Source organism: Carica papaya, chromosome 2 (assembly GCF_054855325.1).
Source record: "Carica papaya isolate Zhongbai chromosome 2, ASM5485532v1, whole genome shotgun sequence".
NCBI classification, from domain to species: Eukaryota; Viridiplantae; Streptophyta; class Magnoliopsida; order Brassicales; family Caricaceae; genus Carica; species Carica papaya.
Window position 1 is genome coordinate 26,760,158 of NC_142310.1, and position 72,089 is coordinate 26,832,246.

Genomic DNA, 72,089 nt, shown 5'->3' on the forward strand with positions numbered 1-72,089 from the left:
TTTTTGGCCCCCCGAGGTCCCTAGGGTTGTTTTCTCGCAGGGATCGATGCGAGTGTGGCCGAATTCGGCCGAAAACAGCCAACTCGAGGCGAATCGCCGCCGCCAGCGGCGGTGCCGTCGCCGGAGCATGGCGGAGCCGCCGTGCCAGAGTTGCGATTTGGGCCGAAAGGGGCCCTGGGCCTAATTTGGGATTTTTTGGAACACGTGCAGGTACCAGTAGTGCGTTTCAGTTCCCCGAGGAAAATTCAGGGAAAATTAGGGACAGTTTGCAAGCGCACTATGAAGCCGTGTTCGGACCCCGAAACGAGTAAGGACCCCTCACCCTATTTCCTATCACGGTATTAAAGTTCAATAAATGATAAAACGGTATTTCATGAATTAACGAATGTGTGAAATTACTTAAGGTCGCTAATGGAGCTCGAGTCTAGTGTGTTATCGGTTAACTGTTATTTGGCCTGTTTTACAGTTTTAAATGCAGTATGAGGTTTGATGTTTTCATTTTATAGTTTCGTGTGAATATTTTACTATTTTACTGATTATGGATTGAATGACTGGGATATTAATACTTTATGTTGTCTGTTTGGCATAAATTATCATTTTGCTTGTTTGTATGTGGATTGATGATGCTGACTGAGGGAAAAGAGAATGAAAGATTATGTAAATGGGTAATTGTATAATGTGGTCAGCCTGACTAGATATCCTGGGAGATGGTGGACGGACCGGGTCTGTAGGGAACCCTACCGGGATTGTGGTCTCCCATACCGGACGGGGTATGGAGATCTTATGTGTTTTGGTGCCCATACCGGACGGGTATGGGGACGGCCCGTTTCACCCTCATACCGGACGGGGTATTGAGGTTTATGGTTTTGGCGCCCATACCGGACGGGGTATGGGGACGGCCCGTTTCACCCTCATACCGGACGGGGTATTGAGGTTTATGGTTTTGGCGCCCATACCGGACGGGGTATGGGGACGGCCCGTTTCACCCTCATACCGGACGGGGTATTGAGGTTTATGGTTTTGGCGCCCATACCGGACGGGGTATGGGGACGGCCCTGGAATCCGATGACGAATGTTAAAGGTTAACGGGTAGCGGGACCCCTATGGACCCCCACGGATACTAGTAGGCTGGTAAATAAGGAAAAGATATGTTGTATAATGATTGAATTACAAAAGGGGTGATAAGTGTTATGTTTTACAGTTTATATGATTCCATGATTATGATAATGTTATTGCTTTCGTATATTATTTTATAAATTCCACCGAGGTAAGTGGATGGTAAAGGTTTTATTATTAATAAAAGAATTTGTCGTAAATCATACTCCATTGGTCTTTTGTGTTTTCTACCCACCTTTACCTCCGTGACGGTGAGATATCGTGATGTCCTTACTGGGCTAGTGTAGTTCATTCCTTATTTAATCATTTCAGATCAGGAAGACATAGTTCCCGAGTCCGTTCTGCAGGAGGACGACGAAGGGGATGCCTAGAGACCCCATAGTCATACTCATAGCTTTACTTTCGAGTTTCTTTTTTTTGTTAGTTTAATCTTTTATATTTTGAGCACGTTTTTAGTTTTCGTGTAAGGGATGTTAACTGAAATTTTGATCTTGCTTCCGCATTTGATATTTTTGAATAAAAATTTCATTTTAAATTTTCGGGGCTGCTACAAACATTGCATAGAAAACAATAAAATTTATATTTGATACACTAGCACTATTTCTTATTAAGAGCTCCTAAAATATTTCATATTTCATATTAAAAGGTTATAAAAGAACCAAGATTTTGCTACTTGAAAATTAATGATTGCTATCTTTTTTTAAGTCTTCATCATTGGAGTTGTTCCACCAGACTATTATTTCATTAACATTGTAAAAATGACCAAATTCGATTAGAAAAAGGAAGAATAATTTTGAAAAAACAAAACTGAAATTGGTTTTAAGAGTTTTGTTTCATGAACCCAAAAGAATTTCATTTTTAAAATTTGAGAAATAAATGGGTTTAGTTTTAAAGTTAGTTTGAGATGAGTCTTCAAAAAAGGCAAAAAAGAAGGGAGTTGTAATACCGTTAATTAATTTTAAAAAAATTTAAAATTAATGTGTGACAATTTATTTTTTAATTTATGAATTTTTATTTTATGCAAAAATTAGGAAAAAATAGGTGGAGGATGAAATTGAAAATAATTTTGGGAAAAAAAGATGAAAATTTAGATTTTGGGGGTGTTTTTGAAAGAAAAATAAAAAATTAAATGTCAAAATGTAATTTAGGAAAAATGTGCCACGTAGAACACCCAGTCAGCAGCCTCGACGAACCGAAGCGTGCCACGTGGCAAGACACGCTGGTGCGGTGCCACGCAGAAGGCCACGCTGGCAATCTGTGTGACTGCGATCGGATGGTCCGAATTTATTCCCACAGGTGTGGACGGTCCAGATTCACTTCTTATTTAAACGCAATTGGACGGCCTAGATCAAATCGCGATCAACGGTCCTGATTCACTTTCTATTTAAACGTGATCGGACGGTTCAGATCAAGCACGATAGACAATCCAGATTAAAAGGAGACATATATAAATAACTCACTTCACACCAAACCCTAACCCTAGCGGCTAGACCTCCCGCAGCAAAAAAGAACCAGTCGCTAGGAAGGGAGCCGATCGCCAGCCGCTGCCGTGCCGAAGCCACCTCCGACTGCCAAAAGAGGTAAACATTTTCTAATTCGCTCGAAATTCGATTTTGAACACCCCCATGGCCAAATTAGAGCAAAAGACCAGCGGATGAGCCAAAAACCGCGAATAAAGTCCGACAGCGCCACCGTGGAAAAGTAAAAAATCACCTCTGATGAGGCCCTTCCTGATTCCCATTTCATGTAATTTTTTACCATTATATTCACCATTTCATTTCTCATAAGTTGACCAAAAAAAAGCCCAACCGCAAAAGTGAGCCGGCGGAGCTGCCGCCTTGAAAAACTTCACTGCTGATAAGCTTCTGTTTTTCAATTTTTTTTGCCAACTGAGGCCCCCTTGACGTGTTTTCTCACAGGAATGAGTACAAAACTAGTTGAAAATGACTAACCCGAGGCAAACTACCGCTGCGGGCGGCGGCACCGTGCCGAAATTCTAAAATTGGCCGGAAAGGATTTCTAACACCGATTCTGAATTTTTTGGGATATTTCTAGATACTTGGAGTGTGTTTTAATCTCCAAAAAAAATTTCAGTGAACCCAAGGACCGCCAGTAAGCACAGTTACAAATTTAGCGTTTCAGACATTGATTCGGATAAGAATCCATCACTCTATTTCTTATTATGGAATTGAAGTTTAATTATAAATAATATGGTGCTTTGTACAATTTAAAAATTTTCGATAATTAATCACAGGTTACTAATAAAGCTGGAACTGATTATTGTTCATTGTTGATCCTATTTGATTGATTTTACTGTTTCAAATGCATAATATTATGTTGGAGTTAGTATGATGATGTAGTTGTGTTTTCTTAATGCATGTATTACTTGTTTTACGTGATTTACAGTTCAATTGTAAAACTGAAAATTAAATGTAAATAGAAAATAGTTTGATTAAGTGAATAAATGAATGGTAGCCTTACTGGATATCCTGTGAGATGGTGGACAGAACGAGTACATAGAAAACTCTACTGTAAACGTTACCTCATACCGGATAGGGTATGGAGGATTGGTACTTTGGCGCTCATACCGAACAGGATATGGGGACGACGCGTTTCACCCTCATACCAGACGGGAGTGTTGAGGGATGATATTTTTGGCGCTCATATCGGACAGGGTATAGAGACGGTCGGTTCATTGAAAAGGTTAAATAAGAGTTCACACGTAGGAGAGACATCCTTATAGACCCCCATTGATACCAGTAGGCGGATAAAAAAGAAAGGTTGTTTTTCTAGTTAATTGTACATGAGATTATGAGATTGTTTATGTCATTGCCTCTATAGGTCAGTTTTGAAATTTTCGCTACGATAAGTGTACAATAAATGATTTTACTTATAATAAATGAATTTACTTAAAATAAGAGTTCCATTAGTTATTTTTATTATTTTTACCAACCTTCATTTTTGCATCGGTGAGTAGTGTGACATTCTTGCTGAGCTAGTGTATCTCACTCTTTTATTAACCATTTCAGATCAAGAGAACTAAGATCCAGATATCGATCCACAAGAGGGTTGCGAGTAGGACATCAGTTTGTTTATTTTTTATTTATTTACTTGATTATATTAGTCGTTCCTTTAGAAAGGTCATTCCCGTTGCCCTATTGGGTATTCAAAATTATTGTGTAAGGAATGTAAACCCTAACACTATTAATTCGCTTCCGCACTTAATTTATAATTTATTTTTTTTCAAGTTCCAAATTATTACAGAAGTAAAGGGAGAGAGAGGGAGGGGAAAGGAGAGCCTTTGACAGAGGTGCAAGAAAGTTTTTAACAGTTTTTAATTTATTTAAATAATTAGAAGATTATTTATTGAAATTTAAATCTATATTGAGCATATAGAAATATAAAAAAGGAAGATATAATTATTAGATTAAACTCTCATGGTTACCACCATTAACAATTTCATCAAAGCAGAAATTATCATACAATTTTTTTAAAATTTAGTGTCTTATTATATGTAAAGCTTTTTAAAGTTTGATTTAATAATTAAAAAAATTCAATATAACCAATATGTTTTTACAAAAGATTTGCTTCTCCACAATAAGTCATCGTCTATTTTTATCGACTACAAAAAAAATTTGTTTATCAAGATATTCGATATTTTAAGTACAGTATAATATATAAAGAATTTACATAAAAAATAGTTAAAATTTACTATATATTATAAAAATAATGGAAAATAACTATTAGACTAAAGCATGCTAGTTACCAACATTAATAATTTTGACATGGCAAAAATTAAATTATACAATATTTTTTAAAAAAGAAAATTAGGGTCTAATTGCACATAAAATTTCTTAAATAATTGATTTAATAATTTTAAAAAATTCAACATGCTAAAAATTATTTTTACTAAATGATTTCCTTCTTAGCAAATCACTATCTTATTTTGTTGATCCAGAAAAAAATTATTTTTTAAACCACTCAATATTTTGAGTACATATATGGATCAAAATTAACTTTGTAACATAAAAAAATTAAAAATAACTCTTTAAGATAAAGTTTGTCGATGAGCACCATTAACAATTTCATTGTGCTAGAAACTATACAGTTTTTTTTTAAATTTAAGTTCTAATTATACATAAAGTTTTTTAAAGAATTAATTTCACAATTTTAAAAAGTTCAATAGGTAGAAAACGATCTTTATAACCCTCTGTTTGGATAGTAGTAAATAGTGGTCAATTAATGTATGGTATTTTATGAACGTGATAAAATTTTATTTGTTTCAATTTCCAACCTGATGAGATGGTAGCAAACAGTATCTGACCACATTTTAGATGAATTTTAATGTAATACCCAACTCCGAAATTTAGTCTGGAATTAATTTTTATATTAAAAAATGTATAAAAATCTATTTTTTGAAATTAATAAATTTTGATTTAATGTGAAATTATGAAAAAAAGAATAGGTTAGGGATGAAATTGAAAATAATTTTGAAAAAAATTGGTGAAAATTTGGATTCGAATAGTGTTTTTGAAAAAAAAAATTAGAAACTGGAGATCATAACATAATTTTAGAAAATTACACCATGTAGGACCAACCAGTCAGCAGCCTTGATAAAACGGAGCGCGCTACGTGACAAAGCACACTGACTTAGTGCCATACGAGAGGTCACGTTGGCAATCTGCGTGCCCCGCGATTAAAAGGCCTAGAAGATTTTCTGCGCGCGTGGACGGTCCAAATCCGTTCCATTCTCAGGCGCGATCGGATGGTCGTGATCAAACACAATGAATGATTTAGATTTATTTCCTCTTTAGGCGCGATCGGACGATCGAGATCAAACGCGATGAATGACCTAAATTCGTTTCCTCCTTAGGCGCGATCAAATTGTCGAGATTAAACGCGATGAACGGTCCACATTAATGTGAGATGAGTATAAATATTTTGCTTCACACAGAACTCGAATCCTATCCGCCAACCCCCTCGTCGGAGAAAAAAAAATAGCTGTTGGAAAAGGAGCCGACCGCCGACCGTCGTCCACCGCCGCACCAAAGCCACCTCCGATCGCCAAAAAAGGTAAAAACTCTCTCACCCACTCAGAATTTGATTCTAAACACCCCTATCGCCATATCAGAGTAAAATAAACGGTGAATGAGACAAAAACTGCGAACAAAGCCCGGCGGCGCCACTGTGGGCAAAACTCGCAAATACCTCCGATGAGCCCCTTCCCGATTCCCGTTTCGTGTAATTTTTTCACAGTTGTGTTCACTGTTATGTTCACCGTTCTGTTTTCTATAGGTTAATCGAAGAAAAACACCTAGTCGCGAGGGTGAGCCGGTGGAGCTGCCGCACCAAAAAATCCCACTGACGGTAGGTTTCCATTTGTTGATTTTTTTTGGGCCAACCGAGGCCCCCTAACATGTTTTCTCATAGGGATAAGTATAAAAGTGACCAAAACCGGCCAAAACTTGCCGAAAACTGCCAGGTCGAGGCAAACCGCTGATGCAGGCAGCAGTGCCATTGCCAAAGCACGGTGGTGCCACTGTGCCGAAACTCCGAAATTAGCCAGAAAAATATTTTTAACACCGATTTTGGATTTTTAAATATTTTTAGGTATATAAAGTGTGTTTTAATTTTCGCGAAAAAAATTCAGAAAACTTGGAGACCCAGTAGGCGCAGTAGAAAATCTGATATTTAAGACACCGATTCGAGTAAGAATCCATCACCTTATTCTCTGTTGTGAAATTAAAATTTAATTATCAATAATACGATATTTTGTGTATTTTAAAAAACTTTAAAAATTAATTACAGGTTACTAATGGAGGTAGAACTGGTTATTTATAATTGTTTGTCTTAATTAACCGATTGTTTGATTTTACAACTTTAAATATATAATAATATATTAGAATTGGTAAAATGATTCAATTGTATTTTTTTTATGCATGTATTGTTTGTTTTGCGTAATTTACGGTTAATTTATGAAATTAAAAATTAAAAATTAGACGAAAAATTGTTTGGTTAAGTGAATAAGTGAATTGTTGTCTTACTGGATATCTTGAGAGATGGTGGAAGGACTGGATACATAGAGAACCTTACCGTAAAAGTTGCATCATACCAGACGGGGTATGAAAATGACTAGTTAGTTGACAAGGTTTGATATTGGTTCACGTATAGTGGGACATCCCTATGCATCCCCAGGGATACCAGCAAACAAATAAAAAAGAAAAATTGTTGTTCTTACTCGTTTGAATATGAGATTATAATGTTGTTTGAGTTATTGTCTTTATAGGTCGGTTTTAGAAATCTCGCAACGGTAAGTATGCAATAAATAGTTTTATTTATGATAAATGAATTTACTTAAATTAAGAGTTCAATTAGTTGTTTTTATGATTTTTATCAACATTCAGTTTTTGTATCAATGAGTAGTGTGATATTCTTACTGAACTAGTGTAGCTCACTCTTTCATTAACTATTTCAGATCAAGATGACTAAAATTCAAATCTCGATCAATAAACGGGTTGTGAATAGTTCATCACCCAAACTCCCTTCAAAGACTAGTGAAGGTTGTCCTAGGATGCCCAGTTGTTTACTCTTCGTTTATTTCTTTAATTTTTCATTTGTTCTTTTAAAAGAAACATTCTTATAACCCTAATGAGTATTCTAAATTATTGTGTAAATAATGTAAATCCTAACTCTATTTTTTCGCTTCCGCATTTAATTTATGTTTTTATTCCCTTTTAAGTTCCAGGTCTTTACATTTAAAAACTATTGAATCAGTGGTATGTAATAAGCAAATAATTGTATTTCACGTTATATTTTCATAAAATATGTTTAATTCTCATTATATCCTCCTAAATAAATGATTCTTTCAAACATATTTTAATTTTTTATTTTTTAAAATAATTTTAGATTTAATATAATAATATATAATTACTTTAATATATAAATAATTTTATTTTTATTAAAATTAAATTAATATACTAATATAAATAATAATTATTTATTTTATTAAATATTAAAATTTAATTTAATTATATATAATAATTATTTATTTAAATACAAATTTAATTATATTCTTATATAATTTATTTTTTTATTATTTATTATTTATTATTTATTATTACATGTAATAAAATATAAATAAATTAATAATTTAATTAAAAATATAATCATATTATTTTATTATCTAAATAAAATAATTATTATTAACATTAATTAATATACAATTATTTAAATATAAAAAAAAATTATTATTCTTATCTTATATAATTATCATCTAATTATTATTATTATTATTATATATTAAGCCTAAATGTTTAGCAAGCCGCAGTCTGTTTTAGTTGGGCACAAAAAATGAAATTGCCCGTCAAGATGCTCAGCACTTAACCTTACTTTGATTTGTTTCCTTAATCTTTCTATTCGGCAACTCAATCCTTTTTGGTGGGATCCATCTTCTGGTTTTATATGATACACAAGCTGAAGTCCATTTACCATCGTCCTAGTTTCAACTTTTCAGCCGCTTCAAATCAAGATTTTTATCGCTACTTGCAAAGAAAGGTAATACTACCTCTGAATCAATTTGTATTCTCTTATAGTAATCATGAATCTCAAATGTTATTTGACACCTTGTTGTTTTACGTAATTTTATGAATTCACTGTCGCTCGACTGTTCCTTAATCGCGCACTGTCTTGATGTTTTTGTGAATTTGACGATCCACTGAACCATGTGGAAATCATCCATTTAGATGTCTTTATGACTCGCTAAAAATTTCGAAAGGAATAGCTGCCAATCATACCGTATAGATTTCTTGGATATTTGGGTAGTTTTGCCTGCCGCTTCTGAGTTCGTGATTATGGTTGAGTTGATGATCATGTAGTCTTCCTTGTAAGTAAAGTCAAACAAACGCGGGGAAATAGCTAAGTTAATAAGCCTAAGAATTAGTAGTCGACTCCCAAGGTTTTGTTCCTTTTTTTGGTTTTTTCTTGTGTATGCTAGTTTATTTTCATGCATTACAGAACGTTTTGTATTTTTAGAAGTTTTAATAATTTTTTGGGTCACTGTGAAGATTTTTTATCTATGAATTAGTTAAGTTTTTGTTCCTTTTTTTGTTTATTGAATTCTGGATTTCTCATAGTTATCTCAACAAGTGATTAATTTCTTCAGTGCCCTTTTCAGATGGCTCGTTCTGCATTAGATGAGACATCAGATTCGGGGGCATTCATTAGAACAGCTTCAACATTCCGGAATTTCATATCCCGCCATCCAGATTCCCAATTTCCTGCAGAATCCGGACGATATCATCTTTATGTGTCATATGCTTGTCCTTGGGCTTCCAGGTGCCTTGCCTACTTAAAGCTCAAAGGTCTTGATAAAAGCATCAGTTTCACGGTTGGTGAATCAAAGAACAAGCTTCCTGTTGAATCCTTCACATGGTTCTAACCATATAAATCTCACGGTTTGTCATTCTTCAGTCAGTTAAACCAGTATGGGAGAGAACAAATGAAAACGATGAGCATATGGGCTGGGTTTTTCCCTCTTCAGATTCAGAAGTACCAGGAGCTGAACCTGACCGTTTAAATGGTGCACAGAGTATAAGAGAACTTTACAATCTTGCTAGTGCAAATTACTCTGGGAAGTACACAGTTCCAGTACGTGTTACATATTTTACAGTTTTTTTTTCCAATGCATAAATCAGGTTAGAGGTATGATGGTTTCTGGTCTTTGATAGGTTCTATGGGATAAGAAGCTCAAGACGATTGTTAATAATGAAAGTTCAGAGATAATTCGGATGCTCAATTCTGAATTCAATAGCATTGCAGAGAATGCTGACTTGGATCTGTATCCTCCTCATTTGCAATCCCTGGTTGACGAGACTAACGAATGGGTTTACAATGGGATTAATAATGGCGTTTATAAATGTGGGTTTGCAAGAAAGCAGGAACCTTACGAAGAGGTAAGCATCCTTCATGTGATGTAGGAAACACTTGCATAATTTCATGATCACTATTAAATAAGCAGGGGGCAGCATTCTCGTCCCAAAATTTAAGGTAAAAATTAGAAGAGATTAAGAGGGCAGGAGAGAGAAGAGAAAGATGAGGGAAAAAGGTAGAGGAAAATGAGGAAGAAAGGAAAGAAACTGATTATAAGAGGGAGGGAAACCAGATTTTAGAGAAAGAATTGCTTCAATTCTACTCCACTAACCATTTTCATTCACATCATGTACAATTTTTTTACATAGTTAAAAAAGGGGTCAAAAGAGCCAATATCAATCTTTTGCGACTAGAGAAGTTGGGCATTTGAGATTATTATCATTTTTGTTCAATGAGAGATGGGATGAGTTGCCAACTTCACAAGTTTGCAACTTGTGGTTCTCACCTCCTTAGGCCACCATTTCTAGATCCATGAGAGGGCATAAGCAGGCAACTTTTTGTTGCCACCTCTTTAAGTCATTTGGAGCCTAGCACCCAAAGGACCAATACAGAAGAAGGGGTGTATCAGTTTACCAATAGTAAGATGCCACCGTATCCTTCCAAAAGCAAGAAAAGCAAAGCAAAATAAGAAGTTACAGTCAAAGTAAAAATGACATTTTTTTAACTTATGCCCCTATAAGTGAGTCCAGTCTTTTGGTGCTTGGGATGGTCCTCAGTTATCCTCTCCTAGTGAAACAGAACTCAACATCTAAGAGTGAAATGAAGATACCTCTTCCAAAATCCAGCATATATTGCTTTACTCCCATATTTAGAGATCCAAGTATTCTCTAATGGTAGAAGACCTTCCCATCTAACTAAAAGCTGATGACAACCACTGTGAGGAGAAGTGATAACCTCTGTGTCAAGTATACTATTGACAACTGAAAATTTGTAACTAAATTTTCTGTTCTCTTTGAATTTTATTCATGATACTTATCTACAACAACTAGATATAAATAGGAATAAATTAGAGAGAGATTGAGTAAAAAAACGAAATATAAATCAGTCCTGTAAAAGGAGGGATCTTTCAGTTATGGAAGCAACTATGATTTTACTGTATAAAGAGATTTTCCTAAAGATACTAATATGTTTTAGTATCAGATTTCTACAAGAGAAAAATCCCCCATAATCCGGCAAAATTAATTTATTTTCTTCCCTCTTTTCCCTCACAGGAAAAATTTCACTTGAGGGATTTTCTCTCAAAATGCCCTCAAGCTCGCTGTTGATTTCCTGCATGTTACAATTTTGTCGGATTTCTATACTCCCCCTCAAGCTAGTATAGAATTGTTGAGCAAAACAAGCTTGGAACTTAATTCTTCAAAAGTCTTCCTAGGTAACTCCTTGGTGAAAATATCCATGGTTTGATGGTAAGACCAAACGTGCAACAAGGATAATGCTTCTGACTCTTTCGTCTTTTAATAAAGTGTCTATTAACTTCTATATGTTTAGTTCAATCATAATGAAACGGGTTCTTTACAATGCTTATTATATATTGAATGTCACATAACACTTTCATAAGATCTAAAGAGGGAATTCTCAATTCATCCAGTGCTCTTTGTAGTAACATTCCTTTACAGATACCATGTGCTAATGAAACACTTATAGAATTTGAAGAGAGGATTCTCAATTCACCAAGTACCCTTTGTAAACACATTCCTTTGCAGATATCTTGTGTTTAGGCTCTAAATTCAGCTTCAACACTATTCCCTGATATCAGTGATTACTTCTTACTTCTTGAAACAACTAAGTTTTCTTAGACACATGTATAATATCTAGAAGTGAATTTTCTATCAGTTATAGAACCAACCAAATCTATATCAGTATATATTCAATTTCTTGACTTGTGTTTTTCTTGAAAATAGTCATTGTCTAGCTGTTATGTTTAGATACTTGAGAATCCAAAACACTATTCTCATAAGGTCTTCAATTGGGTTATTCATGAATTAACTTACCAAATTGACGACAAAATTGATATTTGGTCAGATATGTGAAAGATAAATTAATTCACCAATTAGATGTTGATACATTTATTTGTCAACTGGACCACTATCAATTTTATTTCCCAATTTAATATTGGGATCCACTTGTGTGTCTGCGGGCTTGCATCCAAACATTCCAGTTTCTTTTAGAATATTCAACTCATATTTACACTGAGAAACTGAGATTCATTTCTTTGACCTAATGATTTCTATTTCCAAGAGCTATTTGAGATTTACTAAATCTTTAATATAATTTTTTTAGTTAAGACTTTTTTTATTCTGAGTACATCCTTTGTGTCATTCTGTATAATTATTATATCATCTATATATATGATGAGGATTATCCTTTTTCCTTAAGAATCATACTTGATAAATATAGTATGATCTGTTTGGTATTGATAATCTTAGTGAATTTGTTTAACCATGCTTTTGAAAATTGTTTGAGGGCATATAGGGACTTTTTGAATCCGTGTACCTCTTTATTAATGACTTGACTTTCAAAATCAAGTGGTATAGACTTCTTTCTCTAGTTCTCCATTAAGAAAAATATTCTTCACACCTAATTAGAATAATGGCTAATTCAAATTGGTAATTAGGGACATTAGTAAGCTATGTTAAGGTTTATTATTAGTGCAAATGCATCATGATAATCATTTCCATGGGATTGTATAAGGTCTTTGGGTACTAATCAAGCTTTGAACCTTTTGATGTTACCATCAGAATGCTTGATTGTGAACATCTATTTAAACCCGACTGGGTGTTTTCCTAGTAGTAATTCTGCTATTCCTAAGTTTCATTCTTTTCTAAGGCTTGAATTTCCTCCATGATTGATATTTTTCATTCGGATACTTTTAGTACTTCATATGTTGTCCTTGATACCTAGTGAGTTGAAGATAAATCTTTATATGAATTGTGAATTGAATGATTAGTGCATGCGTTTTGTTTTTGTTTTTTAAAGCAATAGTCTATCATCATTATATAGATTATCAAAGGAAAGATTGGATTTTGTATTACTTGAACTATTCAATGATGCTGGGTTTGGATCTAGATTGGAAGTCATGACTCTTATTAGGTGGTTGTGGCTCTTTCTCTTCTTGTCTCTTGTTCCTTCTGATTTAGACGCAAAGTTAGGTTTTTCAATATGGTGAGTAGGTTCAGATCAGGAGTTTTATCTAGATCTTTGTGTTATGAGGATTGAATAAATTTAGTTGGAGGATGATAAAAATATTAAGAGATAGAGTTCCAAAATTGAGATTCTTGTGTATTCTTCTCCCATTGATTACCAATTTCGCAATATGGTTGATTTTTATGAAAGATGACGGTCATGGAATTATAGAACTTCTGAATGGCTGGTGAGGACCTAGCTAAGATATATCTTGTTGATTTATGGTTTTGTTTGCTTATGTGATGGTTGCATATATGAATAAGGGCTGAACAAGTAAAGACTTTGATAGATAGGATAGCTATCAGTCTAGTGGTAGGAAAGGTTTGAAGCATTACTTGGTAGGGTGCTTAAAACTCAAGGACTTTGGAAGACATTCTATATGAGAAGCTGATTGACATGGGATATTTTCTGTCAGAAATTTGTATGAGAAGCTGGTGAGTAAAACGAAGAACACTGATACTTCTGTCCCTGTTCAACAAATTTGGAAGACTTCTACTCATTCAAAAATTGCATTTTTTGCCTAGGAAGCTTACAAAGGGAGGATCCTAACCATTGATAAACTCATGAGGAGAGGGAAGATTATGGTGAATGGTTGCTACATGTGCTGGAAGGGGGCAGAGACTTGCAATCATTTGTTACTTTGGTGTCTTGCCACTTATGATTTATGTTTAATGGTGTATAAATTGTTAGGGGTTAGTTGGGTGATGTCGGGGATGGTGAGGGATGAAATGTGGGCTTGGAGTGGCCTTTGTAAAAAGAACAAATTGATGAAGTTAATTCCATTAACCATTTTTTTGGTTATTTGGAAGGAAAGAAATAGTAGGGCGTTTAATGGGATAGTTTGTGATTGGGTAAAGATTCATGATAGATGGTTTCATCTTTTTGGATCTATATATCTTACGTACAATATATATAGTCAGGAGGATTTTGGGTATATTATTGACTGCCTAACTGACATGTAAATAATTTTGTATATGGCTTGCACCCCATTTGGTACGGTTTTTATATACTTTTTTTGTCTTTGATATTTTGAAGAAAAAAAAATAGAATGACTTCCTCCTAGAAAAATTTTGGAACTTGAGTTGTAAACTTGAGAAACCAAACAACTTCCAAGAGATGTTTACTTTTCCTTTCGGTTATCCCATTTGTTGATATATTGATACATATGAGCTTTAATGAACAACTCCTTTTTCAAGATACATACGAAACTTTTTTTTCAAAATATTCTTTTGTATTGTCTGTTTCTAACATTTATATTTTTTTCTGGAATTGAGTTTGAACCATGTTAAATTTTTTGGATATATAGCCAACTTCTAATTTTTTCTTTCATAAAAAAGTCATGTAATTCTTATATGATTATCTATAGAGGATATAAGTCATCTAGTAATATTAGTATTGTTGATTTTAGATGATCTCCAGACATCAATATGTACCGTAGCAAATGTTTAGAGGCTTTGTATGACAACGTGAGGTATTTAGTACGAGTATATTTTAACAATTAATATATTTTTAAATGAAATTGTTTTGAGTTTTTATTTCTAAATAAAGAAGGGAACAAAGTTTGGGTGTCCCAATCGATAATACTATAATGTAATTGTGCTAAGATTGTCTAAATTGGATTGTTTTGAGGTTCAACACATACTGCATTATGGAATAGTCTCTTTAAAAGTCCATTATTCTTGAAGAGAAAGAGCCTTAGCATTGACAATCGTCCTTTTCGAATCCAAATCTTGAAATTCACATAACTTTGATGAAAATTTAGCAATACAATTATAATCTTGGATAAGTTTACTTACAGATAACAAGTTGCGATTGAGATTAGGTACATGAAGCACTTCCTTTAAGGTTAACTCCTTTGAGATGTGGATATTACCTATTCCGGCAACTGCTAAGTGAGATTTATCCACTGCTTTTACAATGAGATTCTCATTGCATGAATTATATTCTTGAAACAAAATTTTATTTCTTGTCATATGGTTGGAGACTCCTGAATCGATGTTTCAAGTATTTTGATTTCTAGAAATAATATTGAGAGTACTAAAGAAATTACCTTTTGGCTTTTGTCCCAACTCCTTTGTTACTACTAATGGAGTTTTGATGGAAAAATATTTTTTAGAGGGTTTCTATGTGCTCTTGACTGAATGTGCATGATTTCTTAGTGGAGATAACTTCAATGGAGAAATGATTTCCCTTCATTTTTCTGTGATTGACTTTGTGGCCTTCAAATTAGCTGGTTTTCCATGAATTTTTCAATAATTATCACCAGTATGATCTAGTTTCCTAAAGTGGTCACACCAAGACCGAGACCTTCCCTTTCTTTGCTAGTTGTGTAAGTTGGAATGAGGGTCCTAGGTAACGAAACTAAAGTTTTGCTCAGTGGTAGAGCTTGTGAATCCTTCTCCCAACACTAAACTTTTTCTGCTCTCTTCTCTCATTATTTCAGAAAATACTTTACGAATACAAAGTAGTGGTTTCATTCCCAGTATTTTTTCCTCAGATTTCATTTAGGTTTTTATTCAATCTCATGAAAAATTTGAAAATTCTTTTTCTTATCCCTAAAATTTCACTATATTGTTTTTCATCATTTGAACGGCTCCACGCAAGTTTCTCAAATACATCGAAGCTGTTGCCAATAACAAGTGAGCAAATCGTATACTAGGTTACATATAGATCTCCTTGTCGTAGGTCATGGAGGGTAGATTTAGTGGCAAATATTTCTAATGTGTCTTCTTTGTACAAATAGATCTCTTTAGCTGCTTTTCAAATTATGTGTTGTCTTATATACAATGTGAAATTTTCACCGTAATATCATTTGTCATGGAATTAATTAGCCACGGTATGACTAGATAATTTTCAGCCTTCTAAGTTTGAAATTTTGGATTTTTGGCATTTAGGTAGGTGTCTTGTCTAGTGAGGTATTTTACTTTCTCTCTTTTGTAGATAAACATCTTGATCAATTAAGACCGTTGGATGTAGTCGCTTCCGTTTAGCTAGTGGTTAATGATCAAAATTTGAGAGGCTTTCGATTTGAGTGGTTTGATGGAAATAATTCCGTCAGATGAAGGTGCGATTTCGGAGAGGTCTGTAGTTTTTATCATGATCATTCTATATGTAGTCATCGACAAGAGAGAAAGAAAAGGGTTTTAGGTAGAGAACCTAGCTCTTAAACGATTAAAGTTTGTAGTTAATTTTTTTTCTTTGAATTCTATTTACAATACTTAATTTACAACAGAGAGATATAAATAAGAGAATATTAGAGAGAGTTTGAGTAGAAAACCAAATATAAATTAGTTCTATAAAGAGAGAAAATCTTCTAGTTGTAGAAGTCGACTATAATTCTATTTTATAGGAGATTTCTTTAAAGATACAAATCTGTTAAATATCAAACTTCTACAAGAAGTCAGATTCCTACAATAACATCCGTGGACTGTGAAAGTAGAGGAGTCATGGGTATATGTTGATTTGTAGAGCTGCTAGGAGGCACAATAGGTGACCTCAAAAGTACCTCAATGAGGGGTTAAATCCTCCACATTAAGAATACGACCAATATTCATTTGAGCTGGCAAATTAAGCTTATGTTAGGTCCTATTTTATGAAGAACAGGAAAATGGCCCAAGGGCTTTCCTCGGGTGTTTTAGATTTCACATTGGGCATATGCAGACCATGACATAGTGACCTTTATTCAATTGCTTTGCCCTGTGATGAATGAATATCAGCAGCTAATTTATAATCTACATCACCTATGGCAGTTTTCCGCTTAATCTCAACATGTAATTCATGTGAATGCTAGTTAGAAGATTGTGTAGACTCAAAGGTTTAAACATCTCAAGGAAGTGGAATATGGTCACTAGTGCAAGGTTTGTAACCATGACAATCACCTAAACTACAACTGACTACCTTAGTCTGACAATCTGTTTGGAGATGAAATACAGAAGATAACTTTAAACTAGCGCCATCCAAGGCCTAAAGGGTCTTCCAAAAATATCTTACAAACTTTACATCCCTTTTAAGGCACTATTGAAATTGGTAATCTATGCAACTAACAACTTCCTGACAGAACAATCTAGTTAATATCATATTTGTACGCCGGTTCCAAAAAGGGCATCTGGGCCTATAGGTGATTCTGAAGTCTTTTGGTTCTTGGGATTCTTCTCATGATTAAGATAAAGCTGAAGATGCTTGATACTTAAATGCTTTGGTGGACTCTGCCACTTTTTGGATGTACTCTTATTTTTTATTTTTTTTTGCAGGCAATGAAGCAGTTGTATGAAACTCTGGATAAATGTGAGCAAATACTTAGCAAGCAGCAATATATTTGTGGAAATATGCTGACCGAGGCAGATATCCGATTGTTTGTCACCCTTATAAGATTTGATGAGGTATCAATTTTTGCCCCTCCTGTAAGATTTGATAAGGTATATGAATAGAATTGTTGTTGCTGGGTTATTATTTGTTACTGCCGTCCTTTGCTCCTCATTTCTAGGTGGTTTAAGAAGATTATTTTTTTGAACATATCCTTTTTGTATATTCTGGTCATATGCCCAAAATCATATGCTTTTTGATGTAGCAAATACAGAATATGGACCAGTTTAAATTATAGAAGATATTAAAGGAATTCTGGAGAAATCTACAATAATTTGAGTTTAGATCAACCACCATGAGTTGCACTGTTGTCACTGTTTCAATCAGCAGCTTAAGTCTAGAGTTCTTAGCAACTACCAAAACCTTTGGTTCTTATTGAGGACATTATAGGCCAGTCGAAGCAATTATAAACTGTAATCTCATCTCCTTTTGTTATTGATTGATACGTCTTAATAAGTTGATTTTGCTGTAATCATAGGTTTACGCGGTTCACTTCAAGTGCAACAAAAAGCTTCTTAGGGAATACCCAAATTTGTTTGACCATACTAAAGAGATATTCCAAATTCCTGGCATGAGTAGCACAGTCAACATGGAGCATATCAAGAAGCATTACTATGGAAGTCACCCTTCTATAAATCCATTTGGAGTTGTTCCACTTGGCCCAGATATCGATTATGCTGCCCCTCATGATAGAGACAGGTTTGCTAAGTAGGTACCAAAATCTACCAGTTTCTTTAAAGCAAATAAGACAAGGTGTATTTTGTCTTGTGTGTTCTTTTTTTCTGAAAGAATTATCTGGTGTGTTTTTGGACGAGGCATGTATCCTGTGCAGTTGCAAGTTGTAATTCCAGTAATTAGCAGTTGTTATGTCACTGCATGTTTTTACTTGTTCGTGGATGATAAATCCACCCCAGCCAAGAAACTTTTACCAATGGATTATCTATAATTACAAAAATGATTTTTTTTTATTATAAAAAACTCCGAATTGGTATAGTCAACCATATTTCTAGTATTTTTTATATTAATAAATTTGTTCTCTAGTAAAATGTAATAATAAAAAAAATATAAACTATAGTGACTTAAAATTTGTCAGTGTTTACTATCATTGCGCTCGTGAACAGTTATAATGGCTTATGTAGTTTATGAACAAATCTCCATGGAGGAGATCATGAAATTTTAAGAAATTTGCAGCAGATAAACAGTCAATGATCCATGCAATAGTATTAGCATCTGATTATCACAAAGTTAGATCTGCCTTTGCAGCAAACTCCAGAACTAAACAAACAATAAGTCAAAACCCATATCAATCAATAATCATGTTTCTGCGTGAATCCAATTGGCAATAACTAAACATAATGACCATTCTGTAATGTGTGTCTATATATACACACATACAGATTCAAGACAGAAAGTTAGTAGCATGCTTAAAGAAACAGCAATTCAATCAAGAATCCGGCGTCTGCTGTTCCAGTCCACCGCTGAACACCACAGGTCCTCATTGTAATGTACATGTATATATATGTACACATACAAGCTAGGTCCTGTATATCACCAGCAGGAAATCTGCCAAAACAAAGTAAACAACTATATAACATACTCCATCTAATTCTATTCCTTGATCATTCTATTAAAGAAAGAAAAGTGATAGACAAGGGGCATTGATCTAATTTATAAAAACTGAACTTACCGTAACGGATAACTGTATGACCCAACACAGAATCCTAAATCCTTTTTCAAAGTAGTAGTTTTAATGGTTATCTTCTTGATGATAAGAAAGGCATATTGAAAGAGATAGCTGGGCCTGTTGACACTGCGACCGTTTCAGATGGGTCCCGCCGCTGGCGCACAGCGATCGCACCGCCTCACATTCTTCCGGACACATCTCCGACACCAGACACTGCGCCAGCGCCCTGTTCAGGTGCCGGCAAGCCGAGTCCCTCGCCAGACCGGGTGGGAACCGCCGGTGACACTCGTACGACGCTCGCTGCAACTTCTCGCATGAATTCATGCTTCCACTGTCTATGAACCAATCAATGTCAAGTTGAGAAGGTGGACGAATAGGAAACAGAGGATCCGGTAAGGCGCCATTGGAGACCGACAGATATGACAACGTTGACTTCTGGGCCTCGGTTAAGGGCCCATATTGATGATGAGTCTTAATCAAAATGGGCCTTATTAGCGTCAGCTGAAAATAATATCTCTCACATATTTTTCAATTTAATTTTTTTTTAGATTCTAATAATCATGAACAATAATTTAAACCAAATGGCTTATTCTTAAAGACGTTATTGAAAAATAAAACGATAAAAAGTGCTCCTACAAAATCTCTCTCTCTTTTTATTTTTATTTATTTATTTTTTTCTTTGAACGTGGAATAAGAATAGTAGTGTACTATATATGTATGTGGGAAGAAGAGTGGCAGTTTGAGTTTTGGCTAATGGGCTATGCACTATCATCTATCTACACAGACCTTGTCCTAGTAGGGCATGAAAGTCTTCGTGGGGCTTTATTGTGAGTTCTCCATTACAGCTCCACCATTTCTAATCGGTGAGTTTCTGGTTGAATATGCTTTCAAATTTCTATTTCTATGACATTTTCTATGTGGGTTTGCTTAATTTGTGGATTTAGTGGGATATTATAGTCTGGGTGGTTTTTGCAATTTGGCAGTGTTCTGTTTCCCGGGTTTGGAATATTCTTTCCATATAGACGGTTTTTGGACTATTTGCTTTAATCTGCTTCCGATACCCTTTTGGTGTTTTGGTTTTGTTTCATCGAATTCAGCTTTCTTAGTTAAGTGGGTATCAGGGGTTTTCTTGTTTTCGCAAGTTCCTCTTCCTCAGCTTTCCATCAATCTCATTTTTCATTTCATTTGTCATTTGCTTTTGCTTCAGTTCAGATGCTTTTATTGCGGGTAAAAGGTGATATTGTTTTTGTAAGTCTGGATTTATTCTATGAAATTTCCATTTCTGGTGACTTGGTTTTACTTATGGCTACACTCTTTTATCTGGTGACTTTGAATAGGGTTCATATGATCTTCTTTAATGTCCACCTGTTTACTTACAGCACTTCATCACTTGTTAGATTAACTGCGTTGGATTTTAATTAGCAAATACTTCAATTTATGTTAGGCCTAGGGTTTCTACTTGGCAACCTGGTTCTGTTAATACTTCTGATGATCAAACATCTTAACATAGTATGCCTGCCTTTTATTTCCAGGTTCTTATGACCAAATATATTCATAGAATTGGTTCTAGTGTAAGTTCTGCTTTTAAAAGCATTAATTAAATATCTTGTAGGAGGATTGGAAGATGGACAGGACCAGATTGGATTTAAGATTTCATCATTCTGGATCAATACAATCCGAGGAATCTGCTTTGGATTTGGAAAGAAATTACTGCAATCCTCCTTATATGCCTTTCTCTAGTCCATCATCACTTCAACCATTTACCTCAGGTGCTCAGCATTCTGAGAGCAATGCTGCTTACTTCTCTTGGCCTACTTCAAGTAGATTAAATGATGCTGCAGAAGATAGGGCAAACTATTTTGGAAACCTTCAGAAGGGAGTCCTACCAGAAACTCTTGGGCAGTTGCCAACTGGGCAGCAAGCTACCACTTTGCTTGAGCTGATGACCATCAGGGCATTTCATAGTAAAATATTGCGACGCTTTAGTCTCGGTACAGCTATTGGTTTCCGGATTCGGCGTGGTGTTTTGACAGATATACCAGCTATTCTAGTTTTTGTTGCACGGAAAGTTCATAGGCAGTGGCTCAGCCACGTACAGTGTCTACCTGCTGCCCTTGAAGTAAGATACTTTGGTTCTTTTGGCTATAATTTGATTCTAGTCTTTTAACTAAAATGTCTATTGCCCTGCAACTTCTTTCCCCTCATTTTAAGTGTGTAAAATCATGCACAAACATAATTCTGGTCAAGGTCCCGTTTGGTTCAATTTCCTCTTCAATTTATATCTTATTCTCACTTAATTACTAGATAACTGTTGATTTGTAGAATTGCATGCTAACTTCATGACCAAACCACCTCCAATCTTATTTTAAATTTGTGGATCTTGAATCCTACTTCTTTGGTAGAAAATGGAAATTCACTGCTAAGAGATTCAAAGTGGGAGAGAAAATGTTCCAGATAAGATATAATCTAGTCCTATATTTGAAGACTCCTTTAGTAAGAAGTGAAGGACTAAGGTAGGAATGGAATTATAATTGATTCAAACATGCACTAAAGAAATTACTTCCTTAAGAACCGAACCTGTTGGAGTGGGTGGACATAGCTTCTTCAATATTATTTAATTCTGAAGGTTCCATTGTTCAGGAAGAAGAAACTAGATGACGAATTGTTTCTTCATGATTTCAAGTTTTTTTCTTTGTTCTCTATCTTTGTCTACCCATCTATCCATTTTTCTATCTATGAATCTTTATCATATAAATTGTTCTACTTGAATAGCGCTCTAAAATACTATGCAACGGGCAGGGTCCTGGAGGCGTATGGTGTGATGTAGATGTTGTAGAATTCTCATATTTTGGTGCTCCTGCACCAACTCCTAAAGAACAATTATATACTGAGCTTGTAGATGGCTTGAGAGGAAGTGATCCATGCATTGGTTCTGGTTCTCAGGTATTTTTTTCCTCTTCGAATATTCCACTGTTTTCTTTTAATGCTTGTGGAACAATGAGGAAGAACCAGTTTCCCTGTTGTGGATATATTGTTTTCATTTAAATATATTATTAGTTCTCTTTTTTAGGCATATGCCAGTAGTTGCTGTGTATATCAGAACGGTTAATGCGAATATATGGCATGGGATTGTATGACTTCTGCCATATGCCATTTGATTGAGATTTAAGTTAAAGCGCTAGCATTTGCATACATGAGAGTTGCTCTGTTGGCATTTCTTAAATATCTTATGTTAATGGAGATAAAACAGAGAAGGAACACATTTCATTGCTGTTTGGATTTTAAAAAAATAGATAATATAAATGGTAAGTGTGGCTTGAACCCTTGAGCTTCAAGTGAAGAAGGCGTGGCATAATCAAATGGACGAAACCGATTTAGTTGGACACAACAAGTTAGTATTACGTAACAATGCCACATCCTGTACCCAAAACTGTACATTGTTATTGTGACAGATTTGACCCAAGAATGAAATTCTAGGTTATTTTTTTCAATAAAAGAAGAAACTACATGAATTTTTGGCTTATGCACACACTTTATTCATAAATTCTATTCTGTCTAAACTTTAGCCAAGTAAATTTCAGGAGCCAAATATGTCATCAACCTAAAAAGAGGCAAATATTTGTTTATGCTGCTTGCCTATCCCAGCTGAGGAACTTAAATTGGGAAACAGAGTTTCAATTGAGATGTAGAGGAAAGAGAGGAGAGTGAAAAATATCACTTTGGGCTTCTTGGCGCTTGTTGTCATGATTAGGAATTTTTTGTTTCAAAAATTTTGATTGTTGTTGCCTTGCTAGGAAGATAAGTAATCTATGAAAGCTAATTATTTTCTTTAAGTTGAGGTTCTTGTGATTGAATATAATGATAAAGAGTTATATACTCCTGTATATAAAAGAATGCAAAAGTACTTGCATTTTTATGCATTCTATAAGCTTCAATCCAAGAGTCAAGGCAAGAATTTTCTTTTGCTAAAGCTCCGTAATGAAGGAAATCACCCAAAAGTGATAATGTAGTTTGGACCTTGCATCTTTTTATCCAACATGCTACTATATCGGCAACATGATGACCATGGGCGATTCTAGTATTGTTTTATGACACTATGGGCATCCCACCCAAAATACTAGAAAATGGTACTGTTTTTTAGAGTCATTGAACCACAAATGCATATCAAGACATTTTTCATTGTACTACACGTGTGATTTGGGATGTTGCATTGAACATGTAATAAATAGATTGTTCCATGTTTGAATTTGTAATGTTTTTGGTTAATTACCTTGTGTTCAATTCACCGTAAGGTTCTTGTTTACTTCCAATGCAGATATGACGTTGTTAAAAATTGTCGTCCTAACCCCCAAGCCCCCATCAAGCCTTAGTCCCATGCCCTTTCCATCTACTTTACTTCACAAGCCTATCAGAGACACAATCATTGCATTGCATGATGACTAGAAGCTCTCTCCAAGTTACAATTTATAGGAATTCAACTTCTTGTAGAAGTCTGATACCTAAACAGATTGATATTCTTAGTGAAATCTTCCTATAAAGCAAAATTATAGTCGACTTTCATAATTAAAAGATTTTTTCCTTTTACGGGACTGATTTTTATTTAGTTTTCTATTCAAACTCTGTCTAATGTTCTCTTATTTTTCTTAATTCTTATAAACTAAATCTTATGAATAAAATTCAGAGAAAACAAAAGATTTAATAACAACTTTTCATGGTATCAGAGTCAGGTTCTCTGAACTCTAAAACCCTTTCTTTCCCTCTTGTTGATTACCAGATACGAAATGGTTGTGACAAGAATCGACTCTTTAGAAGTCACATCTCGGTCTGATGAAATTATTTTCATTAAACCATATGAATCGGAAGCCTTTTAAATTTTCGTCACCAGCTACAAATTAAATGGAAGCAATTACATTCAAAATTTTCAATCGGTCAAGATGTTTATCCGTGAAAAAAGGGAGAGAAGATTACCCCACCGGAGAAGTCACCAAACCGAGTGTAAAGACGCAAAATTTCAAATTTAGAAGGTCGATAATAATCTAGTCATGTCATGGCTGATTAACTTCATAATAAATGATATAAGTGAGAATTTCTTGTTGTACAGGACAACACATGAAATGGGAAAGCAGTTAAGGAATTCTACTCGAGCAAGGAAAACATATTAGAAATCTTTTTTCATTGAATTTAGCCTCCACAACTTGTGGTAAGAAGATCTATCTGTAAACTAATACTACTGTATCCGTGACCGCTATAGGAAATCAGGTCATACTCGTGACAATCATTGAAAAATTCATAGAAAACTAGTTGGTTTGAAATCTACAAAATTGGCCATGAAGAAAGAAAGGAAAATCATGTCTCTATTGATGAAACTATCTCTACTAAGGAATCATGTTGATTTAGCAAAGAGCAGATAGAAGACCTCCAAAAAATGTTCTAACAAAATTCTGGCAATAATAACATAGGAGTTGGGACAACAACCATAAAAGGTAATTTTTTTCATACTTTCAAATGCTATTTCAGAAAATCAAGATACTTGAATCATTGAATCAGGGGCACTTGACCACATGAAAAGAAATAAATTTTGTTCTAAGAATATATAATTCATGAAGAAAGAAGGAAAATCAAGCTCTTATTGATGAAATTGTCTTCACTAAGAAATCATGTCGATTTAGTAAAGAAAATATAGAGGTCCTCAAAAAAATGGTCGTCTATCAAAATTTCGTCAATAACAACATAGGAGTTGAGACACAACTGAAAAAATGTAATTTTTTTATTGTTCCTAATGCTATTTCAAGAAGTCATTATACTTAGATTATTGACTCTAGAGCATCCAACCATGTGAAGGGAAATAAAATTTTGTTCTAAGGATAGAATTTGTGATATGAGAACCTCACCATAAAAATGACATACGAATCTCATTTAAGAGTGACCAGAATGGGTGGTACCTCCATTTCAAAGGAGCTAACCTTAAAGGGAGTGCTTCATTGTACCTAATTTTGATTAAAACTTGTGATCAGTAAACAAACTTACCCAAAATCATAACTATATTGTTAAATTTTTCTTAACTTAATGAATTTCAGAATTTGGATTCAAGGAGGACGATTAGAAATGCCGAGTAGTACTCTAAGCTCTTTTTCTTTAAGGATAGTAGACCTTTCAAGAAAACTATCCTGTAACGTGGTATGTGTTGAGTCTTAAGAGAGTTCAACTCACGTAGATAATCTTAGTACAATTATGTTATGATATTATCAATTGGGATACACAAACTTTGTATACCTTATTAAGTTGTTCCATTATTCATTCAAAAATAAACACTCAAAAAACTTCTATTTTGAAGTATGTCAATTGTCAAAATATACCTATAATATATATTTCATGTCCTACAAAGTCTTTAAACCATTTGCTATAGTACATAATGATGTTTGGGACCATCTAGAATTAACAATATCACTGGTGCTTGATGATTTTTATCATTTGTAGATGATCATACAAGAATTACATAACTATTCTTTGTGAAAGGAAAATTAGAAAGTTGGCCATATATTTCGAAAATTCAACATGGTTCGAATTCAATTCCAAATAAAAATGCAAGTATCGGAAACAAACAATGCAAAAGAATACTTTGAAAAAGAGTTGGGTATGTATCTTGAAAAAGAAGAGATTGTTCATTAAAGTTCATGTCTTGATACCCTTCAACAAAATGGATAGGAAAAATAGACATCTCTTGGACGTTGACTAGTCCCTTATGTTCACAGCTCAAGTTCCAAAATTTTTCAAGAGGAAGTCGTTTTAGCTGCAACCTATCTTATTAATAGAATACCTTTATGGGTACTTGAGTTTCAAACACTCTGCCAAGTCATGCTTTATAATTTCCTACCACTTTACTTCTATCTGCCATACCTATCAAAATCTTTGGTTGTTCAATTTTTGTTCATATACACAACTATTACACAAGCAAACTAGATCCTAAATTAATAAAAAAGTATCTTTATTGAGTACTCATCAAACCAAAAGAGACGTAAGTATTATTTACCAGTCACTTAGAAATTTTATAACTCCATGGATATCATCTTTCGTGAAACCAACTATGCTACAAAATTTGTATTAAGGGGAAGAAGAATACACAAGAATCCCAATTTTTGGACTTTATTAATGAATATCTTCATTCTCCCAGATTAAATCTATTCAGTCTCCATAAGACGCAGATCGAAATGAGACACTTATATTTAAATCTACTCACCCCATTGAAAATCTTGACCTTCGGGTCTATACCAGAAGGAACTAGAACCAAGAAGAAAAAGAGTCATAGCCATCTTATAAGAGTTATGAATCCAATGTGGATCCAGATCCAACATCATTGAATACTTCAAATGATACAAGTTTAGATCTCTCTCTTCGATAATCTGTATAATGATTATAGACCTATTAGTCTAAGAAAACAAAAGAGAACATATACTGATTATCCAATTTTTAATTTTCTTTTATACAAAAATCTGTCTTCAACTCACCAGACATTTATTGACAATATTAATAAAATATAGATATCAAGGACGATACATGAAGCATTAAGTGTAACCGAATAAAAAAATTACAATCATAGTGTAAATCCAAGCCTTAGAAAAGGATAAGTTCTATGAAATAACAGAATTATCACAATGAAAACACACAATCGGTTGTAAATAGGTGTTCACCGTCAAACTTAATGCTGATGGTAGCATCATTAGGTTCAAAATTCAATTAATAGTGAAAAAGCTCCACTCAATCTAATGAAATCGATTATTCGGAGACATTTGCATCATTAGTAAAGCTTAATAATGTCTGGATTCTAATATTCCTAATTGTTAATCTAGATCGGTTATTATTCCAACTAGATATGAAGAATGTTTTTCTTAATAGAGAACTAAAAGAACAAATTTATTTGGAGATACTACCTGGTTTTGAAAGTCAAGTCACTAACAAAAGATCCTTATATAACCTCAAACAATCTCTAAGAGTATGGTTCGACAAATTTACTAAGATAATCAAAAGATATGGATATAGTCAATGTTTATCAAGCATGATTCTTCAGGAAAAAAGGTAATTCTCATCGTATATGTAGATTATAAAATAGTTAAAGGGGATGTCACAGAGGAGATACTCAGACTAAAAAGTTTAACTAAAGAATTTGATATTAAAAACCTAAGAAATCTCAAAAAATACTTCTTGGGAGTGGATATTGCTAGGTCAAAGAGCTCCATCCTGTACTATTTTTTACATTACAACCCAACAAAAAGAGGGTTCTAGTAGAACAAAGAATGTCGAGCCAAGAGCACCTTTATTCCTATATAATATGAAGTGGTGGAGGTCAAAATCCAAAAGGAATTTCATTTTCTTAGCATCTGCAAGTTGGCTCTGTCATGTTTATATAGGTGATGTTGCTTCTAGATTGGGTGGGAAAGCACTGTTGAAGTTATTTGAATTATAGAATCGTTTGTGGGTTCGTCATAGAAAGTTTTTCTAGAAACAGAAAGGTTGATAGGTCCTTGTAAATATTTGTCTACGTATGAATTATTTTGTTTATTTAACTCTTGAATTTATTGTATGAAGTTGGCCATTTATCCCATTCATAATTAATTGGATGACTAATAAAGATGACCTTATATTTTTTTCTTTCTTAATTTTCTTTTTTAGTATATAAATTTTTTAGGGGAATACTTTCACACTCTTTTTAGTGTTCTTCATGCTCCTTGTAGAATCAATCTCTAGACGGCCATGTTGACTCCCTTTTTGCTCTTACTGTATGTAGGTTGCTAGCCAAGAAACATATGGAACCTTGGGTGCCATTGTAAAAAGCAGAACAGGAAACCGACAGGTTGGTTTCCTCACAAATCGTCATGTTGCAGTTGATTTGGATTACCCAAGCCAGAAGATGTTTCATCCCTTGCCCCCTAGCCTTGGACCTGGTGTCTATCTGGGCGCAGTGGAGAGGGCAACATCATTTATCACTGATGACCTGTGGTATGGCATCTTTGCCGGAACAAACCCAGGTAATCCAATTCCACATTATAGAAGATTATTGATTCCAGGATCTATTTTTGCAATCCACATGCACTTACCTTCCTTTGCTTTTTATTAAATTATATATCATGCACTGGTATGTAGTATCTTGCAGTTATAGTTTTATATAATAGAAAAGGGGGGGAACTCAGATCACGTGAGTAGCAATTTTTGCTTCTTTAGGGGCAATTTTTGCTTCTTTTTTACCACTATGAATTTTTCCAATTAAAGTTATGTTGGCTCATTGATTATTTCTCAACTGGGAAGTTTTGAAATGCTGTTAAGTCTTGGGATTAAATGATAAACCTCAGGAAGAAACCCCTTTGTGAACTGATGAAATGCTGTTAATATACATGGTGGAAAAGAATCTAGACCACATTTGGTTCAAATGCCAATCCTTAGAATGTGAATATGAATATAATTGAGATGAGGTGAAAATTTGAACGAAAATAATATTCTAATTCTATTATTTCAAAAAAGAAATTCTAATTCTATGTTGTATTTAAACTAGTAATCTTTTGATCACTACTTTTACAAGTGAAAATAGAAAGCAATCATTCTAAATTTAACATAAGAGTGGAAGTTATTAAGTATGAAGGAATGATGAACATTATGATTAGATTTCATATACAAGTAAATGGGATTTATGAATAGAGTAGGAATAAAATAAGTTTGAATTAAAAGTGACATTAATGAAGATTAGGATGTCATGCTCACAATGTAAAATTTTGTCCAGAGAACTGTACGAAAGTTAACCCTGTTGAGAACAATTAACCAATTATTAGTACCACCTGAAGGAGAAGTATTCTCTTTTTTCGATCTTGATTGGATAACTTCCGAAAATGATGCATTCTTCTTCCCTTATAGAAAAGGTCAAAAAGATATACTCTCATCTTTATGTTAGCCTCTGACATTTTCTTCTAAATTTTTTCCTTTTAAAGAACTAGTATATCATTTTTTTTTATGAATAGCTTTACGGTAAAAGATACTTAGCAGTTTTTAACTTGGAGCAACTATTTCAACTTAATTTCTACTATGTCAATTTAAGAAGAGTCGTGTGTTGCATAAGTAACCACTGAATTGGAGTAGGGAGCCTTGGTGCAGCGAACTTTGTTTGAGAGATTTAGTGTCTCAACATGGGCATAGATGTAAAGACACTTACCTAGATCATCTGCTCTCCCGTTTTTCTTTTAGTTGTCTAAAATGAATAATGAGAAAATATTCTTGTCTCAGTTTGAACTCTCTCTCAGTAGTTGTCTCTTGTATAATAAATAAAATATTGTCAGGACTTGCCGTGGACTCGTGAGTGATTCACCAAAACCAGAATTTGGAAAAATGTGGAGTTTAAATATTTGTGGCTATTTTTGAGAAATTTGAAAGGTTGAGGCAGATTCTGAAATTAAAGAAATAGAGAGGACAGAAAGGAAATTTCAGAAAAGAAAAAAGACGATTTTTGAAAGAGGGAAGAGAGGGAGTTGGGGAGAGAGAGATAGTGTCGGGGAAGAGAGAAAAGAGAGTTTGAGAGAGGGAGGAGAGTCTTTAGAGAGAGAAAAAGAATATAGATATGTGAAGGATTTAGAGAGAGACTGGTTTTAGAGAGAGAAAAAACTGTTAGAGAGAGAAAGAGACTGTTAGAGAGAGAAAATGCAGAAATGTGGTATTTTATTGCTTGAATTCCATGAATACATGGTTCGATCCACAATCACTTATTTATATACATGAATTGGTGTAAATTTCTTCATTTGGATTCACCAAACATCTCCGAAAGTCACCGTTCGGAGTTTGGGACGTGTTGATTAGAGGAAGAAGATGAACAGGCGTGAGCCGGTTCAAGACTGAAGCAGGTGCGGTTCAGCAGAGAGAGTTGGCTTGGTTCGTGCAGCAAAGACAATGGTTCAGAATGGTTCGACACTTCAGTTTTTCGGTTTGCTTCAGATGCTGCCACATAGCTTTCAGATGGGGATTCTGTGAAGTCAGATTCATTTTTCTCTTCCTGCTCCTTATTTTTTTAATTCTCCGTAGCTTGGCTCATTCTGTGGTGTTTGCACCTGGTTCTCAACAAATATTGTGCGCACTGGATTTCCTTTGGATCCTGAGTTCTGATCCTCACACAAACCCACTATCTTTTGTTTTCCCTGCAGAAACATTTGTCCGGGCAGATGGAGCCTTCATTCCATTTGCAGAAGACTTCAACATGAACAATGTAACTACATCTGTGAAAGGCATTGGTGAAATTGGTGATGTCCATATTACAGACTTGCAGTCTCCAATTTACAGTCTCATTGGAAGGCAAGTGGTCAAAGTTGGAAGAAGTTCTGGCCTGACTACTGGGACCATAATGGCGTATGCTTTGGAGTATAATGATGAGAAAGGCATTTGCTTCTTTACAGATTTTCTTGTCGTTGGTGAAAACCAGCAGACTTTTGACCTTGAGGGTGATAGTGGAAGTCTTATTCTCTTGACAAACCAGAACGGGGAGAAGCCGCAGCCAGTTGGGATCATTTGGGGAGGAACAGCCAACCGGGGACGATTGAAGTTAAAAGTTGGTGAAGCACCAGAGAACTGGACCAGTGGAGTTGATCTTGGCCGCCTTCTTGACCTCCTTGAGCTTGATCTTGTTACCACCAGTGAAGGACTTCAAGGTTTATATTTCTGAACCACTATCCCTCAGTGTCACGCTGTGGTAAATTATTATCTGTCAGCACATTTTTGTCTTTTTCATTGTTTGTAGAGGGTTGTAGGACCGAAAGGAAGGTTACCTAGTAATTTGAGTGGATGAATGTTCAGTGAAACATTTACAGTGGTGCTAAGCCAAATAGTGTTAAAATGCTTTTGCCATCGACAGATTGGTGTAGGTGTGGGTTAGATGAGCTGGTTATGTCAAAGTAAAATAGCTTTCTCTTTTTATTATGGCTATTATATAGAGAAGCCAGAAGGCAATATTAGAAAACATGAGCTCAGGAGGAAGGTGTAAGACTTACAAGAACGTAAAAGGAACCGAACTGTGAAATGCTGAGTATTTAATAATCTTTAAGTCATATTTCACATCTTATTTCTTTTCTCTTCTTAGAATTGGCTAAAGTTGTTAACATCATGCAACTGGGTTGGAATTAGAAAACTAACATTTACCTTTGTAGTTCAACTTATTGCAGGCTTTTGAACCATGGGCATTAGCCCTACGGTTAGCTCTTTCCCTCTTTCTGTTACTGTCTAATGCAAGAAAGAGTTCAGAAAAAAGAAAGATTTTGCAACAAGGTCTTCGTGTAACTTGTGTTTTTTTTTTCTCTCCACTGTAAAACAGCTGCTGTGCAAGATCAAAGAAATGCTTCAGCTGCAGGAATTGATTCTACGGTTGGGGAATCGTCTCCCCCTGAAAGGGTGCCATCAAAAGACAAAACTGAAGAGAACTTTGAGCCTCTTAACCTAAATGTCCAGCAAGTTGTTGTTGAAGATGATTCCAGGCAGGGAATAACGCCACCAGTTTTGCCCTTTGTAATTAAATTAGAAAATGGGGTTGAAACAACTACGAATGTGGAGCATCAGTTTATTCCTAGCTTCACTAATGGATCTCTGGTCCATCATCAAAACAAGGGTCAAGAGAACCAGGAACCAAAAAGCCTCTCGAACTTCAGGAATCGCTCTGATGAAGGAATCTACGTGTCTTTGCAGTTAGGCGAGCCTGAACCAAAGAAAAGAAAGCAGTTCTGAAGAACAAAAGTGAAAGGACTAACGGAATACATCTCAGATGACTCAGAAGAAGCTACATCATTTGAGTTTCAAATTTTACCCTGTAAGTATCACGTTATGAAAAGAAATAATCTTCATGCATTTGATTTTATGAATAATCATATTACTCATTTTTCTGTATTTTTGGCCTTTTATGTTTCAATTACCATTACAATGGGTAGATTAGGCATGTGAAGGGTACATTTGTGTAGTGGAAAGGGAGAACCTTTAGGCATTGGCTATCCCAAATATTTTACTTCTCTGAAATTTTATTCCCAATGTTCAAATTGTTGTATCATAAGATCAGGCGCCCCTTTGAAGGGTTGTAATAACAACTATTGAATAGAGTTTTGTGTTAATTGGAATAACTCAATGTTGTTCATGTTCGTAATTTAATTTATGTGCAAGCCAAGTTTAACTTGAACATAGTTTGGGCAAGTTATAGACCTATTGCAGGTTTCATTACATTATGTTTTACAAGACTGTATTGTGTCTATCTTTAAGATTGTGTTATTTTTATTGTATAGATATCATTTTATTAGTGAAATATATGAATTTTCATGTTAATAAAATTTCAATCATATTTGAATTCCATAATAATAAACTTTATCTTCTCACATGTGAATCTGAAAAATTATTAATTTAAATTGAATATAGAAATGATTTGAAATTATATTGGTATTTTTATTCAAATTTTTATTATATTTATATTTTATTGGTTGAAATCTGGACCAAATATATTGTAGAAAGGATTTCAAAACAAGTAAATTTCTGAATGTATTTGAAAAACTATCTCTGAGCAATGACTCATATTCTTTTCTATTCATTTTTTAATGATTGTTGTTATTTGATGTTTCATAGATTGATGATTGTGCAATTATTACATCCATGTTACCAGTCTAAATCTTGCCTTTCCTCAACAATTGAAACCTAAGAAACTATATTTTGTCCTGTTGTATAGAATAAATAGAATCACCACTTAAAATTAATAGATACCTAAAATCAGTTAAGTATTTCAATTGTAGATAAATTAAGATAAATACTTGGTACTTAGGGTGTAATCCATATGTTGAAACTAATGCATATTCTTGAATCTTCCTATATGTCTTCTGTCTCTGTGGAATCTAGCTCTCTGTCCTATGGCTTCTTCAATTGAACTGTAATCAATTTATTTCCCCAATCTTTTCCTTTTCTTGAATCATTCATATAACATTTGTATCAGTGCTTGATCTTTGCATACGCAAAAGTCAGTAAAGTTGATGATTTCGTTCGATAAATGAATGAACTTGAAAGTCAACTAGAAAATAAACTCAAATGTAAACTAGGTGAGATAGAAAAAATGATAATCAGTAAAATGAAATAACTGGTACTGCTAGTAACATGGAACCAATTACCTAACAATGCAATAGAGCAGATGAAGGTGGAATAGAGTGAAAAAATTTGGCCAAAAGTTTTCAGAGGAAGAAAGAATTAGAAGAAGATGGTCTTACGCATTGTACTAAATTGGAATTTCAATATCTCAACATAGAAAATGCAAAAGGTTGGAGCTACCAAGAAGAGAGATTCTTTACTTTGGATGGAACTCTAGAGTAACTGAAGATGTAGGTAGCTTCAGTGTATTTGGAGGGACAAGCATTGGAGTGCCATTTAATAATATTCATGAAACCAAGGAAAGACAACAATTGGCTGAGGTGGGACGAGTAGTTGGGGTACTTCCATACTTGATTTGGAAATCCTTCGTTTCTGGACTCGATGAACGATCATGCAAGATTGAGACAAGAAAATTCTTTATTTGAATATTTTCAAGCATTTGACGTTCTTGCAAGTCAGTGTCTAATTGGCGCTTGAACATCAACTTAGTCTATTCTTGGCAAGACTTAAATTAGAATTGGAAGCTTTCATGCAAATACATAGTAGACATCTATCATACATATAATTTACTAAAACTACATAAAAGAGTTAATAACATAGTATACTATTGTTATTCGTGGAACCATAAATTTTATACTCAGATTTTTTATAGAATACATAAATTCTAGCAAACCCTGGCACTAGAATGGATTAAAAACACCTTTAAACCTTCTCTTTTCACTAACAAACCTATCCTAAAAAGCCAACACAATACTACCCAACCATTAAACTATAACAGTGCTAAGAATATTGCTATTGACTATCGTACAAGAAGTAATAAAGAAAAAAGAAATGGAAGTACTGCAGGAGATTATAAAAAATACAAAAGTTGAAAAAGTGTTACAAGAAATCCCAAATATTACTAATTAAATAAGATTAGTGGGTAGTTACAGGAAACGACAAATTCACATATTGATTGATTCTGATAGTAGATAATTTTCTAGATTTTAGATTCACAAAAGAATTAGATTGTATATGACATTATATTAAACTGATGATGATGGAGGTAGCAAGTGGTTATACATTGAGAGGAAACAAATGTAGCAAGAATTTTCAATGTTTCATCCAAGCGCATTGAAATAAAACATATTTTTTAAGTAATTCTTTTCAGTGACAAAGTAGTCTTATGAGTAAAGTGGTTATCATAACTAAATGATATTGTTCAAAATTTTAAATAACTCAAAATGAGCTACTTAAAAAAAAAAAAGTAGATTCAACTAATAGGATAAGATGAAAGAGATATTAAACAAATTTCTCAATAAAAAATGTCCAAACTTTTAAAAATAAATTAGTGGAGCATTTAGGTTTGGTTCAAAAAATATATTCAACGAAAATACTCAAAGAAAAAGAGCCAAGTAAAGAAGAATCTTTAGAAAAGCTTGAGCCAACAATAGACTGATATTTACCACCGAATAAATCATACGACCACGAAATAATATTCTATTAACCTATTAAAATAGTGAAAATTCAGCCTTACAAACATTCGAATGAACGAAAGTATTAATAGATTTTTTGTTCACACCATCTATTGCAATAAATAATTATCAAAAAACTTTTGTAACTAATTATATAAGAGATTTTGGGTTATTATTGAGAATATTAGATTTTTACTAGATGATAGGTAGTTTCAAGTTTCAATATTTGTTTGAAATATTCAATAACTTGATGTATAATAATGAGGTTTATTTTTTATTTATTACTTTGTGCAATTATCTATCCTTTGTAGGCAGGTTTGGCTGACATTCTTTGAGCACATTTAGGGCTGATCTTATGTTCGATGTACATCTACTAGTGATCTTATTCTTCACATCTTCATATAAAATGTGCACATGAAAATATTCTTCCTTACCGGCCCAAAAACCATTTCTTTACTCATTTTTCAAATGGCACCAGAGAGACTTGTTGAACAGTTTTAAATTGCAATGTTTTCAACGAACTAACCGTGGTGATTAGTTCCTTTACACTAACCTGACTCTTAACTTCTTGAAGGATTTAAAGGAGCATTAATGCTTCAACTTGAGTTAGTTGTTGGGTATTCAGCTGGCCACATTGATTTTGCATGCTTTCAGGTTCAAGAAATGTACTCTTTATTGCAACAATCTTATCAACGATGTTGTTGTGAAGAAAGGAACGAAAGAAGCGTGCAAATGATAGATTTTGTGGGTTGAAGGTTGTATTGATAAAGCATGGTCTCCGAAGGGAGAAGGAAACTCGTGAGGAGGGGGGAAACCTCATACAGGAGTCCACATACATATAATGATAAAGCAATTGTTTTGTCATTGTAGCTATTATTGTCGTAGCAATGATGAAAAAATATATATATATATATCTTAGTAAAATTTTTATTGTAATTAAATGATTTAATTAAACATATATTGGAATTAAATATGTAATTATACTAGTTCTAATTAAAAATAATTTTATTAATTTCTCAATTAAATATCATATTAATTACTTAGTGAAAAGTTAAACGTACTACCTATTTGTATAAAATTGTTTAACTAAAAAGTATACTGAATAAAAACTTTGTACCAATTACTTTATTATTAGGAAATTCTAAAATATATCAAAATTATATTAAATGTCTAAATAGAAATTCAATATCTCACAATTGTATTACTTACGTTTTAATTAAAATACTACTAGAACTAAGACTTTCTAATTAAACTAATTGTTTAGTTACAAATTCTATTAAAATTAAATTCAACTATTTAAAAAAATATCTTAGCTGTTTAATTAAGAATTCAATTATGATTAAAATCTCTAATTAAAACTCCTATCCAAATTAAAAGCGTGCTACAAATGTATTAGTTAATTAAAAATTATACATATAGCATTCACACTTATCAAACTAAAATTAAATGTTTGTCATGCACGTGTAGTTGAAACTTTTATTGAAATTAAAGTACATTAACAGTCTAACCAAAAAATGTTGAAATTAAAATTATCTAATTAAAAATTTTATTGTAATTAATATTTTATGAAATAGATCGAAATTAAACTTTAATTATTGACAATATAATGTACTATCACATTGATCTAAAAGGTCTTTGCCCAAGAATTTTCCATATAATAATAAATTTTAATACAACAAAATAATATATTATATATATTATACTGTAATTTTATATGTTATAATATTATCCTTTTTTAAAATATATAAATTATATAATAAAAAAATTGGACAATGAAATGTATTATCTACCATCCATTTTATTTATATAAATAAAAGACATACTTTTTTAAGGTAATTCTTAAATATGTAAAAATTATTTTGGAAATTGTATCTGATTAAAAATTCAACTAAAGTGAACATTTAATTAGAAACTTTACTAATCACCTAATTAAAATTTATATTTAAAAAAAAAAAAATCATTTTATATTATGTGCACGGATATGAATCTAGTTATGACATAAACTTTAATATATAATTTTCCTTTTTGGTCAGATTACTTTATGTGAAAATAAGAGCTATACGGGTTTGAATTAATGAGTAAACAAAAAAAAAATACTACTAATATTTTGAATATTAAATTTAATTAAATCTATAAAATCTATTGTCAAACATAATTTTTTAAATGTAATTAGAAGAAAAATTAAATGAAGTAAGAGACACCATCCGTAGATATCTCCAAATCATTAGACTTGTGAATATCCATATTATTGCTGCAATTACTCATGTCTTTCGTAGATATAATCGTGCAGTTTTCAAACTCTATTTGCAAAGATTTCAACCACTATGCAAGCCTTAACTTAATAATAAGACATATCCCCATCTCATTTCTAACCAAACAACATAAAAGAGAACCTCAATTACCTTCTTGCGGCCCTCTTGATTGCTAATGTTAGGCCGTGAAGCAAAAAATTGGCTAATAGTTTGAGGGCTAGCCTAATGAATTTTCCACCACCATCAGCAATAACTTTAGATTTTCTAAGGCTAGACATAGTTAAGGATGAGATGATTGGCGGGCTCCCATTTGCTTCGACATAACAATAAAGCATTTGTAAAATTCAATTTATACTTGTATTTATTAAGATAATCAATCAACAAAAAAGACACCCTTCATTAGTTGTCAAATAAAGATTAAAACCTTTAGAGGGGCTTTAGCATGTCAAATCAAACTCTCACTCTTTTATAAGACTTAATAAAATAAATATATATATATTATAATTGTGTCATTTCTATATCAATTTGTCTCGTGTAATTTTCTTTCCAATCAAATATTCATATTTAAAAGTAATATTTTAGATTTAGTATTCATCCTCCCAAAAAATTAGATTATGGATAATAATCTCTCTATTCTTAGTTAAACAAAAAAAAAATTTAAGAATAGTGACTTTAATAGGGATGTCACCATACCACACATCATACCAAAATTTAATATGTATATATTTACTAATTGTTCAAATCAGACTTTCAATAAGTCTTTACCATTCTTATTTCTCTGAAAAGTTGTCTTGATAATACATTTTTATACCCTAGAGGCATAATTTTCACTTATCTTAATCATGATAACACTTATATCTATTCGCCACGACCATCCATAATGCACTTCCAAACTCACTTGAACAAAACAATATTATTCATGGCTCTCAAATTGATAAGTCCTAAGCCCCCTCCCCTTAAATAAACACATATTCTCATAATTGACCATATACGTTATCTTAATACCATTCACAGTTTAAAACACTCATAATTTTACTAAAAATGATGGGTTAGTACCTACACATATTTAGTACAGTCAAATTACTTAATAATTTTCCTCTAATCTCTATCTGTATATAACAGAAACAGTACTAATATCTATTTATATATAACAATAGTTGCTTACTCCTCTATTAATATGTTAAAAAACTATTGATTAGTTCTATACATATTTATTACAATCAAATTACTTATTCTTCCTCTAATCTATATCTATATATAACACAAATTTAGTACTAATCTCTATTTATATATAACAGAAATTCAGTACTCATAAATTATTATAGAGGATCAACATTCTCAATCTATACATACAAAAATCAATAATGCTTATAATAGATAACAAAGAAAAAAAGGCATCGAATTGAATTTTGTTCAAACCACAACCTCACAAATCTTCAATGTTATAGTTATATGCATGTATTATATTTTATGAATACAACCAAAGTAGAAAATAAATTTATCGAACATATCGGAACAACTTCACAATTTAAAAAAAAAAAAAAAAAGGATAGCCGTTTGTATCAAATCAGTTTTAGAAAATATTCAAGAATGGTTTGTAAATTCACATATTATATTTAAATTTATTTTAAATCTTCTAGTTTATTGAAAGTAATACTTGTTAAAATCAATAAACACTTCAAATTATATTAATATCAGGAAACATAATTAACATAATTGTTTCAAATGGCAAGCTAAATTAAATTTCAGAAAATATTTTCAAGTATAATGATTATTTGAAGCACCAAAATCAACTTGAAGATTATAAAATTTTCTTTTTACTCAACTATTTACATAAAATCATGAAATAGAAACACAGCTTAATTCAATAAATTCTTTACTCAAATGCTGTTATATATAGTTTTAGACCTTGAATTGTTATAAATTTTAACGAAGTAAAATTTCGTTTGTCTAGACCTTGAATATCGTACAGAATGTGGTAAAAAAAAAAGATAATTTTTTTTTTTTTTAAAAAAAAAGAAACTCTGGAAATATATATATATATATATCATATGAAAAATAATAAATCAAAATATTAATTAATTAGTGGTGAAAATTGAGAATCTAATCTGTTTTGAAAGGCAGGTGGGTCATAAACACCAAAACTGGTCCCCTAACAGTATGTGTCTACAAGGCAAATTGCAACCAAATTAATTAAAACTCTTTTGTCCCTGTCTATACACTCTCAAAAAGCTGTATATTATATGTGTGTGTGTGTCACTATTAAATTGACATATATTTAAGTATTTATACATAGATTTAGATTGATAAGTTCTAGAGAGCTTCTATTTTATGCATTCCCTTGAAATTATATAGAGTTGTATTTTTGCAATTATTTGCATTGGGGTATATGTATATACAATTTATCGCTATTAATCGCATTTTACATTATGGTCTAACAATGGTGTTATATATGTTTTATTTTGTATATATTGGGAAATTGTTTAACATGATCATACTATACTGCATCTATAATACTAGTCAAGATATACATGTATATGCTGCACACAAAAAAGAAAGAAATTAATAGACAGATGGAAGCAACATTTATTTCATTTTCAAATTTTCTTAACTAATCAATTAACTATGTACACCCAAAGTTGTATGTTCAATATGTATGTATATTATATAACTCATCTTCATCATGATTGTATATGTTCAATCTGGGAAAGATTGACACAAGCAAGAAACATATGTATATATACACACATACACATAAACAGACACAAGCAAGATGTGTATATTTAATATATATATATATATATATATGCACACAAGCAAGCTGTCGCATCGGTGATAATATGCATATGTAGCTTACACATCGACCATACATATACAGAGAGATTTTTTACATGTTTTTTTCTGGATATATCTGCAAAATTAATCCAGTACCACATAATCAAGAAGAACTTAAGTTGGATCAAAACGTTTTAAAGGAACAGAAAGGAGGAGTTTTTGTTGAAGGAAAAACTTACCGGGATTAATGAAGCTGCCACTGAAGATCACTAAATTGCAGGAGCCGAATTTCTTTAGATCTTTTTGGTACTTGTTGGTGAATGAGTGATTGAAGCTGCAAGATGACCTGATATATGTTTTCTGTACGTCTACATACAACCGATGTATGTAAATATATATATATTTATCTCTATATCAGGAAGGTAATTGTTCTTAATTTCTATATTACCCCCTTAAATCTTCCTAACAACCAACAGAAAACTTCCCCTCAATGGAAAAACAGTATAGATTAATACATACAATCTTCCTACAAAAGTATTACACACGCACACGCATATATAAAAGTTCCTACATTGATCTTAGTATTTACGTGTGTAAATACATATATATATATACACACACACATAGATAGACAGAATAGATTTGATTTTGATTTCTGATTACCAGATCATGCTGGCAGCTTCAATCTCTCAAACCAACACATGAATCTATATGCCGTAAATGACCCAAGACGATGTGCGAGGTCGGAAAGTAGAACAAAGCTAAAAGCCCTTTAAAGGAAGCAGAGAGAGAGGGGGGGGGGGGGGGGTGGGAAGAGGGAGAGGTAATCATATTTACATATACATATATATATATATATGTATATAAGGGTTGAAAAGGGAGAACACGGCACGAGGCATGCATGTTTTTAGGTATAGGAATCCTCGTGACCCTCTTCTTCATCGTCAATATATATATTTATATATATACATAAACGCAAACTGTTCCTCCTTTTTCTTTTTCTGTAGCATTTAATGGTGGCTTTTGGTCCTTTCCTATTTACAGCTCTATATTGACACTGACCTCTTCCCACTCTCCCTCTCCTAAAAAGCTTAAAATTAGTCATGAACGAAAATTCAAGAGGGGACCAAATTAATCTACCTATCATCTCTAAATTAATTATAATTTAATAACTCTAATTTCTACCTAAGTTAATTAATTAATTTATACAGGCTCTTGTAATTAACGAACAGGGTTACGCACAGGATAAAATAATGCTAATTAAAAATGAATTAATCAAAATATCTACAGAAAGCAATTCAGAGTCAAACCCCCTCCCCCCATATGCGTTAGGTGCAGCCAAGTAAACACGACAAGCTTTATATGTATATATATATGCTTAATGATAACATGCATTGGGTCAAGTAATCAGTCTGTAAATTAATAATTAATTACTATATATATATATATGGTGAAAACAATCGACTAATCTTTTTATATATAATATACTGATCATGCATGCACATATAATTATATTTATATATAACCCTCTAGCTATTATTGGTTTAGGTCTTATCTATACGCATATGTATGTTAAGAAGAGTTGTAATAGCATCTTTGGAATTGGTTATTTGATATTTACGAGCATTATCATCTTCTAACTAATTGTTTTAATTTGATAACTTAAAATATTTATGATATTTACTAGGTTTTTAGAAATTATTATAACATGATTTATATATATATATATATATATAAAGCCCTTTATTTCTGATTAATTTTTTACGTTCTTATATTTAATTTGTCTAATAAATTTACTTACTAACTTCTTTATATCCATTTAAATTAACACTAATACATATTATAAAAAAATAATATGATATGTATAAAAATATAAATTTTATTAATTGTTTACAGAAAATAAACTTACAATTCTTAAAATTAATTAATAATTTATCTAAATCATAACTGTTATTTTTCAAATGAAAATTTATCTATTTTGACTTAAAACACATTTTCTAAGCACTCTCTTAATTTTTGTACTGTTACGGGTAGAAGAAACGAGATGAAATTAATTATGGTGCATGAGATGCATGTGCTTCGCTACTTTTTTGACAGATATAATGCCCTAATTATTAACATATATGAATATATATATATATATATATATAGAGAGAGAGAGAGAGAGAGATTAAACTTGATCAAAGTAATTGGGTGAAATAGTGAAATTTGGGGGGGGGTGTGTGTGTATGTAGATTAAAAAGAGGGCTGGCATGTGGTTGGTATTCCGTCATAATACATGTATATGTGTGTGTGTTATGTGTGTAAGAGGGGTATATAGATTGGCCAGGTTGGTGGAATAAGTTGAGAGGGGCATAGATTTGTCTTTAGTTGTGGGTGTTTCTTGTGTCCTGGGTGTCTCTACAGACAAGACCTAATGGGAGTGAATTAAGGACCACAACAGCTTTTGATTTACTGGATAGACCCCTCACATGCTTATGCTTTGTAATTTACCTCAAACACTAATTTTCTTTTATCAACCTGGTTGTTCTGGTGATTCTGATCATATATATATATATATATATATCTTGTAAAAAGAAAAATAATAGTTTATCGAATTTGGATTTCTTTTATGTTAGTTTTTTTTTTTTTTTTTTTAATTAATCACTTTAATTTATTTTATTTTTAGACTTTTAAGCATTGTACATTAACTACAGAATCATTTGAAAAGGTTATTCTATTTTATTAATAACTTGTATGGAGGAAGTTCATATTTTTCTTCAATAAAACAATTATTTTATTTGATTAATGAAGTTTGTGCAGTAATTAGTCTTCTCCCTTCAATTTTTAATATTTCATTATCTTGGACCCACTTAAGTTTCATCACAAGTTATTCCCATTGGTGTCTGCAGATGCCTTTTTTTCTTTGTCACATGTAAACACCCCATTCTTTCATGAATTATACACACACACAAACATATGCATGTATATATATATATATATACATATCTCTTCTTTCTATTATTATCTAATTACATTTCTTTATCACTACTCATTTGTAATGTACAAATTTTCTTAAGGCTTGCACCAACAAATATTTCATTCTATTCGGTTATACACTAAGTACGTTGAATATTCAAAACTTTGATTAACTTGATGAAAATTTTAATAGAATAAATGTATTTTAACTATGTATAACAACTATCTAAATAAATAATATTAATTTAATTTATCAGTTAAATTTTTTAATCTTAACCACTTTGGTTTAATTATTATTGATAATATTATGAGAGTAAAATTTTGAATTTGCAATGCCAATATAAAAAGAGTATACACTTTAAATATCACAAAATACAAAATAATAATAATAATTCAGTTATATTTTTATTTAACTCGTAGAATTAATAAATATATCTAACTCCTTGATGTTGGCACGAAGAACAGTTTGATTAATTGGCATGAAGAAGCTTTGCATGCACTTGAAAATTTAGTCAAAGAGTTTCTAATTGAAGCAACTTACATATAGTTGTATTATAGTTTATCAAATAGATATGGATGATTTATTTGTATAATTTTTTTAATAGAAATGTATTAGCATGTATATATATATATTGTTTTTAAATAGTAATAAAATGTATTCTAAATATGATCTCAAAAAAAGTGAAAACACATGGAAAGCGAGAGAAGGTGACACGCTTGTCTTCTTTTTGACTTTTTGTGTGAAGGAAGTTTATTATTTAATTTGTTGGAAATTGGGCTTTTATGCCCTTTTCCCTTTAATAAATTTACATCATTGCAAATCAAGCCACGGAGATTTGTTACAGCAGATTTTCATATTTTTATTTTATTTTTTGTTAAATCTTTAAATTGCATATATAAAATTATATCATTATATACGTTTTTAAATCCTAAATACCTTATATATAAGCTGTGAAAAACTAAGAAAGCATATGATGCTGAAGTATGTTTTTAAATTTGTTTTTAAAAACAAAATTAAAATTTTGAAAGCTAAATTGTTAAAAAAAAAAAAAAAAAAAAAAGTACCTCTAGGACTAAATTAGAGCATTAGGAATCAAAATAGTAACTTTTTATAATTTTAATTATTAATATTAAAATAAATATGTTCTATAGATTCATATGTTTCATTCTTTATGTTTTCAAATTTTATAGTCATTTAAATTAGAATCAACTCTCTTATATATTATTTTAACAACTTTGTTACCTTAGCACACAATTCTTTTTTATTGACAATTTGAGTCCTCATATAGCATTATTTCTAGCATGTCCAAGAATTTGTTTCCGATATAACGAAGCATACTACTTATATATATATATATATATATATAGATATATATATATGTGAGTATATACACACACACACTTTGATTGCATTAATTGATAAAATTATCTAAAATTATCTCACCCCATTTTATTTAATATTATGTATGAGCACCATGAAAAAAGTTATAATATTTCTCCTTCTTCCCCAAAACACACAAATATCTCTATATGAACTTGTCTTGGCCTTTATTAAGGTGTTTTAGCAATCACGAAATCATGTAGGAAGCCCTAAGGAATTAAGAAATAACTTGCAATGTAGCGCCCGGAAAGGAGGAGGAAAGAAGAGGAAGAAAATAAAAAAAAAAAACCACGTCAGCAGGCCCGGTCAGCAGTCCCGGCCAACCGGGACCTGCCACGTGGCAAAACCACGTCGTTCCAAAAAGGGCCACGTTGGCGATCCGCGTGGGCGCGATCGGACGGCCCAGATTTAAACGTACGGACGGCCCAGATTTAATCAAAAACGGACGGTCCGGATTAAAACAAAATGGACGGCTGAGATCAAAGGGCAAGGGGTTATAAATAGAACCCCCACACCAGACCACAAACCCTAGCCGCCTGCCGCTCGCCGGAGAAGACGAACCAGAAGCCGGCCGCCGCCACCCGCCTCCGCACCGGAGGAACTTCCGACCGCCGATCGAGGTAAATTTTGTACCCCCGACTCGTTTTTCCACGCTGATTCCTCCTGTGGCCAAATCGGAGCCAAAATCCCGGCCAAACGGCCAGAATACACGGCCGAAGCCCAGCGGCGCCGCCGCGCCCCTTCTCGGTTTTTGCCTCCGATGAGGCCCTTCCCGGCCTCCGTTTGATGCAATTTTTATATCACCGTGATCACCATTCTTTTCTCTACAGGTTGACCGGAGCCAAATCACCAAAACACGAACCTCGCTGGAGAGTCGCCGCACCCGAGAGCGCCGCCGCTAGTAAGCTCCGTTTTTCCGTGATTTTTTTGCCCCCCGAGGGCCCTAGGGTTGTTTTCTCACAGGGACCGATGCGAGTGTGGCCGAATTTGGCCGGAAACGGCCAAAAACAGCCAACCCGAGGTGACTCGCCGCCGCCAGCGGCGGCGCCGTTGCCAGAGCACGGCGGAGTCGCCGTGCCGGAGTTGCGATTTGGGCCGAAAGGGGCCCTGGGCCTAATTTGGGATTTTTTTGGAACACGTGCAGGTACCAGTAGTGTGTTTCAGTTCCCCGAAGAAAATTCAGGGAAAATTAGGGACAGCCTGCAAGCACACTGTGAAGCCGTGTTCGGACCCCGAAACGAGTAAGGACCCCTCACCCTATTTCCTATCACGGTTTTAAAGTCCAATAAATGATAAAACGGTATTTCATGAATCAAAAAATGTGTGAAATTGCTTAAGATCGCTAATGGAGCCCGAGTCTAGTGTGTTTGTCGGTTAACTGTTATTTGGCCTGTTTTACAGTTTTAAATGCAGCATGAGGTTCGATGTTTTCATTTTATAGTTTCGTGTGCATATTTTACTGTTTTAGTGATTATGGATTGAATGACCGGGATATTGATGCTGTATGTTGCCTGTTTGGCATAAATTATCGTTTCGCTTGTTTGTATGTGATTGATAATGCTGACTGAGGGAAAAGGAGAATGAAAAATTATGTGAATGGAAATTGTATAATGTGTTCAGCCTGACTAGATATCCTGGGAGATGGTGGACGGATCGGGTCCGTAGGGAACCCTACCGGGATTGTGGTCTCCCATACCGGACGGGGTATGGAGATCTTATGTGTTTTGGCGCCCATACCGGACGGGGTATGGGGACGGCCCGTTTCACCCTCATACCGGACGGGGTAATGAGGTCTATGTTTTGGCGCCCATACCGGACGGGGTATGGGGACGGCCCTGGAATATGATTTCGAGTGTTAAGGATTAACGGGTAGCGGGACCCCTATGGATCCCTATGGATACTAGTAAGCTGGTGGATTAGGAAAATATGTTGTGTAACGATTGAATTTCGAAAAGTGTGATAGGTATTATGTTATACAGTTCATATATATGTTTTCATGATGATGATTATGTTATTGCTTTCGTATATTGTTTTATGAATTTCACCGAGGTAAGTAAATGGTAAAGGTTTTATTTTCGATAAAAGGATTTGTTGTAAATTATGCTCCATTGGTCTTTTTGTGTTTTCTACCCACCTTTACCTCCGTGACGGTGAGATATCGTGATGTCTTTACTGGGCTAGTGTAGCTCATTCCTTATTTAATCATTTCATATCAAGAGGACATCGTTCCCAAGCCGCTTCCGCAGGAGGACGACGAAGGGGACGCCTAAGGACTCCATAGTCACATTCGTAGTTTTTACTTTCAAGTTTCTCCTTTAGGTAGTTTAATCTTTTATATTTTGTGAGCACGTTTTGGTTTTAGTGTAAGGGATGTTATTCAAATTTTGACTTCGTTTCCGCATTTGATATTTTTAATATACATTCCATTATGAATTTCCGGGGCTGCTACAGTTGGTATCAGAGCCGCATTTCCTCAGACCCATCCCTTACACTAATGTGCCTTAGAGAAATACTCACCGATATATTGTTACTCAATCATTCCTTGTGAATGCAGGTACACAGGAATGAGGAGAGGAAGACCCCCACTAAACCGAGCGGCCCCAGATAATTCAATTCGGGAGGATTTAGATAGACTATTCGAGATGGTGGAGGCTCTCGCAGCTGCCTAGCGAAGGCAAGAGGAGAGAAGGGAGTTACCGGGACCTCCTCCGCTAGCGCAGGTTGAGCCCCCGCTACAGTAGGCTGATCCCGAGCCACCCCAGCAGGAGCCTGTTCCTCCACGATACCACCCGGCACCACAGCCGCGGTACGATCCGGTACCACAGCCACAGTACCAATAGGTGCCGCCACAGCACATTCCGGTGCCCCCACCACATCAGCAGGCGCCACCACAGGGTTCCCCAGTTCACCCTCAGCCGGCCCCAGTCCCTCTACCTCGGGACTCCGCTCCCTCCTTGATCGACCCCGGCTTCATAGAGAGGTACAGGAGACTGAACCCTTCTACCTTTTCAGGGGGATCCTCATTCGAAGAGGCCCAATACTGGCTGGCAGAGACTGAGAGAGCTTTTGAGACCCTGGGAGTAATTCCTGAGCAGATGGCTGCCATTGCCTCCTACATGCTGGTAGGGGAAGCGGTACGCTGGTGGGAGCTCAAGCGGGCCACCCTGCCTGTACCAGTTACTTGGGAGCAGTTCCTAGCGGCCTTTCATGCGGAGTATCTCCCTAAACACATCCAACATTTAAAGGAAATAGAATTTGCTCAATTGGTCCAGGGTAATATGACAGTGTCGGAGTATGCCCATAAGTTCCTGGAGCTGGGCCGACATGCCCCGGTGACATTGTTGGATGAGGGCCGAAAGGCCAGGAAATTCCAGTGGGGCCTCCGCACGGCGATCAGACAGCACTTATTGGTGATGGAGCTCGAGACATATTCGGCAGTCCTGACAAAGGCGCAGATCATAGAAAGGAGATTCGACACCCGCCCTCAGCTAGCGGAAAGTTCCCGACCCTCAGCCCCGCTCCGCAGGCCAGCGCCTACCATGCCTGTCCAACCTAGTAAGAGGCCCAGGCCTGCCGTTCAGGCCCCTCCTCAGGCTATGGGGGCAGCACGTGGGAAGATCTGCCAGTACTGCGGCAGGGATCATGGGGACCGACCCTGCTACCGCCTCAACAACACCTGTCGCATATGCGGCAGTGCCCAGCACTATGTGAGGGAGTGCCCTAGGAACCAGAATCAAGGGAGGCCTCCAATCCAGGGCAGAGTTTACAACCTTACCCAGAAGGATGCCGACGCAGACCCGGACGTGGTACATGGTATGTATACTATCTCTGGCCACATTACTCATATTTTGTTTGATACTGGTGCATCACATTTTTTTATTTCACATGTTCTTGCTTCCAAAATTTGTGTATCACCTGATAGACTTGATTCATTATTGCTTGTATCTACCGCTGGGGGGGAGACATTGCTAGGAGAGGTTGTCTACAGGGCATGTGCCGTGGAGATAGTAGATAGGAAATTGAGGGTAGACCTGATAGGGTTCGACACAGGAGATTTTGATGTAATCCTAGAAATGGATTGGCTAGCGGCGTATCACGCCACCATAGACTGCTTTAATAAAAAGATTGTATTTAATCCTCCCAACGAGGAGCCATTCACAAGTTAATAAAATTATTCGGTACTGATTTTCCCTAATGACAAATTCTTTTCTCCTTAATTCCCAGTGCCTTAATATCGTATTTTCCCTAACTAGGTAAACCCAAGAAAGAAGTTTGTATCCAAGAGATTCCAGTAGTCCGAGACTTCCCAGACGTATTTCCGGATGAACTGCCCGGTCTACCAGGGGACAGAGAGGTCGAGTTCACCATAGACTTACAGCCAGGAACCCAGCCCATCTCGGTAGCTCCTTACCGAATGAGCCGCATCGAGATGGAAGAGCTAAGGAAACAAATCACTGAGCTATAAAACAGTGGCTTCATTAGACACAGCATTTTCCCATGGGGTGCCGGGGTTACTTTTGCAAAGAAAGGGGATGGAACGTTGAGACTGTGCATTGATTATAGAAGGATAAACAAGGTAACAATTAAAAACAAGTACCCTCTTCCCCGGATTGATGACCTTTTCGATCAGTTGCAGGGTGCACAAGTCTTTTCTAAAATAGATCTACGATCAGGTTACCAGCAGGTAAAAGTGAGAGCAGTAGACATCCCCAAGATGGCATTCCAAACCAGGTACGGACACTATGAGTTCCTGGTTATGCCGTTTGGGCTAACCAACGCCCCGACCATCTTTATGGATCTAATGAACAGAATCTTCAGAGAATTCTTGGACCAATTTGTCATCGTGTTCATCGATGATATCTTCGTCTACTCAAAAAGTAGGGAAGAACATGCTCATCATCTTGCCCAAGTTCTACAGGTACTCAGGGAAAAGAAGTTGTATGCGAAGTTGAGCAAGTGTGGATTTTGGCTCGAACAAACCGCCTTCCTAGGACATGTTATATCGAAGGAAGGGGTGTCGGTGAACCCCGAAAAGGTTGAAGCAGTACTTGGTTGGGAAAGGCTGACAACAGTTAAGAAAATTCGCAGTTTCCTAGGGATGGCAGGTTATTACCGCCGGTTTGTCGAAGGGTTCTCTAGTCTAGCAGCTCCTCTAACCCGACTCACAAAGAAGAATGCAAGGTTTGAATGGAATGAGAACTGCGAGAGGAGTTTTTCAGAGTTGAAGAAGCGACTGACTACTGCACCAGTGCTGGCTCTACCGAGTGGATCAGGAGGGTACACAGTTTATAGTGATGCCTCCTATCTGGGCCTGGGTTGTGTCCTAATGCAGCATGGAAAGGTTATAGCATATGGGTCTAGACAGCTAAAGAATCATGAGAAGAACTATCCTACCCATGACTTGGAGCTTGCCGCCATCATACACGCCTTGAAAACTTGGCGCCATTATTTGTATGGAGAGACCTTTCAGATCTTCACTGATCATAAGAGTTTGAAGCATATCTTCACCTAGAAGGATCTCAACATGCGTCAGAGAAGGTGGATGGAACTCATCAAGGACTATGATTGTGATATCCTATACCATCCAGGTAAGGGCAACGTGGTGACCGATGCCCTCAGCAGGAAAAGTGCAGGCACCCTGGCCCATCTGATGGTTTCAGAATGTAGGTCTATTGGGGCTACACAGCAGGTTCGCCTGCGAGACCTGAAGAGAGTCACATGTTTGGGCCACCTAGCAGTCCAACCCGAGTTAATCCAAAGAATAAAGGAAGCCCAGTCAGTCGACCCCGCCCTAGTAACCCGCAAGAAGAGTGCAGAACAGGGAGTGAGCTCAGAATTTCAGATCTCCGCCGACGGATTGATTCGTTTCAGGGACAGAGTGTGTCCCCCAGATGACAGTGAGTTAAGAAGAGACATCATGACAGAGTCCTATAGCTCAAGGTTCGCCATGCATCCAGGAAGTACGAAAATGTACCAAACTATGCGACCCCGGTTCTGGTGGAATGGGATGAAGAGAGATATAGCCGACTTTGTGTCTAAGTGTTTGGTATGTCAGCAGGTCAAAGCAGAACATCAACGCCCGGGCGGGTTACTTCAGCCTTTACCGATTCCAGAGTGGAAGTGGGAATATATCACCATGGACTTCGTATCGGGACTACCCAATGCACGATCGGGACATGATGCTATATGGGTGATTCTTGACCGACTCACTAAGTCTTCCCACTTCCTGGCTATCAGAATGACTGATCCTTTAGACAAGTTGGCAAGAATGTATATCCGGGAGGTACTCAGACTGCATGGAGTTCCAGTAACAGTGGTATCCGATAGGGATCCCAGATTCACTTCTCGGTTTTGGAATAGTTTCCAGCAAGCTATGGGAACAAAGCTGTCTCTTAGTACTGCTTTCCACCCCCAAACCGATCGACAATCAGAGAGGACAATTCGTACGCTGGAGGATATGCTCCGAGCTTGTGTCCTTGACTCCGGGGGCCATTGGGACGACCACCTACCCCTGATAGAGTTTTCTTACAACAACAGTTACCAAGCAAGCATCGGCATGGCCCCATACGAGGCGCTATACGGGCGTCCGTGCAAGTCGCCGATCTGTTGGGAAGAAGTGGGCGATAGAAGATTGTTTGGCCCGGATTTGGTAGAAGAGACCACGTCCAAGATAGTTAAGATCAAGAAGAACATCCAGACAGCTCAGAGTAGGCAGAAGAGTTATGCCGATACCCGAAGAAGAGACCTGGCCTTTGAGAAAGGCGACTGGGTGTTTCTTAAAGTCACCCCCTTCAAGGGAATTAGTAGGTTCGGCAGGAGGAGAAAATTAAACCCCAGATATATTGGACCCTTTGAAATCTTAGACAAGATTGGTACCACTGCCTACAGACTTGCACTGCCTCCTGAGCTCTCCCGGGTTCATAATGTGTTTCATGTATCTATGCTACGTAAGTACAATCCGGACCCTTCTCATGTCTTGGCTCACGAACCGCTCCCACTCCGAGAGGACTTGTCTTATGAAGAAGTACCGGTCAGTATCACGGACCGAGAAAGCAGGATACTCCGCAACCGGAAAATATCATTTGTAAAAGTCATGTGGCAGAACCACACGCCCAGGGAGGCGACTTGGGAACTTGAATCAGAATTTAGGGCCCAATATCCTCATCTGTTTGATCAAGAGTAATGAGGCAAATTTGGGGACCAAATTTCTTTATGGGGGGGAGAGTTGTAGCGCCCGGAAAGGAGGAGGAAAGAGGAGGAAGAAAAAAAAAAAAAAAAAAAAAACCACGTCAGCAGCCACGTCAGCAGGCCCGGTCAGCAGTCCCGGCCAACCGGGACCTGCCACGTGGCAAAACCACGTCGTTCCAAAAAGGGCCACGTTGGCGATCCGCGTGGGCGCGATCGGACGGCCCAGATTTAAACGCACGGACGGCCCAGATTAAAACAAAATGGACGGCTGAGATCAAAAGGCAAGGGGTTATAAATAGAACCCCCACACCAGACCACAAACCCTAGCCGCCTGCCGCTCGCCGGAGAAGACGAACCAGAAGCCGGCCGCCGCCACCCGCCGCCGCACCGGAGGAACTTCTGACCGCCGATCGAGGTAAATTTCGTACCCCCGACTCGTTTTTCCACGCTGATTCCTCCTGTGGCCAAATCGGAGCCAAAATCCCGGCCAAACGGCCGGAATACACGGCCGAAGCCCAGCGGCGCCGCCGCGTCCCTTCTCGGTTTTTGCCTCCGATGAGGCCCTTCCCAGCCTCTATTTGATGCAATTTTTATATCACCGTGATCACCATTCTTTTCTCTACAGGTTGACCGGAGCCGAATCACCAAAACACGAACCTCGCTGGAAAGCCGCCGCACCCGAGAGCACCGCCGCCAGTAAGCTCCGTTTTTCCGTGATTTTTTGGCCCCCCAAGGGCCCTAGGGTTGTTTTCTCACAGGGACCGATGCGAGTGTGGCCGAATTCGGCCAGAAACGGCCGAAAACAGCCAACCCGAGGCGACTCGCCGCCGCCGTCGCCGGAGCACGGCGGAGTCGCCGTGCCGGAGTTGCGATTTGGGCCGAAAGGGGCCCTGGGCCTAATTTGGGATTTTTTTGGAACACGTGCAGGTACCAGTAGTGCGTTTCAGTTCCCCGAGGAAAATTCAGGGAAAATTAGGGACAGCCTGCAAGCGCACTGTGAAGCCGTGTTCGGACCCCGAAACGAGTAAGGACCCCTCACCCTATTTTCTATCACGGTTTTAAAGTCCAATAAATGATAAAACGGTATTTCGTGAATGAACGAATGTGTGAAATTACTTAAGGTCGCTAATGGAGCCCGAGTCTAGTGTGTTTGTCGGTTAACTGTTATTTGGTCTGTTTTACAGTTTTAAATGCAGCATGAGGTTCGATGTTTTCATTTTATAGTTTCGTGTGCATATTTTACTGTTTTAGTGATTATGGATTGAATGACCGGGATATTGATGTTGTATGTTGCCTATTTGGCATAAATTATCGTTTCGCTTGTTTGTATGTGATTGATAATGCTGACTGAGGGAAAAGGAGAATGAAAAATTATGTGAATGGAAATTGTATAATGTGTTCAGCCTGACTAGATATCCTGAGAGATGGTGGACGGACCGGGTCCGTAGGGAACCCTACCGGGATTGTGGTCTCCCATACCGGACGGGGTATGGAGATCTTATGTGTTTTGGTGCCCATACCGGACGGGGTATGGGGACGGCCTGTTTCACCCTCATACCGGACGGGGTAATGAGGTCTATGTTTTGGCGCCCATACCGGACGGGGTATGGGGACGGCCCTGGAATATGATTTCGAGTGTTAAGGATTAACGGGTAGCGGGACCCCTATGGATCCCCATGGATACTAGTAGGCTGGTGGATTAGGAAAATATGTTGTGTAACGATTGAATTTCGAAAAGTGTGATAGGTATTATGTTATACAGTTCATATATATGTTTTCATGATGATGATTATGTTATTGCTTTCGTATATTGTTTTATGAATTTCACCGAGGTAAGTAAATGGTAAAGGTTTTATTTTCGATAAAAGGATTTGTTGTAAATTATGCTCCATTGGTCTTTTTGTGTTTTCTACCCATCTTTACCTCCGTGACGGTGAGATATCGTGATGTCTTTACTGGGCTAGTGTAGCTCATTCCTTATTTAATCATTTCAGATCAATAGGACATCGTTCCCGAGCCGCTTCCGCAGGAGGACAACGAAGGGGACGCCTAAGGACTCCATAGTCACATTCGTAGTTTTTACTTTCAAGTTTCTCCTTTAGGTAGTTTAATCTTTTATATTTTGTGAGCACGTTTTGGTTTTAGTGTAAGGGATGTTATTCAAATTTTGACTTCGCTTCCGCATTTGATATTTTTAATATACATTCCATTATGAATTTCCGGGGCTGCTACATGCAAGCTTGACCAAAAATGGTAGAAAATGAGTTGCAACCTGATCATATTCTATCTAACCATTATGTAATAAAAATGGGGGCAGCTCGAGCGTGCAAGTTAATATTGATGTCTCATCCTCCTAGGTTACAAGAAATGCTTAATATTTATCGTGTCATGGATGACATTAATATTTTTCTAATCTGAAGTTGTCTCTTCCTCCTAGGATATAAAGGATGCTTAATATTGATCATCACATGGATGAAGTTAACATTCTCCTAATCTGAAGTTGTGATGCAAAACTTAATATCAACAAACGTGATCAGGAACTCACATAATTTTATTTAAAAGCATCAAAGAAATTGATCATATAGAAACTTTTTCTACTTAATATGCTATAAAAAATGATTGGAACTAAGGTAATTAGAAATACAATAAATAGAATGAGAAAACACCATAAGGTCGTACCTTAATAAGTATATCTACTTTTTACTCAACAAGATGGTAAAAGAATTTCTTTCGAAAAAAAACACTCTTAATATTATTGAGATAATTTCTGAATATTTTACAATAAAGATTTGGTGGCCTATTTATTGATTAAGCTAAATAAATAAACAAAATTTCTTAATTTAATTTGCAATTACATAAGAAATAAATTAAAAATTAAAAATTAAAAACTAATTTCTTAAGTAAGATAAATTTAGTATTTCTTTTTAATTAAAGGAGATTGTGGTCAAATTAAAAAGAAATGCATGTGAAATTAAATTAAAAATTAAAATCTAATTTTCTAATTAAGATAGATTTAATCTTCTCCTTTAATAAAAAGAGATTGTGGTCAAATTAATTGAGAGATATATAAAAATTTAGAGTTAACTATAAAATGTCATTTTTAACATAATCCCTCCTCTTTCTTTGGATTGAACCTTGTCTTTATGGTTCATGTCTATGCTCACATCAAGTTGCCTCCTCCTCCTATGATGAAGGAAAATTTTCTGTCTCTCTATCCCCAGATAAATTTATATCTTCTAATATAAAGTTGTTTTCTATTCTTAAGTGTTAAGAAGAGTATTTATTTGTCACCCTAAGGTTAAGTATGCTTTGTTCATTTGTCCCAACAAGTTGAGGTCTAGATGTTATGTTATTATTTGAATATTTTTCTATTAACATCTTTATATGTTTCTTTAGTTGCTTTTTTTTTATATTTATTTTATTATTTTTTTATTTATTTGTACTATTAAGAATTTTATGGTCATCGTTTAATATTAGATATTTTAATATCATGTATTTTTAAGTGGAGATATTTTTAAGTCATCGTATAAAAATTGCTCACTATTTGTTATCACCAACCTATTATACACCATATGGACATCATCTATGGTAGAATAGTTAATCTATTTGCCATGATAAACTTTTTTGTTCATTAAGGCTACATTTGGTTGTTAAGTAGAATTTGATAAGAAGTATTAGAGAGAGTAGGGCATGTGATATAAATTAGTATGGGGTAAAGTCGTGTATTAATTTTTTTACCCCAAAGGTTAAATATGCTAAAATATGGTAATGATTTAATTTATGTTGGGCACTTTGATAAAAAAGAAAGGTATACAACACAATCATTAATATTGCTAATATATCTTAAAATATTAAGAACTGATGTAAAATATAATATATTTAACAATTAATATAAAGTAAAAATATAATCAATATAAAATTAAATATGTAAGATTAATAATTAATGTAATGTAATATAATATGTAACACCCAAATTATTGTTTTTTATTTTCGTATTTGAATTTTAATTTAATTTTTTATATATCTAATTTATAAGATTTTAATTCAATTTAATTTAATTTAATTTAATTTAATTTAATAAAAATAAAAATAATAATAATGATAAAATTGGGTAAAATTATTTTTGGATTTAATTGAAATTGATTTTGAAAAAAATAGGTGAAATTTTGGATTCTAGGGGTGTTTTTGAAAAGAAAATCGGAAACCAGGGGGTCAAAACGCAATTTAAAAAAGTTGTGCCACGTTAGCAGCCCCGGCCAACTAGAACTCACCGCGTGGCGAGGAACGCTGACACAGGACGGGCCACGTGGGCGATCCGGACGGCCCATATCCGTTCTCGCGCGCACGGACGGCCCAGATCAAATGTGCGCACGGACGATCCAGATCTCACGCGTACGGACAGCCCATATTTAATTAGGCACGGACGGCCCAGATCGCATCGCGATGAACGGCCCAGATTTAATCCCAAATAAATCGCGATCGGACGGTTCAGATTAAATCTTGATGGACAGTTGAGATTAAAAGGCAAATGGTATAAATAACCCCACCCACACCTGACCACAAAACCCTAGCCACCAGTGCCTCGTCGGATAAGAAGAACCAGACGCCGGAGGAGCCAGACGCCGCCACCCGCCGCCGCACTAGGGAAGTTTCCGACCGCCGATCGAGGTAAATTTTCTCCTCCTGGCTCATTTTTCGATGTTGAATCCGCCTATGGTCAAACCGAAGCAAAACCACGGGCCAAACGGTCAGAAAACCCAGCCGAAGTCCAGCAGCGCTGCCGCGACCCCCCTCTGTTTTTGCCTCCGATGAGGCCTTTTCCGGCCTCCGTTCGATGCAAATTTTATACCACTGTGATCACCGTTCTTTTCTCTACAGGTTGATCGGAGCCAAACATCAAAACGCAACTCACGCCGAAGGAGCTGCCGCACCCGAAAGCACCACCGTCGGTAAGTCTCGGATTTTCGTGTTTTTTTGGCCCACCGAGGGCCCTAGGGTTGTTTTATCGTAGGGACTGATTTGGAATTTTTTGGGACACGTGCAGGTACCGGTAGTGCATTTCAGTTTTTCAAAAAAAATTCAAAAAAATTAGGGACAGCCTGTAAGCATACTGTAGAGTCGAATTGAGACCCTGAAACAAGTAAGGACCCCTCATCCTATTTCCTATCACAGTATTAAAGCTAAATAAATAATTAAACTGTACTTTGTGACTTTATATATGTATAATTGATTAAAGTTGTCAATGGAGCCCGAGTCTGATACATTATTGGTCAGTTGTTGTTTGATCTAATTTTTAGTATTAAATGCAGTATGATATTTGATGTAATTATGTTATGATTTCGTATGCATGAATCATGGTTTCTTTTATTATAGTTTGTATTATGGTGAACCCGATACTGTGTTGTCTTGTTTGGTATCAATTACTGGTTTACATGTTGTGTATGATTGGATGATTGAGATTAAGAAAAAGGGTAAAAAGGTTATGTGAATTGATAAGTGTTTCAATGTGGATAGCCTGACTAGATATTCTGGGAGATGGTGGACGGACCGGGTCCGTAGGGAACCCTACCGGCAACGTGGTCTCTCATACCGGACGGGGTATGAAGACCTTATGTGTTTTGGCGCCCATACTGGACGGGGTATGGGGACAGCCCTGGAATTAGGTTGTAAATGTCAATGGTTCACGTGTAGCGGGGACCCCCTATAGATCCCCATGGATACTAGTAGGCTGGTAAAAGAGGAAATCTGTTTTCTGATGATTGAAATGTAAAGGCATGATATGTGTTATGTTATAAAGTGTGTATGATTTTATGATATTATAAGGTTATTGTTTTCATATGTTATTTTCATGGATCTCACCGAGGTAAGTGGACAGTAAAGGTTTTTATGTTAATAAACGAGTTCGTTATAAATTATGCTCCATTGGTCATTTTTGTTTTCTACCCACCTTTACTTCTATGGCGGTGAGATAGTGTGATGTTTTTACTGGGCTGGTGTAACTCATCCCTTATTTAACCATTTCAGATCAAAAAGACGTTGTTCCCGAGCGCGTTCCGCAGGAAGACGGCGAAGGGGACGCCTAAAGACTTCATAGCTATATTCATAGTTTTTATTTTGAGTATCTGTTTTAGTTAGTTTTTTCCTTCATGTTTTGAGTACGTTTTGGTTATTGTGTAAGAGATGTTAATCAAAATTTTTATTACTCTTCCGCATTTGAGATTTTTAATACATATATTTCATTTAAATTTTCGGGGCCGTTACATAATATATTAACTAAAAAATTAATTTGAGCTAATTTCATTAATTAATATTGGTATTAGTATTAATTAATATAAAATATATGAATAGTATTCTTTAATATAAAATGTTGAAATAAAATATTAAATTAATGGATATAATTAAAGTATTAATGAGCAACATAGACATTAATAAATAATTAAATATGAAAGAGAATACAAAATTAAACAGGGTAATCGGTAAAAATGAATAATGCTTATTCACTCCATAAGAGTTTAACACCAAACAAATACTCACACCAACTGCAACTGGTGATCAAATAAGTGTGCTTTCGCTAAATAAATAATTAGAAAGATTTTTATTTAAAAAAAAAATTTAAAATATTATATTTTATGAGATTTGACAACTCATTAATACTTATAAAAAAAAATTTATCTTTCTTGTCTTACCCCACTTAGTCAAACAAATATATATATATATATATATATATATATATTCTAGATTTTAGATAATTTTACATCAACACACAATTCTAACCACTACTTCATGTGATGAAGAAGGTATTGCATTCAACTCCATCAAAGATTCAACCTTGTGTTTTGAACTTTTACATGGCCTTCCGTAATTGACGCCAAGGTAGCTTACCAATTTTATTAATGAATTAAGCCAAGTTAATTATAAATATTTATTAATTGATTTAGTAAATAAATATGCTAAAGTAATAATCAAATGGAATTTTTCTTCTACTAATTAATTAACAACTTCTGGGGGTCCATGCAATGTGATTGTGTTTCTGTGTTTCCTCATCATGATACTATCAACTAAAGCTTAATACATCACCATGGCCAACAAAACATGTTCAAATCCTTGTGTATAATAATGATTAAGATGCATGAACCAAAGTGATAACGATATCATTACCTACATAAACTATATTTTTATCTTCATCAATTGATAATCTATTTTCTTTCGAAACACAATAAATCGAAATTATTCACCTGTTTAAATGTTATTTTTCAAAATATATATATTTATTAATTAATTTTTATTTTTATTATTTAAAATTTTACAATATAATTTATATATATATAAAAGAGTAACTGTAGGTAATACATTCTAATTTATGAAACAATACATGTTTTAAAGAGAAAGAAGACTAAAATAAAGTATATGACTATAAAAACTTATCTCAAGGAGATAGTAGAGTTAGATAAAGAGGTCTTTCCTTCTGTTTGCACTGTTGAAGAATTTGTGTTCCCAAGAATCACGGTCAAATTAATTATGCATTGTGTAACATCATTAAAATTGACTCTATTCTCAGATTAAGTACTCGAAAGCTTTTTTTTCTTCGCATGTGTTGAGATAAAGAGATTTTATTTTCATCATATTTATTCAATATACGTATGGAGAAGCTGTCCCAATGTATTAATTGAGAAGTAAAAAGTAACTAGTATAAACGATTGCCTTTGAGTCATGGGGTGTTAGGCTATCATATATATTTTTCATTGATAACCTTTGGAAAGATGTTGATTATCGAATTAATATCATGAAGGATGTAGTTGAGAGATTATATGATTAGTTAAGAGGAAAGAAATTAAATTTTAGCAAATTAAAATTATATTTCTCATCGAATATTAAGGTTTGAGTTAATGATTATGACTAAAATACTAATAATAACTAGCTTTGACAGATAATTAGAGATGAAGATATAACATGGTAGGATAAAGAATAGAAAATTTAATAACTTTATCAATGGAGTAAGCTTGACAGAAAGAGCTACGTTTATCACTTCAGTTGTGTTTGTCATCCTAGTTTATAATATGCAAATAGGTAAAATACCTCATCTAGCGTATACAACCTTAAATAGGATTGATATGAAACTTTTTTTATAAAAAAGTAACATGATAAATAGAGACTAAGGAGGTTTTTAAAACTAATGACACATTGCTTGCAAAACTAGTCTCAAATATATTGAATAAAAAATTTTATCAGTTGATTCTCTATTAAAGAACTAATAAAAGGGCTCAAAGAATTGGGAGGTCATTAAGAGAGGGTATGATTCGATAACTTGGAACAATATTAATAATTTTGATTAGGGAAAAGGTAGGTCGAAAGTTGGAGAAAGGTGTTTCTTTTGTTTCATATATGGTTAAGAATATGGCAATTACAAAAAAGGAAGAGAATTGAAATTCACGAGAATGAATAACTTAGAGTGAGTGATGTAGTTGATGAAATGAGTATTGAAATTTAATAAAGTTAAATTCGACAATAATAGCCATGAACATTATAAAAATTCTATAAGTTTATTATGCTTAAATTATGCGTAGAGAAGATAAAGTGTTCTGAATGACCTCGAACAATCAAATCAAATTATACATTATTATAGAAGGATAGTGAGCAAGGAAGTAATTTGAGATGGATAGGAAAAATAGCATGACCGAGTATAACTAAACACTTTGTTTGGTTGGATTCTCATAGAAGACTACCAACTAATGAACTTTCTTTTAGAAAAAGTTGTAATGAGTCAGCAGCCTGTGTAAAGTGCCAATTACATGTTAAATCATATTTATATGTATTTCGAGATTGTTTGTTATCTAAAAATATTTAAAGGACTGTCATCTCATATAATAGTAACCATAGATTCTTCAACATAGAGATCATAAATTGTCTCAGAGAGAATATTATGGGATTTAACCCAATTTTTTGATAATAAGATATATCTCTATATATTTATCTCTTACATTATTACGGTTAATGAAGAATAAGTTGAGTTTTTGATCGGTTACTATAAACAATGCCTTTTTTGTGTTCAATTTTACTGGAATGCATAATAAAATGTGAATAACATCTAAATGAAACATATATAGTATAACATTAAAGGTCTAACAATCACTTCCAGTATAATAAGGACAACTATATATAAATATGCAATTTAAGTTGCATTTGAACTAAAAGATTCTACAAACATCTACTCACAAACCTTCCTCTACGAAAATAGAAGAGACTGGGTATAACACAAGTGTAGCCTTAAAAGGACTTACGCAGGTTGGTAGTTGAACCAAGCTCTTTAACCATGTGTTACAAGTAACTATTATGGAATGCTGGAATACACTAGAAAAGTGCATAATTAGAGCTAAACTATGTATCGATGATCAAATGAAGCTGCATATGGCTCGTGCGGAGTTTGTTTGGTGCATGTGAGCTACTATCACTACCAATACAATTTCAACACTTAGTTCGCGCTTAATGGCAACAAGTTAGTAGCAAGACTAGGTTTCTTTTCGTGATAAAAAATTACTACTTGAAAATTAATGTAAGATATTTCTCATTATAACTATAAAAGTTATCCACTTATAGAATTATCAATTATGGTTGAAAAGTATAATTATAAATTAAATATCTCAAGCAAATAATCTATTTTGTAGGTCGTTCTAAGGAAAATTTTCACCAAAACATGTATCAAAAGCTATTTTACCTGTACTTCCTTCAGCCCAAAGCTTTTGATTCAGTAATGTGTAGAACTCCTATTAGAGGTGTTTCTACACTTGGTTTTATCCCACCTAAAATTACTTTTAACTACCCAGTAAGACATGCATACTATATATACACACAAGATAGTCACCAACGATTAACAAATTAAATTTGATTGTGATCGGATGAAAAGCAAGGCAGCAAAGTGCTACAATCAAGTGGAGTTGGGCTTTTCGAATTTGACTGCCATAACCTAATCACATACAAGAGTAAAATGTTTCATAATTTATATACCCTCATTTGGGTTTAGCAAGAATCAATCATCAGTACTTGGCAAATCTGGCCACCCTTGATCCGCCTGAAACTTTACAAGCTGTGCCAAAAGCTTGATTTCTTCATCTTGCAACCGCGGTCCAAAAGTACATTGCCCTCTTGGTGTGCAGTTTTCGCCAAATCCCTGAAAATTACAGATCATACTCTTTACCTGCACAAATAACTAACTAAAATTATTTAATACCATGGAGAGAAACTTACAGGCATTCTGCCTTTCCCGTAGTATGTGATGCGGAATAGCTTATCTTCTGTGTCAACTCCATTTCTGTAACAAAAACAATCAGTTATTTGAAGTTACAAAGAAAAATACTAACATTAAGTTGGTCAAATTTCACTTACAAAAATAGGAATAGGAACTCAATGTAATGTAAATAACGTTTGGAATGAAATAATATTCAACTTCTAAGTCAGTTTCATGTGTAATTCAAGTTAGACATTTCTGTGATTATTTTTTAAAAATAAGTAAGAATACAATTGCATGATTTTGGAATTGAAGATATTTATAGAGTTGGTTCAGTTACGAATTAAATATGTAATTTAATACTAAATTCTACATATTAAATAATTAAGATTTAGAAATTATATAGTGATAGAATAGCTGTTATTATTTCCCAAGATGATGTAAAAGGTACAAAAACCCAGATTTGAGGAATAGCTGTTATCATTTCTAATCCTTTCAATTTTTTCATTTCAATTTGGTTAAGAGTGTGAAGCCAGTTTAACAGAAACTTAAACCCAGTTAAAGATTCCTTTGAACCACAAGATCCATTAAGTGGCTACCCAGAGTCGGAAACAATCAATTTATAACACAGATTAAATATTTCACCATATCTTATCAAAAACTCAAAAGTTTTTAGTTATCAGGGTTTCCTCTTATTTTTTACTCTAGTTTTTATAGGATTTTCTGTTAACTATATCTAAATAGCATCCAGAAACTGTACAAGCTGTTACTGATGGCTTGAGATGTCACATGGTTACCTCTGTAGATCATTTGTAAAAAGAGTTGCACCCTGAAGAGAAGAGAGAAGCAATGGATTATTTGAGGATGTGGATAGACTTAAAGAGAGGTAAGCCAATTTTATGATGAAGTACACCAAGACTCACCGGTTGAATTACATTTTCACCAGCATCATGACATCCAATGCAAGCTCGACGAAACAATGTAGCTCCCTTTTGTATATCTATGCTTTGTCCAAATGACACTACAACATGGAAGAAGCTAAGAGAAAACAAGTGAATGGGGATTCAAGAGATTTCTTTCAAAGATTTATCATAATTGTTTTACATTTTCAGATACTAATATATAAAAGGAATACACATCTGCTTCTCTTTGTAGCAGACACAAAAGCTGAAACATAATTACTTCGTAACAGAAGATAGGCTGTAGAAAACAGAAAAATCTTTGGAACGATATTTTTAAAGACCTAAGTTCAATCTTCTTCTATGAGTCCTAAAAGAAAAGCAGAGACATGCAATTGATACATAAAAACTACAATGGTATACTAACCAAAAAAAGATACTTTCAGATTTTAGGGAATTTGATAAAAAGATGAAAAGAAAATTTTCTCTTAGGAGCAAAACAAATCAAACTACCTGCCATGCTCACTCTTACCTTATATATAAATATTGGGAATAGCTTTCAACCATGACCAGCTACTTACCTCAACAAATTGAATTATTATCAAGTACTTCCTTTGGGTCATAAAAAGTAATTACCTTAACAACTTTATTCTTATGTGAGTAGCATCTTATGTAGCATATTGATATTTAACTGATGAACCAAATAAGATAACATTTGGTTAATGGTCCTCGTCTTTTTGAGTTTAATTTTTACTTAGTAATACATGGGCCTCGCCCACTGATTGATCCATATATGTCAAAGATGGAGAAACTACCTAAAACAACTCTAAACTTCCATCATGCACTCTATTAACATTCAATTTTTGGTTTTTGTCCCTTTTAGTAACTAAAGCTAAAAGACTGAAGCATAATGAAGCATTGACAATTTGGAAACATAGCAGTACAGCATTTTCAGTGAAGCACAACGGAAATTTGTACTTTAGATTTTGTGTTTAGTTCAGTAATTCTACCATAAATTAGGTGGGGACAGTAATCTATAATGGACTCAAGGCACTTGGTTTCCTAGACAAGCACCAAAAATTGATCCATGGACTTCAAACCAAATCCCAGTGTGGATTCAATTTGATCCAAAATTGATTCAACTGCAAATTTCACTTGCCAGGCAATATAGATATTAGAAAATCAAAATTATTGTGCATAAACAGCAACCTTATGCAATATATATATATATATATATATATATATATAACAAGTCTGTGAATAACTGCAAGAATTTTATTTCCTTCCAAATAACCCAGTGATGCTAAGAGATTGGTGGTAATTTTGAGTGCAAAAAGCAATTGAATGTGAGCGTTTAAGAATTAGGTTGAGAGTCACCTGGGGTATTGAAAATAGGAGATAAGGCTACAATGGCAGCCATTAATGGGGGAGCAAACTTCTTGAAAATTGTCACATGTCTCTGCTTTAGAGTAACAAGGTTCTGCCCTTCTTCATTTGCCTTTCCCTTCCAACAAAAACTATTTCATTCCTCCGATGGCACAAATAAACGTTTCAATTTATAAAAAAAAAAAAAAAAAATTATTGCAACATTTCAGTTCTTCACACACATAAACAGCAGAAGAAAAACCAAAACCATAATCGAAGAAAGAAGAGAAGGAGAGATACCTTAACCTTAATGGAGAGCGCAAAGATTTGATCCCCGGCATTGGGCGCAACAGAGAGAAGCCTCATCTCACTCCTCTCTCTCCCTCTCTTGCTCTGGATAAACAAGGCTTTAAAAGAAAAAAAAAAAAAAAAGAAAAGAAAAGAAAAGAGAAACAAGAAGAAGAAGAAGAAGAAGAAAATGGGCCACAGGCTTTCTCAATATTTACCTTGTGGTTATGGACTTGGGCTTTACATATCTTTTTTAATTTAAAAGGATTTTATTCAATATTTTCAACTCTTTTTATATAGATATATAATATTCATTTATATATTTTTCATTTGCTTGGAAGTGAAGGGATTCACTTTATTTTATATATAAATCAAAAAAGGGGGATCACTTGTACGTCTTATCTTTTTGTGTTGAATTCAAAGCATAAAATCGAAAGAAAATTAAATCTTCACGACAAATCAAAATTTTAATTCAATGTACGCTTACTTTTAAATTACATTCAAGTCAATCCAATTAGTTTGGTTAAAATTAAATCACACCGGCATGTACTTTCTACTCATAGTTTTATTGAGAAGGATAATTTTTTAATTAGAGAAAATTTGATAATTTTAAAAAGATCAAATCAATACATTTTTTTTTAATTAACATATTCTAAAAAAAAAACAATATATATAACTTGACATTGGCATTGATCCATACATTTTTTAACCCAACAAATTTTTAATTAAAATTAAGGAGGATTGGAATATGAAAAGTTAATTAAATCTAGAAATATGTAACTCATGCTCTCTCGCTTTATTTTTTTTTATAAGTATAAATTTTAATGTAAAAAAAAAAAAAAAGACTACTACCTTCCTAAAACAAAAAGAAACAAATAAAGTGGTATCTAATTAATCATTTTTTGGTTGTTTCATATAAAATGAACCTTTATAAATCAAGTGTGTGCAATTAAATTATACTCTTTAAAAATTCAAAGTTACCAAAAGACCAAAGAATGTCTTAAAACACATGCATCATCAACAAGTAAATTAAGTTTCTGATTTGAAAATGAGATAGAAAGTAAATTTTTATAAGTGATCATAGAGACTCTCTTAATGATCATGTGTTGAAAGGGTATCATCTCCATACCGTATATAAGAGGTTGAATTTCAATAAATCAACAGAAAAAGGAGAAAGTATCCTCTGCGTACCTATAAAAAAAACAAAAAACAAAAAAAAATCACCATATGAGCGTCGACCAATAACCCCTAAACCTAACAACCCATCATTTCCAACAGATGTGCCTATCTTAATTTTTACTATCCCAATCGAAGATGGAGCCCATCTTGTCTCCTAATGCTTTTGTGAAATAATTTGTTGTGCATTACAATAAATTTTTGTTTGTACTCTCAGCTGTTTATGAATATGTGTAGAAGCTCAAAGTTTTATTGAATAATAATATTGAAATTTATAAGATAATAGTAGAAACAATAAAAAATTTAAACTTTACATTCATTACACAGTTTAATCAAAATGTCCGATTGGGTTAGGGAATATCCCTTGAAGGAAATTAAAATAACAGAAAAAAAAAGTGTAACTAGAAACCTATAGGGTCGATCTTCACTGCGCAACTCTGATAGAAAACGGGCGACAATCTTTAATTGCTAACTTTCTTGTTGCTCAGGATTTGGATTTTGATCGTCCTAATCTGAAATGGTTAATGAATGGGAATGAGTTACACTAACTCAATAAAAATATTAACACTTTACTACTGATACGAAAAATCAAAGGCTGATAAAAATAAAAAAAACAACCAATTGAGTTATTTTTCTTTTTAAGTAAATTCATTTAATTTTAAAAATATTCGTTTCTTACTCACCTTTAAGTTTTCCATATATCATTTGTGAATGAAAAAACTAGAATAGTAATACGCATCATACATTTAAAAAAATTAACAATAATTAGACTTTACATTTTTACTTACTTATCGGTGTCACTGGGAGTCCATAGAGGTTCCCACTATACACGGACCTAATATTCAATCTATTAATCAACCGGGCATCCCCATACCCCCTCCAGTAATGGGTGTCAAACGTACCACCGCCTTAATACCCCGTCTGATATGAGCATGAGAAAAATACTTCCCAACCTCTTCCAGTATAAGACTTCTCAACCCCATTCTACTAAGGTAACGTTCATGGTAGATTTTATCCTATATACAGGGTCCGTACACCCTTTCTTATGACACCTGGTAAGCCTTTTTGGTTCAATAACGTTAACTAACACATACATGTTTACATCATCATTTAACCACCCATTACATGCAACAATCTCATTTTATAATTACAGGACAATAGGACAATAATTAAATAGACAATGTAATTTAAGACACGATAATTAACGAAGGTGAAATCAAGACATTCATTCAAACTAGTTAACAGATAGGGGTAAAATGGTTGAGTAAACTAATTAGTGAGAAATCAATTAAACTTAATAAATTAAAGTGCATGTAGTAACGATAAGCAAATAAAGCAACATAGCAATAAATGAGCAGTATAGATAAAATAAGACAATTACATACTGATCAATTACTGGCTCTATCAGTGACCAGTATTTAATTAATCAATGGTCAATATTTACAATTTCATCATTTATTATTTATGAGACTTTAATTAACCTTAATTGGAGAAAGGATAAGGGATTCTTACTCCGGGTTGATATTTAAAATACCGTCTTTTTTACTACACTTTCCAGCAGTTCCTAGTTCTCACATTTCTTGTATTTTTCTATAAAAACTAAAAACACGCGTCAAATATCCTAGAAATATTTGAGAAACGGCCAAAAAAGGGTTTAAAATTTTTTAAAGCCGCTTTAGGGTTCTAGCACGGCGGCGTCGCTGTGCTTCGACGCCTGCTCCGCTACCTACGGCTGTGCCTCCTCTTGGTCTAGCCCTTTTTGATCGGTCCTGTGCAAAAACATGCAAAAAACAAGGTTATGTGACCTCTATTAACATAAAAAAAAATGAAAAATAATCGAGACTTATCAGCAAGTGAAGTTTCTGGTGTGGTGACTTCATTGTTCCTCCTTCGCGGTTGGGGTTTTTCTTAGGTTGTCCGAAACCAGAAATGAGTCAGGAATCTAATGGTCAAAAAATGAAAGAGAACGGAAAGGGGATTCGGGCTCATCGGAGGAATTTTGGGTCGTGAATGTGGTAGCTCGATCAAGTTCTACCTTTTTTTTCCGACTTCTCATTTGATTTTTTAGCGCCGTTATGGATTTGAGTGGCTTAGAATTAAAATGTTAATCAAAGGGAAGAAAAAGCTCACCTTCCACTGCCAGCGAGGTTTCCGGTGCGACAGTGATGGTGCCAGATTCTCTTCTGGTTGCAGCTAAGGTTATGGTTTTGGTGGAAGAGGAGTTTAAATACTCCTCCCCCTTTAATCTAAGCTATCCATTCGAGGATGCATAGCCCAATCTTTACCGTTAAATCCATCTTATTTAGAAAGTAAATCAGGGTCGCACGATTGAATGCATCAAGACCGTTTGATCGTACCCGAAAGAAAAATAAATCTGAACCGTCCATGTGTGTATGAGTGAATCTAGGTCGTCGGATCGGTTGACACGAGGATTTCCCCCATGGCTTCCTATGTGGACACGTATCAACGTATCTGCCATGCGGCGAACGTCGACTAGTCGCGTGCTGACATGGTGATCCTACATGGTCATTTTTTTGTTTTTTTCACTTCCACAGTTTTCTAATTTTCTTTTCAAATAGGTTCTTTCTTATTTTCAGTTTGCCCCTAACTTTTAAAAATTATTTTCAAATGCACCCAAAATGTATATTTCTTCAAAATTTCAAAGAAAAATTAAAAATTAAAAATTTTAAATTTATTATTAATATAGTTTTAATTATCCGAAGCTCAGTGTTACAACTTTCTCCACCTTAAAAAAATTTGGTCTATCAAATTTTTCGTTCTCTCACTAGTCAAAAAATTAAGAGTATTGGGTTTTGAAGTCTGATTCCAACTCCAGAGCAGTCTCGTCCTGCAAGTGATTCTGCCATTGGACTTTCATGAATGAAATTTCTCTATTACAAAGTATTCTGCTCTTCCGGTCCCAAATACTAACTGGTACCTCCTTGTATGATAAATCCTCCTAGAGTGAAAGTGGTTAATAAGACAAGACGTATGAGAGGTCCGAATTGTACTTACGTAGCATTGATACATGAAATACATTATGTACTTTAGATAGTTCTGGAGGTAGTGCTAGCTTGTTGGCGAATGTCCCAATCTTGTCCAAGATCTCAAACGGTCCGATGAACTGGGGCTTTAACTTCGCCCTCCTTCCAAACTTGATGATACCCTTGAATGAGTGACCTTAAGAAACACTTGATCGCCCTTCTCAAATTCAAAATCTCTATTTTGGGTGTTTGCATAACTTTTCTATTTGTTCTGGGCTATCTGGATGTTCCTCCTTATTTTAACTATCTTTGCTGTAGTCTCATCTACAAAATCTGATACAATCAATTCTCTATCCTCCACCTCTTTCCAGCAAATCGGTGATCTATAAGGTCGGTCATACAATGCCTCATACGAAGCTATGTCAATACTTATTTGATAACTGTTATTGTAGACGAACTCTATTATATGTAGGTAGTCATCCCAATGTCCTCTAAAATCTAGAACATAAGCCATAAGCATATCGTCCAGTGTACGAATGGTTCGTTCTGATTATCCATCTGTATGATGGTAGAATGTTGTGCTAAGAGACAATTTCATCCCTATTGCTTACTGAAAACTTGTCCAAAATCGATATATGAACCTGGGGTCCCCGTTTGATACCACTGTCACCGGAACTCCATGTAACTTGACTATCTCTCGAATATAGATTCTAACTAGTTTGTCCAAGGAGTTAATCATCCGAATGGCCAGAAAATGAGAGGACTTAGTGAGTTGGTCAACAATTATCTAGATTGCATCATGTCCTGAGCATGCCCTAAACAACTCTATTATAAAGTCTATGGTGATATGTTCCCATGTATACTCCAGAATTGGTAATGATTGAAGTAACCCGTCTGGGCGTTGATGCTTTACTTTGACATGTTGACATACAAGACACTTAGAGACGAAATCAAAAATTCTCTTTTCATCACATTTCACTAAAGTCAGGGTCAAATGCTTTGATACATCTTAATACTTTTCAAATGCACGGTGAATCTTGAGCTGTGATCCTCTGTTATAATATCTTTTTTCATTTCACTGTCATTTGGAACACATAATATGTCCTAAAACCTGAGCAACCCATCAGCAAAGACTCAGAATTCTGATTTAAACCATGTTCTGTATCCTTCCTGAGAGCTGCTAAAGTAGGATCGGTCATTTGAGCTTCCTTTATTCTCTAAATTAATTCGAATTTAACTTGTAGATGGGCTAGACATGTGGCCCTTTTCAAATGTTGGAGTTGTATCTGCTACATAGCTTTTATTATCCTGCACTCAGAAATCATTATATGAGCTAATATATCTGTGTTCTTCCTATTGAGGGTGTCAGCTATAATATTACCCTTGCCCGATTAATATAAGATTTTACAATCATAGTCATTGAGGAGCTTTATCTAATGCCTCCAGCGCATGTTGAGATCTTTCTAGATGAGTATATATTTTAAACTCTTATGGTCAGTATAAATTTCAACTTTCTCTCCATATAAGTAGTGGCACCAGGTCTTCAAGGCGTGGATAATGATGGTAAGTTCTAAGTCGTGGGTGGAGTAATTCTTTTCATGAGTTTTTAAATGTCTGGACCCATAGATGATGACTTTCCTGTGTTGCATCAGAACGCAACCCAGTCCTTGATAGAACATATCACTGTACACTATATATCTACCCGATCCATTCAGCAGAGCCAAGACTGGTGTGGTAGTTAGTCGCTTCTTAAGTTCTGTAAAGCTCATCTCACATTCATCATTTCACTCAAACTTGGTATTTTTCTTCGTAAGTCAGGTCAGGGGGGCAGCTATGCTTGAAAACCCTTCAACAAACCTACGGTAATAATCTATCATACTTGAAAAGTTTTGAACTTCCTTAACCAAAGTCAACTGTTTCTAACCCATCACTGTATCAATCTTCTCGGAGTTCACTGACACTCTATCATTTGATATTATATGCCCTAGGAAGGAAGTCTGTTCGAGCTAAAATTCACACTTATTCAATTTTACATATAATTTTTTTTCCTGAGAACCTGTAAGACTTGAGTCAAATGTTGAATATGTTCCTCCTTACTCGAATAGTTAAAGATATCATCAATAAATACTATGACAAATTAATCTAAGAACTGCTTGAAGACCCTGTTTATCAAGTTCATAAAGATTGTAGGTGCATTGGTTAACCCAAATGACATGACCAAGAACTCATAGTGTACATACCAAGTTTTGAAGACTGTCTTAGGGATGTCCTCTGTCTTGATCTTCACCTAATGGTATCTCGAATACAAGTCAATTTTAGAGAAAATATGGGCACTCTATAACTGGTCAAAAAGATCATCAATATTGAGAGGGGGTACTTGTTCTCTATTGTGACTCTGTTCAATTTCTTGTAGTCAATACACAACCTCAAAGACCCATCACTCTTCCTTACGAACGTGACGCCAGCACTCCAGGGAGATATATTACGTCGGATAAATCCATTATCCTACAATTCCTTGATATGTTTACTCAGTTCTTCCATTTTAACACGACTCATTCAGTATGGGGCACCGAGATGGGTTGGGTGTTAGATTGAAGATCTATGGTAAATTAAACTTTTCGACCTACTGACAATCTTAGTAGTTTATCACAGAATACATCCGAAAAATCTCGGACAATAAGGATATCTTGAATGTAAATTTTTTTCTTAGACTTGCCTAACATAAAAAAAAATAGGTAAGTTAAGGTATCTGATAAATAATGCAGTTACCATATGTGAATAATATATTAATTTTTTATTAATTTATGAAAAACTCTTCGTTGATAAGGTTGCATACAAGCTTTTTATGAAAACAATCCACAGTTGTGTGATATGTCGCTAAACAGTTCATTTTCAGAATAACATCAAAATCTCCCATGTCAAGTACTATTAGATCTATACTCAATTTTTTACCTACTATTTCTATTATACAAGCTTTGTATATAACATCTTCTAATAGTGTCACATTCTCAAGTATAAACACAAACATCACAAAATCAAAGTTTTCAGGTAACACATTTAAATTTTTAGTAAAGACATGTGAAACAAAAGAATATAAAGCACCAGTATCAACTAAAACATGCGCAAGATGGTTATAAATAGTGTACGTACTTTGTATCACGTTCGTGTTGACTTCAGCATCCTACTAAGTAAAGGTCTAAACTCTACCCTAGATTGCAGGTCTGGTTTGATTATGATTCTGTGGACACTCTTTCGCGTAGTGCTATGTACTCCCGCATATGTGATATGTATATTTGAGGCGATAGTAGGGTCGGTTCTCATGATCCTTGCCACAGTGCTAGCAAGTCTTACTACGTCCTGTCGCCAGGACTTGGCGATGAGCTTGAGTCGCGGGTCTTGGTCTTTTGTTCTGCTGGTATGGTGCAGTCTGTGCTGGCTTGAAATATGGAATCGGGGCCTGGAGTTGCCCACTACTGGAGGAAAAATACAGAGGTTCCTTTCTATCAGTTGTGTTTTGGCAAAAATTGCTAAGTGGGTGCTGAGCTCGAACATATATAGTTGTTATTTAATCTTAAGGCGGAGATTCCATTCAAACTTCTTTACCTTTTTACTTTTGACTACCATGCTCTCAGGAGAGTATCGATCCATCTCTAAGAACTTTCGAGCATACTCTGATACTGACAAATCCTCGTGGACTAAATGTGCAAACTCCATCTCCTTCATATGTCGAAGGTATTCTAGAAG

At 34.7% G+C, this 72,089-nt stretch overlaps 4 protein-coding genes across 11 annotated transcripts; 2 read left to right on the top strand and 2 right to left on the bottom strand.

The window, feature by feature from the left end:
• Window positions 1-8,435: 8,435 nt before the first annotated feature.
• LOC110808763 (uncharacterized) lies at window positions 8,436-18,461 on the top strand. Of its 2 annotated transcripts, none has more exons than XM_088213769.1 (6): window positions 8,436-8,670; window positions 9,278-9,502; window positions 9,586-9,762; window positions 9,843-10,067; window positions 17,478-17,606; window positions 18,068-18,461. In XM_088213769.1, exons 1-6 carry the CDS (start codon window positions 8,578-8,580, stop codon window positions 18,299-18,301), a joined length of 1,083 nt encoding a protein of 360 aa, XP_088069895.1. In that variant the 5' UTR covers window positions 8,436-8,577; the 3' UTR covers window positions 18,302-18,461. The 2 variants fall into 2 exon arrangements, with proteins under 2 accessions (XP_088069895.1, XP_088069896.1); XM_088213770.1 differs by having other exon boundaries at window positions 9,290-9,502.
• A 323-nt stretch (window positions 18,462-18,784) lies between these two features.
• Window positions 18,785-40,927, bottom strand: LOC110808769 (cytochrome C oxidase biogenesis Cmc1-like protein). 4 transcript variants are annotated; one of them, XR_015817167.1, is made up of 3 exons: window positions 40,548-40,925; window positions 40,124-40,252; window positions 18,785-19,152 (listed from the first exon to the last, which is right to left on the bottom strand). XR_015817167.1 is itself a non-coding variant. In XM_022034376.2 (2 exons), exon 1 carries the CDS (start codon window positions 19,595-19,597, stop codon window positions 19,337-19,339), a length of 261 nt encoding a protein of 86 aa, XP_021890068.1. In that variant the 5' UTR covers window positions 19,598-19,674; the 3' UTR covers window positions 18,785-19,152; window positions 19,277-19,336. The 4 variants fall into 4 exon arrangements, 1 of the variants encoding a protein (XP_021890068.1); XR_015817168.1 differs by lacking the exon at window positions 18,785-19,152 and adding an exon at window positions 19,641-19,774 and having other exon boundaries at window positions 40,548-40,927; XR_015817166.1 differs by lacking the exon at window positions 18,785-19,152 and adding an exon at window positions 39,890-40,020 and having other exon boundaries at window positions 40,548-40,912.
• Window positions 19,888-32,428, top strand: LOC110808764 (protein NARROW LEAF 1). 2 transcript variants are annotated; one of them, XM_088213768.1, is made up of 6 exons: window positions 19,888-20,136; window positions 20,886-21,392; window positions 22,073-22,216; window positions 28,056-28,296; window positions 30,448-30,948; window positions 31,608-32,428. In XM_088213768.1, exons 2-6 carry the CDS (start codon window positions 20,898-20,900, stop codon window positions 32,012-32,014), a joined length of 1,788 nt encoding a protein of 595 aa, XP_088069894.1. In that variant the 5' UTR covers window positions 19,888-20,136; window positions 20,886-20,897; the 3' UTR covers window positions 32,015-32,428. The 2 variants fall into 2 exon arrangements, with proteins under 2 accessions (XP_088069894.1, XP_088069893.1); XM_088213767.1 differs by lacking the exon at window positions 19,888-20,136 and adding an exon at window positions 20,237-20,521.
• A 20,336-nt stretch (window positions 40,928-61,263) lies between the features above and the next one.
• Window positions 61,264-64,357, bottom strand: CYTC6A (Cytochrome c). 3 transcript variants are annotated; one of them, XM_022034360.2, is made up of 6 exons: window positions 64,198-64,357; window positions 63,910-64,036; window positions 62,557-62,654; window positions 62,431-62,462; window positions 61,654-61,717; window positions 61,264-61,576 (listed from the first exon to the last, which is right to left on the bottom strand). In XM_022034360.2, exons 1-6 carry the CDS (start codon window positions 64,261-64,263, stop codon window positions 61,436-61,438), a joined length of 528 nt encoding a protein of 175 aa, XP_021890052.1. In that variant the 5' UTR covers window positions 64,264-64,357; the 3' UTR covers window positions 61,264-61,435. The 3 variants fall into 3 exon arrangements, with proteins under 3 accessions (XP_021890052.1, XP_021890054.1, XP_021890053.1); XM_022034362.2 differs by having other exon boundaries at window positions 63,910-64,060; window positions 64,198-64,326; XM_022034361.2 differs by having other exon boundaries at window positions 63,910-64,049; window positions 64,198-64,319.
• Between the last annotated feature and the right edge of the window lie 7,732 nt (window positions 64,358-72,089).

Coding starts and splice junctions, on each gene's coding strand:
- LOC110808763 (XM_088213769.1), top strand. CDS start 8,578: ATGATACACAAGCTGAAGTCCATTTACCATCGTCCTAGTTTCAACTTT. Junction 9,763..9,842: donor CTGGGAAGTACACAGTTCCA/GTACGTGTTACA, acceptor GGTCTTTGATAG/GTTCTATGGGATAAGAAGCT. Junction 10,068..17,477: donor AGCAGGAACCTTACGAAGAG/GTAAGCATCCTT, acceptor TTTTTTTTGCAG/GCAATGAAGCAGTTGTATGA.
- LOC110808769 (XM_022034376.2), bottom strand. CDS start 19,597: ATGAATTCATGCGAGAAGTTGCAGCGAGCGTCGTACGAGTGTCACCGG.
- LOC110808764 (XM_088213767.1), top strand. CDS start 20,486: ATGCTTTTATTGCGGGTAAAAGGTGATATTGTTTTT. Junction 20,522..20,885: donor TAAAAGGTGATATTGTTTTT/GTAAGTCTGGAT, acceptor AATATCTTGTAG/GAGGATTGGAAGATGGACAG. Junction 30,949..31,607: donor CACCAGTGAAGGACTTCAAG/GTTTATATTTCT, acceptor ACTGTAAAACAG/CTGCTGTGCAAGATCAAAGA.
- CYTC6A (XM_022034360.2), bottom strand. CDS start 64,263: ATGAGGCTTCTCTCTGTTGCGCCCAATGCCGGGGATCAAATCTTTGCG. Junction 64,037..64,197: donor CGCTCTCCATTAAGGTTAAG/GTATCTCTCCTT, acceptor TTTTGTTGGAAG/GGAAAGGCAAATGAAGAAGG. Junction 62,463..62,556: donor GTGAAAATGTAATTCAACCG/GTGAGTCTTGGT, acceptor TCTTCTCTTCAG/GGTGCAACTCTTTTTACAAA.